Genomic DNA, 72089 nt, shown 5'->3' with positions numbered 1-72089 from the left:
GCCCAAGACGAGTCTTTGTTCAGTTCTGGTGACAAGGGTTTTGACTTCAGGACGAATCTCTGGATCTCTGTCAGGTTCTAGAAGACTGAAGATATCAGCTGAGGTTTCTTCTGGATGATCCAGCAGGAATTCAGGACCTGTTAACTACGAAGAATTTGCAAAGACACTTGCAGACACTGGCCTGGTGGCATGATCTGCAGGATTCATTTCAGATGGGACATAATGCCATTGTTCAGGTTTAGATGATTTCCTGATTCTTTCTACACGGTTGCTGACATACACATAAAAACGTTTAGTCTGGTTGTATATGTAGCCCAGAACAACTTTGCTGTCTGTGTAGAATTTGGTGTCATCTATCTGAGTGTCCAACTCACGCAGTATGAAATCGGCAATTTCTACAGCTAGCACAGTTTCACAAAGTTCAAGCCTAGGAATTGTGTGCTCAGGCTTAGGTGCTAACTTAGCTTTCCCAAACAGAAACCCTATGTGGGTTTGATTAGAGTCTATTACCTTGAGGTAGGCAACAGCTGCTATGGCCTCAGTAGATGCATCTGAGAAGATGTGAAGCTCTTTCCTCTGACTTGTAGCAAGGGAAGCTGAGGTGTAACAGCGTGGTATACTGATTCCATCTAAGGCATGTAGAGATTGTTTCCAGGACTCCCACTTTGGAAGCTTGTCTGTAGGCAGTGGAGCATCCCAATCTTTAATAGACTCTGAGAACTGTCTAAGTAAGGCTTTACCTTGTATGGTGATGGGAGCCACAAATCCCAATGGATCGTATAAGCTGTTCACCACTGACAGAACACCACGCTTGGTAAATGGTTTGTCTGCAGAGCCGACTTGAAAGCCGAAGGTATCTTTTAATAAGTCCCACCGTAGGCGCAGACTTCTCTGTACAGGTGGCATGTCCATTCCAAGATTTAAATCTTTAAACCCAGTGGCATGATCGCCAGGTTGAAAGGCTTTCATAACAGCAACACTATTCGAGGCAATCTTGTGTAGTCTGAGGTTAGCCTCGGAAAGCATACCTTGTGTCCTTTGGAGCAGGTCTATGGCTTCTTCGTCTGTAGGTAAAGACTTAAGTCCGTCGTCAACATAAAAGTCTCTCTCAACGAAGTGTCGAGCATCCGCACCATACTCCTTTTCTCCATCAAGGGCAGTCCTTCGTAAACCATATGTTGCAACAGCGGGTGAGGGACTATTTCCAAAAACATGTACCTTCATGCGGTATTCAATTATCTCATTGTCCATGTTGTTGTTACGGTGCCACAGAAACCTTAGGAGGTTCCTATGGTCTTCACGTACAATGAAGCAATGAAACATTTGCTCAATATCAGCAGTTATGGCAACTGGTTCTCTTCTAAATCTCATAGGTATACCTACAAGGTTGTTGGTTAGATTCGGGCCAGTGAGAAGAACATCATTCAGGGATACGCCTTGATGCTTGGCACTGGAGTCAAATACTACCCTGATTTGTTTTGGCTTACGTGGATGATACACTCCAAAGAAAGGCAGGTAACAGCACTCATCGTGTCTTTGAAGTGGTGGCGCTGGTTCGGCGTGATCATTATCAAAGATCCTTTTCATAAAAGCGATGAAATGTTCCTTCATTTCAGGCCTGTTCTTTAGTGTTCGTTGAAGTGAGTTGAATCTGGATAGAGCCTGTTCACGATTGGTTGGGAGTGTGGCCCTTGCAGCACGAAGAGGTAATGGTGCGATCCAGCTGTTAGACTCATCCTGGAAGAATTCTTCGTCCATTATTTTGATGAACTCTCTATCTTCGACCGACAAGGCTATTTTGTTGTCATCACTTGTAGTACAAAACACTGTGGTACCTAGGTTGTCATCACAAAGAACAGGAGTAACATCAGGTACTTGGATGATGTCAAGAGGCTTCTCCTTTACTTCATAATGGTGAGGGCACTGTTTGAAGTGGGATGCACGTCCATTTCCCAACATGTAAGTTTTGAAGGAGTGGATCTCAGTTGATGTTCTGTCCAGGCATACATCGCCCACTATTACCCAGCCTAGGTCAAGTCTTTGTGCATAAGGGGCATTGTTAGGTCCATCGCATTGGTCGCGTACTTTATGTACTCTGAGAATGTCTCTTCCTAGCAGGACCAAGATTTCAGCACTCTTGTCCATCGCAGGAATCTCATCAGCAAGGTGCCTTAAGTGAGGATGATGATATGCAGCTTCTGGAGTAGGAATCTCTTCTCTTTCGTCTGGTATCTGATCACACTCAACTAATGTTGGGAGGGGTATGCCTTCTCCATCCTTGATATGAGAGACCATGAATCCATCGACCCTTCTGCCAAAGGTCTCTACACGAGCAGAACAGGTTCTGAGAGTATACGGTGTGGCGTGACCTTCTAAGCCAAAGATCTCAAAGAATTTAGGCTTAACCAAGGATCTGTTGCTCTGTTCATCTATTATGGCATACATCCTAGCAGCTTCCTCAGGATGATCCTTGGGGTATATCTTGACTAGGCATATCTTGGCACAGCATTTGTGATCCAGTCCCTCTCCACAGACTTCTGTGCATGAAGAAGAAACATTACTTTTGGCTAGAGCATGACTTTGTTGCTCCCCGCCATAATTTGGGACAGGGGTTGAGGTAGGTAGCTGCTGCGGGTTGTCTGGAAGTGGAGTAGGATGCATGGCTGTAACATGTCTGTCGCTACCGCATTCTGTGCACTTGATGACAACTTTACAGTCTTTAGCAAAGTGGTTATAAGAAGCACAGCACTTGTAGCATATTCCAAGCTTCTGGAGAATCTCCCTGCGCTCTTGTAAAGGCTTTGCCCTAAGCCCACGACATTTCTTAAGCGGGTGAGGCTTCTTGTGAATAGGACACTGACGATTAGGGTCTTTATCTCTGGCATCCACAATGCCTTGGTCAGTAGGTGAGGTTGTGGAGGGTGAGATGTCTGTCCTTTTAACAGATATTGCTCTAGTATAGTCTCTACGTTTAGCTGCTGTGTTATCATACCTTGATGATGATGAGGATGAAGCAGGCAAGTTTGGTTCACTGAAGCTGAAGCTGGGATCGTTTCTTGTCCAGGCTTGATCACTAATGAACCTGCAAAAGTATGAGAATGGAGGAAAGGATACGTTATAGTCTCTTTTGTACCTTGAGCCCTGTTGTGCCCATTTCTCTTGCAGGCCGTATGGCAGTTTAGACACCACTGAGTTGACACCATGAGCGGTGTCCAGGAAGCTTAGTCCAGATAGACGTGGGTCTGTCTTTGCCAACTCTAGCTCCATGAGGAGGTCACTTAGATCTTGGAGCCTGCGATAGTCTTTGTTTCCTATTTTTGGGAAGTTTTGCAGTCTCTTGAATAGAGCGCTCTCTATGGCTTCAGAGCTACCATAGGCTTGCTCAAGTCTTGCCCATGCAGCAACAAGACCTGCGTCTGGGTGGTCAACATGTACTGTTCTCAGTCTTTTAACACGATCTGCAGATTCTGGTCCCAGCCACTTTATGAGCAAATCAAGTTCTTCCTTAGTAGTAAGGTTGAGATCAGCAATAGCAGCCTTGAAAGTTGATCTCCAGGCCCTGTAGCTCTCTGGACAGCCGTCAAACCTTGAGAGGCTGGTGTTAATGAGCTCACGGCGAATCATATATCTGGCAAAGTCATTCAAGTCTGATCTCTCACTCTTTGGTGCCAAAGTAACTTGTGGAACCCCTTGGGTGTGAAAGTTCTCTGGTGATGTAGGGTGAGATTTACCAGGGTAAAATGATGTTGCATGAGCGTTTAACTGTGGTGTAGTCTCTAAGGCTTGTGCTGGCTGTGGCTTGAGCTGCGACTTGTCACTGGAAGTCACCTTGTTGTTGGCAGGAGTTGATGTGGTTTGCTGCATAGATGTACTTGTGTTGTAGATTTGAAGAGGGTTAGGCATATGGAGCCGAGAGGTCTCTGTGTTGAGAGTCAGAACAGTGTTAGTAGGAGGTACAGGAGATGACTCTGTATCTTCACAAATGTTATGCTTTAATACGTATTCACTGGTGCGTTCAACTGGATCCTCCAGTTCTGCTGGGATAAGGCAATCTGAATTAGTACTTTGTCCCATCGCTTGTTCAAGGACTTTCAGCCTTGCTAGGGAAGCTGCTTCCTCCCCTTCCATCTGCAGAATTTTTATTTGGGAATCTGCCTCTGCTTGTTGAGAAGCCATTTGTGCTTGGAGAACTTTGCTTTTAGCTTCCATCTCTGCTTGCTGAGCTATCATCTCTGCTTGTTGAGCTTTGCTTTTAGCTTCCATCTCTGCTTGCTTTCTGGTAAAAGAGCTTTGCGCCTTTTTTGATTCAGCATCAGCGCGGGCCTCTATTAGCTTACCGCTTAACGTCGAACTTCTGGAGCGAGAGGATCTAGAAGAAAGTGCAGTGGGCTTGGTTGAGGTGGATCTGTGAGATCTGGTCTCCTGCAGTTGAGTAATGCGGAGTTCTGCTTTAAACTTAGCATTTTGCACTGCAAGATCCCTTTGTTGGTTTAGTGCATCAGTCCTGGTCAGTCCTGCTGAAGAATCCTCTATATTAGAGTCCTGCAAGAAAGCTGAGTATTTTACAGACAGCCGCTGGTAGCGTTCATACGCAGCAGATAGGCGATTTATAGAGTCTCTTAATTCAGCTGGTTGATCATTGTCATGTGACAAAACTGACATGCGTTGTGAAGTTCGGTCCCAGAGGTCTGACAGATTACTGGAGAACTCATCTCTAGTGGCTTCATAGTTTTCCCTGAGTTTCTGTGTCGGTTTTATTGTACTTTTGGGTTTTACGCCCTGTTCGGGAATGTCTGCAGAATCTGCTCCCTGTACGTCTGCTGGTTCAGAGGAATGATGTATCTGCGTTGGTTCGGCCATAAAGGAGTGTTCAGAGCCTTGTCTAGACATGTTTTACTGTTCTGCAAAAATTGGTACTGTCTCTTTAAGAAGACGAATAGCAGCTTAGACAGGTGGGGTAACACAGTTCAATGCAGAGAAACAGTTTTCAAAATTCACATGAAGTGCAGTAAGCTTGTGCGGCCATGTGCTTTGCAAGATGGCGGATGGCACTGAGCTTGATTGCAGATTAGGCACACACATACACACAGCAGGCTGTAGGGATTCTATGCATCTTTTGACTATTCTGACTCAGATTGTTGTGATAGCGATTTATCCCTTGTGAGACCTCTCTGCCTAGCCTGTATAAGCAGATATAATCACTGTGGACAATCCTTATCAGATAGCTTGAACTCACCTATACTGTGTTCATCCAGAAGTTGCTTTATTCTGTACATGTGACAACAGGATACAGCAGAATGAATGGTTTCCAGTATTATGCGGTCAAAAGATGATACTTTCTGTAGCGTACTATGCAGAATACATGTGTCCCTGTTACATGTGGTCTGTTAGCTGCCTCCATGACACAGGAAGTGCTGAACTCAAGAAGAAGGGAGGAGCTTCATATACAAAGGAACTGTGTCATAGATCTCAGGGAGGTAATATAAAACAAATGCATTACCAAATAAGACCACTGGATGGCATCATTACTAACTATAGAAATGTCCATAGGAAATGGTACAAAGAATAAACTATATGAATCCTCATGAACATTTACATAAATATTAACTGTGTAACAGCATAGTTTTTACTTCTCTGATAACTGTAGCTACAAAACACTGAACTCCAGCTACTGCTGACAAGAAGGGAAAGAGAAGATTTAACACGTAAACCCTGATCATCGGATCTCATTTTATGATAACAGATCAATGATCTCTTATCAAAGTTGGGACCGTTTCTCCAACCGATTAAACACTCTGGGAATCCCCAGCTATATCTAACGTTCTGCTTTCTCATTTGTTCATGTAATGGTTCAATAATCTCCTTCTTATTAAAGTTTCCACTGCTAGGTCAGCAACGATCTGCAAATGTATATCTCCATATTTTATTGCTGCCCTTCCTTTTATCTCCTTCCAAAGCTCCTCTTTATCCCGGTAATAATGGAATTGTACAATCACATCTCTCGAATTTTCTCTTCTACCTTCTTGCCATAACCTTCCGATTCTATATACTTTATCAGTTTTAAGTGGCTCTGTTGCAGGTCTGTCCATTACTATTACAAGCATTTTCCCTGTTGTTTCCATTACACTTTCTCCTTGGGAAGTCTCGGGGAAACCTGGAATCCTTAAATTGCATCTTCTATCCCTGTTCTCCTGATTTTGCAGTTTATATATCAGATTTCTCTGTTCTTTTCTCATTTCCGTCATCTGTCTCTATAAATTTATTATGGCTTGGGCATGTTTATCCAATTCTTCCTCCGTCTCTTCTACCCTCTTCAATACCTGCCCCAAATCTTTGTGCAGTTTCGCCATTTATTGACTGTTTTATTGACTTTTCTAACCCTTTAAACATTTCTGCAATTTCTGTTTTAGTGGGTAATTGAGAGTTCTTTTTTTGTTCTTCTATGTTCTCCAAATCCGCTGTTTTTCCTATATCTCCTTCCTCTATATCCTGACTAACGTTTGTCATGTCCAGGGACAATCTAGAGCATTCTCCAGTGCTTCCATCTCTGTTCTTCCACTTATTCCTTGCTGTCTCTCGGGGGTCTGTTTCTCTTGTTGGGGTATATATTTTGTAATTGCGCTTGTCTGGGAGGCCTTTGGCCCTCCTCCTTTTATCCCTTTATTTTTCATCCTGTTGACATTTTTTTCCTTTTCTCCTTTCTCTCCCCTCCTATAGACCTCTGTTAGTATCCAGTCCCCTTCTGGGTCCTATTGATTTTAGTTTATCCTCCTTCCCCCGGGGTTCTGTCCCCTGGGTGCCTCCCCCCCTCAGACTTACTTCACAGTTCTAATCAATTATAATAAGTTATTTAATTTAAATTTTCCTTTTTCATTTAATTTCAGTCACCATCCTGATCTCTTCTTCCTCCACACCAGATGATTCAGTCTTCAGATGGGTCTTCTCCTGAATGAGTGAGATGTCTGCTTCCCTGGCTGTTGGTACAGCTTCCGGGGGGGCTCCCATGGTGCCCCTACAGGGGACCCGACAGCTCCAGCCTGATGGTATCCAGGAGGGGGGTGGTAAGGAGAGGGGAGAGAGGTCCGCCACTTCCTGCACTCCTTCACACCAGCCAGCTTCTCCCAGCTCCCAGGACTCCTTTGCGGCAAGTCATGTGACCGCTCGGCATCCATGCTGGATCTCTGCTCTCCTCCTCCTCCAGCCTCAGCCGCGCTCTCACTCTCCATCACCGGCCGGCCAGCCCAACCTGGAAGAGACCGCACTCCTCGCTCTCCTCCACAGGGGACCACTCCTGATACCAGGTAGGTCACGGCAGCTGCTCCTAGGGGATTTCCTCCTGTGCTGTAGTGGGACATTGGAGACGCCTGGTGTTGGGAGATCTTACATTGATCTGCCGCTTGGTGCCATGTTCAGGCTCCTCCTCTGCAAACTAATTTCCTTCATTTATTGATAAACACCATAAGACCAATGAAGTGGGTGTAAAGTGGAAGCAGTGGATGTGCAGAGAATAGGATTTGGAGCCCCGAGCTCTTTATCTCTGAATGTCTCCACATATTTGTAGTGTATTTGTGATGATTTCTGTGCACACACAATAGGACAGCGCTGTGACACATAATGCTCTTCTAGATGACAGGGAATCCTTCCCTTTGTTACAGCAGCAGTCCGCTAGAAGGTTTTTGTAGTGTTGTGGGCTTTTGGAATCATGTCAAAAATATGACTTTTATCAAGACATAATGTTATATAGCAAACAGCTCAGCAGAACCGGATGTTAAGAGTTAATTTTGTCTTGGTTAAACCTTCAAGAATTCTAGTTAAAGAACTGAAGAGAACAGGGAATTAAGACTTTTCCAAGACAATGGGATTGTTTAAACTGTCAACAAGGACTATTTGTATATGGAAGTGAGAAGAATGCATCTACAGAAAGTCAAACACATAGGACTCTGACTTGTAAACATTTCAACAATAATGAGACGGGAACTCAACTGTTTGAAAGCTTAACCAAAACCTGTAGAGTGTGATGAACCAACAAACCTCTGAAACTATTACTATTAGAGATGAGCGAAGAAATGAAAAATTCGATTCGACTGATTCGGCGAATTCGTGGACAATATTCGATTCGAGTCGAATAAATTCGCTGTGAATTTAACTTAAAAAAGGGTGTTTCTAGGCTTCAGAGAGACTTAATATTAGTGCAGAACACTGTACCTTTAATTTAAATGCCCTTGGAGTCTGCTGGGGAAGAGAAATAATACTGTCAGTCAGTATGACATGCAGATGAGTGCCGTCGATCTTAGAATCACCGCACACTTCACTCATTTGGGCAGTCACGGGGCCAAAACCAGAGTGTGGAGCCACAGTGTGGCGGTGGAGGCAGCAGCAATGGGAGGCCATACAGCACCCTATGACAAAAATGGAAACCACCAGCAGTGTGAGGAGACCTGAAAGTGGCACATGGCAGAGTGTGGCGATAGAGACAGCAGCAATGGGAGGCCGTACAGGGACCCATGACACACTCTGGACCTGGCAGCAGCATGAGGAGGCGGTACAGGGGCCCATGACAGATTACGGGCCTGGCAGCAGCATGAGGAGTCGGTACAGGGGCCCATGGCAGATTACGGGCCTGGCAGCAGCAATGGGAGGCCGTACAGGGACCCATGACACACTCTGGACCTGGCAGCAGCATGGGGAGGCGGTACAGGGGCCCATGACAGATTACGGGCCTGGCAGCAGCATGAGGAGTCGGTACGGGGGCCCATGACACACTCTGGACCTGGCAGCAGCATGAGGAGGCGGTACAGGGGCGCATGACAGATTACGAGCCTGGCAGCAGCAACTTGGACAGGAGGACGTTCAGCTTCTGCACCGTCGGGTGCGTGCTCGCAAACTGTTGTCTCTTGGAAACGGATTCCAAGAAAGACTGCTGACGGAATCCGTGAAGATGAGTAGCAGGAGAAGGAGCATCTGAACGAGCGGAATATGCCAACAAGCGACAACAGGGGCCCATGACAGATTACGGGCCTGGCAGCAGCATGAGGAGTCGGTACGGGGGCCCATGGCAGATTACGGGCCTGGCAGCAGCTATGGGAGGCCCGTAATCTGCCAGCACCCTATGACAAAAAATGGAACCCACCAGCAGTGTGAGGAGACCTGAAAGTGGCACATGGCAGAGTGTGGCGATGGAGACAGCAGCAATGGGAGGCCGTACAGGGACCCATGAGAGACTCTGGACCTGGCAGCAGCATGAGGAGGCGGTATAGGGGCCCATGGCAGATTAGGGGCCTGGCAGCAGCTATGGGAGGCCCGTAATCTGCCAGCACCCTATGACAAAAAATGGAACACACCAGCAGTGTGAGGAGACCTGAAAGTGGCACATGGCAGAGTGTGGCGATGGAGGCAGCAGCAATGGGAGGCCGTACAGGGACCCATGAGAGACTCTGGACTTGGCAGCAGCATGAGGAGGCGGTATAGGGGCCCATGGCAGATTAGGGGCCTGGCAGCAGCTATGGGAGGCCCGTAATCTGCCAGCACCCTATGACAAAAAATGGAACACACCAGCAGTGTGAGGAGACCTGAAAGTGGCACATGTTTGGGGCATGATTCATGGCGGATTTAGTCAGTTGTGTCAGGAACTGGTGGTTTGAAATCCAGACTAATCCACGCCTGATTCATTTTCACAAACGTGAGTCTCTCCACACTTTGGGTGGACAGTCGTGTCCTCCGCGGAGTTGCAATACCTCCTGCCGCACTAAACACGCGCTCCGATGCCACGCTACTGGCCGGGCATGACAGCCTTTCAAGGGCAAATTCAGCTAGTTGGGGCCAAAGGTCAAGTTTCGTTGCCCAGTAGTCAAGGGGATTGTCTACCTCGGTTGGCAGGGTGCTGTCCAAGTAGGCCTAAGCCTGTTGTTTGAGGTCCTGCTCCAGGTCCACCTGATGCTGCTGCTGCTGCTGCGGCTGGTTAGTAGTTTCCTCACTGCGCTGGTGAAGAAAGCTACTCATCATCGACTGCAGACTGAGGCAGCCGCTGCTGGTGGAGCTGCCACTGCTCCTACCACCCCACCCCTCCCCTGCTGCCATGGCAGCGGAACACGAGCGCACAGGGCCCACAGTGTCTGAGGATGGACGTTGGCGCAGACAGGCAGAGACCAGCTGACTACATAGGTGTTTTTTATAGTACGTTATTTTGGCCTCCCTCTCAGCAGGTGTGAAAAAGGCCACCATTTTTGAACGGTAGCGAGGGTCCAACAAGGTGGACAGCCAAAAGTCATCCCTCTGTCTGATGGTTATTATTCGGCTGTCGCTACGCAAGCAACCGAGCATGCTATGGGCCATTTGTGCCAAGGAATGCGAGGGACTCCCTGCCTCCATCTCCACAGCATACTGCCACGGTGCGTCTAGGTCCTCTGTCTCCTCTTCCTCCTCCTCTACCAGATGCTCCTGCTCCTCCACTCCTGTCCGCTGAGTGGAAAAACCACCCATTTCACTCAATAATTCCTGAGCACCAATGTCCTCCTCTACCTCCTCCTCTTCTTCCAGTCCTGCCCCCACAGGGGCCATGTGGCGTTGAGATCTGTGCGCCACGTCTACCGCACCCTGACCAGCCATTGTTAACAGCATTTGTTCCAGGACGTGCAACAGAGGAATGACGTCGTTCATCCCATAGTCCTGCCGACTCACGAATAGCGTGGCCTCCTCAAAGGGCCTGAGCAAGCGCAGGTGTCACGCATGAGCTGCCAATGGCTGACATCTAAGTTACACAGGGAGTACCTTTATCTGCTTTTAACATCAGGAAATCTGTGATGGCCTTTTGCTGTTCGTAAAGGCGGTCTAACATATGTAGGGTTGAATTCCACGTTGTTGCAACGTCACAGCATGAGGAGTCGGTATAGGGGCCCATGGCAGATTAGGGGCCTGGCAGCAGTTATGGGAGGCCCATAATCTGCCAGCACCCTATGACAAAAAATGGAACACACCAGCAGTGTGAGGAGACCTGAAAGTGGCACATGGCAGAGTGTGGCGATGGAGACAGCAGCAATGGGAGGCCGTACAGGGACCCATGAGAGACTCTGGACCTGGCAGCAGCATGAGGAGGCGGTATATAGGGGCCTACGGCAGATTAGGGGCCTGGCAGCAGCTATAGGAGGCCCGTAATCTGCCAGCACCCTATGTCAAAAAATTCAACACACCAGCAGTGTGTGAGGAGACCTGAAAGTGGCACATGGCAGAGTGTGGCGATGGAGACAGCAGCAATGGGAGGCCGTACAGGGACCCATGACAGACTCTGGACTTGGCAGCAGCATGAGGAGGCGGTATATAGGGGCTTATGGCAGATTAGGGGCCTGGCAGCAGCTATAGGAGGCCCGTAATCTGCCAGCACCCTATGTCAAAAAATTCAACACACCAGCAGTGTGAGGAGACCTGAAAGTGGCACATGGCAGCAGAGTGTGGCGATGGAGACAGCAGCAATGGGAGGCCGTACAGGGACCCATGACAGACTCTGAACTTGGCAGCAGCATGAGGAGGCGGTATATAGGGGCCCATGGCAGATTAGGGGCCTGGCAGCAGCTATAGGAGGCCCGTAATCTGCCAGCACCCTATGTCAAAAAATTCAACACACCAGCAGTGTGTGAGGAGAAATGAAAGTGGCACATGGCAGCAGAGTGTGGCGATGGAGACAGCAGCAATGGGAGGCCGTACAGGGACCCATGACAGACTCTAGACTTGGCAGCAGCATGAGGAGGCGGTATATAGGGGCCCATGGCAGATTAGGGGCCTGGCAGCAGCTATGTGAGGCCCGTAATCTGCCTGCACCCTATGTCAAAAAATTAAACACACCAGCAGTGTGAAGAGACCTGAAAGTGGCACATGGCAGAGTGTGGCGATGGAGACAGCAGCAATGGGAGGCCGTACAGGGACCCATGACAGACTCTAGACTTGGCAGCAGCATGAGGAGGCGGTATATAGGGGCCCATGGCAGATTAGGGGCCTGGCAGCAGCTATGTGAGGCCCGTAATCTGCCTGCACCCTATGTCAAAAAATTTAACACACCAGCAGTGTGAAGAGACCTGAAAGTGGCACATGGCAGCAGAGTGTGGCGATGGAGACAGCAGCAATGGGAGGCCGTACAGGGACCCATGAGAGACTCTGGACTTGGCAGCAGCATGAGGAGGCGGTATATAGGGGCCCATGGCAGATTAGGGGCCTGGCAGCAGCTATGTGAGGCCCGTAATCTGCCTGCACCCTATGTCAAAAAATTTAACACACCAGCAGTGTGAAGAGACCTGAAAGTGGCACATGGCAGCAGAGTGTGGCGATGGAGACAGCAGCAATGGGAGGCCGTACAGGGACCCATGACAGACTCTGGACTTGGCAGCAGCATGAGGAGGCGGTATATAGGGGCCCATGGCAGATTAGGGGCCTGGCAGCAGCTATAGGAGGCCCGTAATCTGCCAGCACCCTATGTCAAAAAATTCAACACACCAGCAGTGTGAGGAGACCTGAAAGTGGCACATGGCAGAGTGTGGCGATGGAGACAGCAGCAATGGGAGGCCGTACAGGGACCCATGACAGACTCTAGACTTGGCAGCAGCATGAGGAGGCGGTATATAGGGGCCCATGGCAGATTAGGGGCCTGGCAGCAGCTATGTGAGGCCCGTAATCTGCCTGCACCCTATGTCAAAAAATTTAACACACCAGCAGTGTGAAGAGACCTGAAAGTGGCACATGGCAGCAGAGTGTGGCGATGGAGACAGCAGCAATGGGAGGCCGTACAGGGACCCATGAGAGACTCTGGACTTGGCAGCAGCATGAGGAGGCGGTATATAGGGGCCCATGGCAGATTAGGGGCCTGGCAGCAGCTATGTGAGGCCCGTAATCTGCCTGCACCCTATGTCAAAAAATTAAACACACCAGCAGTGTGAAGAGACCTGAAAGTGGCACATGGCAGAGTGTGGCGATGGAGACAGCAGCAATGGGAGGCCGTACAGGGACCCATGACAGACTCTAGACTTGGCAGCAGCATGAGGAGGCGGTATATAGGGGCCCATGGCAGATTAGGGGCCTGGCAGCAGCTATGTGAGGCCCGTAATCTGCCTGCACCCTATGTCAAAAAATTAAACACACCAGCAGTGTGAAGAGACCTGAAAGTGGCACATGGCAGAGTGTGGCGATGGAGACAGCAGCAATGGGAGGCCGTACAGGGACCCATGACAGACTCTAGACTTGGCAGCAGCATGAGGAGGCGGTATATAGGGGCCCATGGCAGATTAGGGGCCTGGCAGCAGCTATGTGAGGCCCGTAATCTGCCTGCACCCTATGTCAAAAAATTTAACACACCAGCAGTGTGAAGAGACCTGAAAGTGGCACATGGCAGCAGACTGTGGCGATGGAGACAGCAGCAATGGGAGGCCGTACAGGGACCATGACAGACTCTGGACTTGGCAGCAGCATGAGGAGGCGGTATATAGGGGCCCATGGCAGATTAGGGGCCTGGCAGCAGCTATGTGAGGCCCGTAATCTGCCTGCACCCTATGTCAAAAAATTTAACACACCAGCAGTGTGAAGAGACCTGAAAGTGGCACATGGCAGAGTGTGGCGATGGAGACAGCAGCAATGGGAGGCCGTACAGGGACCCATGACAGACTCTGGACTTGGCAGCAGCATGAGGAGGCGGTATATAGGGGCCCATGGCAGATTAGGGGCCTGGCAGCAGCTATAGGAGGCCCGTAATCTGCCAGCACCCTATGTCAAAAAATTCAACACACCAGCAGTGTGAGGAGACCTGAAAGTGGCACATGGCAGAGTGTGGCGATGGAGACAGCAGCAATGGGAGGCCGTACAGGGACCCATGACAGACTCTAGACTTGGCAGCAGCATGAGGAGGCGGTATATAGGGGCCCATGGCAGATTAGGGGCCTGGCAGCAGCTATGTGAGGCCCGTAATCTGCCTGCACCCTATGTCAAAAAATTTAACACACCAGCAGTGTGAAGAGACCTGAAAGTGGCACATGGCAGCAGAGTGTGGCGATGGAGACAGCAGCAATGGGAGGCCGTACAGGGACCCATGAGAGACTCTGGACTTGGCAGCAGCATGAGGAGGCGGTATATAGGGGCCCATGGCAGATTAGGGGCCTGGCAGCAGCTATGTGAGGCCCGTAATCTGCCTGCACCCTATGTCAAAAAATTAAACACACCAGCAGTGTGAAGAGACCTGAAAGTGGCACATGGCAGAGTGTGGCGATGGAGACAGCAGCAATGGGAGGCCGTACAGGGACCCATGACAGACTCTAGACTTGGCAGCAGCATGAGGAGGCGGTATATAGGGGCCCATGGCAGATTAGGGGCCTGGCAGCAGCTATGTGAGGCCCGTAATCTGCCTGCACCCTATGTCAAAAAATTAAACACACCAGCAGTGTGAAGAGACCTGAAAGTGGCACATGGCAGAGTGTGGCGATGGAGACAGCAGCAATGGGAGGCCGTACAGGGACCCATGACAGACTCTAGACTTGGCAGCAGCATGAGGAGGCGGTATATAGGGGCCCATGGCAGATTAGGGGCCTGGCAGCAGCTATGTGAGGCCCGTAATCTGCCTGCACCCTATGTCAAAAAATTTAACACACCAGCAGTGTGAAGAGACCTGAAAGTGGCACATGGCAGCAGACTGTGGCGATGGAGACAGCAGCAATGGGAGGCCGTACAGGGACCATGACAGACTCTGGACTTGGCAGCAGCATGAGGAGGCGGTATATAGGGGCCCATGGCAGATTAGGGGCCTGGCAGCAGCTATGTGAGGCCCGTAATCTGCCTGCACCCTATGTCAAAAAATTTAACACACCAGCAGTGTGAAGAGACCTGAAAGTGGCACATGGCAGAGTGTGGCGATGGAGACAGCAGCAATGGGAGGCCGTACAGGGACCCATGACAGACTCTGGACTTGGCAGCAGCATGAGGAGGCGGTACATAGGGGCCCATGGCAGATTAGGGGCCTGGCAGCAGCTATAGGAGGCCCGTAATCTGCCAGCACCCTATGTCAAAAAATTCAACACACCAGCAGTGTGAGGAGACCTGAAAGTGGCACATGGCAGAGTGTGGCGATGGAGACAGCAGCAATGGGAGGCCGTACAGGGACCCATGACAGACTCTAGACTTGGCAGCAGCATGAGGAGGCGGTATATAGGGGCCCATGGCAGATTAGGGGCCTGGCAGCAGCTATGTGAGGCCCGTAATCTGCCTGCACCCTATGTCAAAAAATTTAACACACCAGCAGTGTGAAGAGACCTGAAAGTGGCACATGGCAGCAGACTGTGGCGATGGAGACAGCAGCAATGGGAGGCCGTACAGGGACCATGACAGACTCTGGACTTGGCAGCAGCATGAGGAGGCGGTATATAGGGGCCCATGGCAGATTAGGGGCCTGGCAGCAGCTATGTGAGGCCCGTAATCTGCCTGCACCCTATGTCAAAAAATTTAACACACCAGCAGTGTGAAGAGACCTGAAAGTGGCACATGGCAGCAGACTGTGGCGATGGAGACAGCAGCAATGGGAGGCCGTACAGGGACCATGACAGACTCTGGACTTGGCAGCAGCATGAGGAGGCGGTATATAGGGGCCCATGGCAGATTAGGGGCCTGGCAGCAGCTATGTGAGGCCCGTAATCTGCCTGCACCCTATGTCAAAAAATTTAACACACCAGCAGTGTGAAGAGACCTGAAAGTGGCACATGGCAGCAGAGTGTGGCGATGGAGACAGCAGCAATGGGAGGCCGTACAGGGACCCATGAGAGACTCTGGACTTGGCAGCAGCATGAGGAGGCGGTATATAGGGGCCCATGGCAGATTAGGGGCCTGGCAGCAGCTATGTGAGGCCCGTAATCTGCCTGCACCCTATGTCAAAAAATTTAACACACCAGCAGTGTGAAGAGACCTGAAAGTGGCACATGGCAGCAGAGTGTGGCGATGGAGACAGCAGCAATGGGAGGCCGTACAGGGACCCATGAGAGACTCTGGACTTGGCAGCAGCATGAGGAGGCGGTATATAGGGGCCCATGGCAGATTAGGGGCCTGGCAGCAGCTATGTGAGGCCCGTAATCTGCCTGCACCCTATGTCAAAAAATTTAACACACCAGCAGTGTGAAGAGACCTGAAAGTGGCACATGGCAGCAGAGTGTGGCGATGGAGACAGCAGCAATGGGAGGCCGTACAGGGACCCATGACAGACTCTGGACTTGGCAGCAGCATGAGGAGGCGGTATATAGGGGCCCATGGCAGATTAGGGGCCTGGCAGCAGCTATAGGAGGCCCGTAATCTGCCTGCACCCTATGTCAAAAAATTTAACACACCAGCAGTGTGAGGAGACCTGAAAGTGGCACATGTTTGAGGCATGATTCATGGCGGATTTAGTCAGTTGTGTCAGGAACTGGTGGTTTGAAATCCAGACTAATCCACGCCTGATTCATTTTCACAAACGTGAGTCTCTCCACACTTTGGGTGGACAGTCGTGTCCTCCGCGGAGTTACAATACCTCCTGCCGCACTAAACACGCGCTCCGATGCCACGCTACTGGCCGGGCATGACAGCCTTTCAAGGGCAAATTCAGCTAGTTGGGGCCAAAGGTCAAGTTTCGTTGCCCAGTAGTCAAGGGGATTGTCTACCTCGGTTGGCAGGGTGCTGTCCAAGTAGGCCCAAGCCTGTTGTTTGAGCTCCTGCTCCAGGTCCACCTGATGCTGCTGCTGCTGCTGCGGCTGGTTAGTAGTTTCCTCACTGCGCTGGTGAAGAAAGCTACTCATCATCGACTGCAGACTGAGGCAGCCGCTGCTGGTGGAGCTGCCACTGCTCCTACCACCCCACCCCTCCCCTGCTGCCATGCCAGCGGAACGCGAGCGCACAGGGCCCACAGTGTCTGAGGATGGACGTTGGCGCACAAAGGCAGAGACCAACTGACTACATAGGTGGTTTTTATAGTACGTAATTTTGGCCTCCCTCTCAGCAGGTGTGAAAAAGGCCACCATTTTGGACCGGTAGCGAGGGTCCAACAAGGTGGACAGCCAAAAGTCATCCCTCTGTCTGATGGTTATTATTCGGCTGTCGCTACGCAAGCAACCGAGCATGCTATGGGCCATTTGTGCCAAGGAATGCGAGGGACTCCCTGCCTCCATCTCCACAGCATACTGCCACGGTGCGTCTGGGTCCTCTGTCTCCTCCTCCTCCTCCTCTACCAGATGCTCCTGCTCCTCCACTCCTGTCCGCTGAGTGGAAAAACCACCCATTTCACTCAATAATTCCTGAGCACAAATGTCCTCCTCTACCTCCTCCTCTTCTTCCTGTCCTGCCCCCACAGGGGTCATGTGGCGTTGAGATCTGTGCGCCACGTCTACCGCACCCTGACCAGCCATTGTTAACAGCATTTGTTCCAGGACGTGCAACAGAGGAATGACGTCGTTCATCCCATAGTCCTGCCGACTCACGAATAGCGTGGCCTCCTCAAAGGGCCTGAGCAAGCGGCAGGTGTCACGCATGAGCTGCCAATGGCTGACATCTAAGTTACACAGGGGAGTACCTTTATCCGCTTGTAACATCAGGAAATCGGTGATGGCCTTTCGCTGCTCGTAAAGCCGGTCTAACATGTGTAGGGTTGAATTCCACCTTGTTGCAACGTCGCAGATCAGGCGATGCTGTGGAATTCCGTTCTGCCTTTGCAGCTCAATGAGGGTGTTCTTTGCGGTGTAGGAATGGCTGAAATGCATGCACAGTTTACGTGACATTTTAAGGATGTCTTGCAGTGGGATGGTGGATTTTAGGAACCGCTTGACAACCAGATTGAACACGTGAGCCATGCATGGCGCATGGCACAACCTTCCTTGACGCAGAGCAGACACCATGTTCTTTCCGTTGTCAGTCAACATGGTTCCGATTTTTAGTTTGCGCGGAGACAGCCATCTGTCGATTTCTCTGTTCATTACACTCAGCAGTTCCTCCCCTGTGTGACTACGTTCGCCAAGGCATACCAGGTGCAGCACAGCGTGACACCGTTGCGCCCTGCACATGTGATATGCCGGTCGGGTAATGGGACTTGGCACGGGGGTGGCGGCTGAGGACACGGCGGAAAAAGAGGTGGTAGAGGCGGACATGCTTGCTGGACCAAGGACGTGCAAACGTGGAGGCAAAAGCGTCGTGACCTGTCCAAGTTGCTGGTGCGGCTGTGCCGGCACCACGTTCACCCAGTGGGCCGTAAATGACATGTACTGTCCCTGACCGTAGTTACAGCTCCACACGTCGGCGCTGCCGTGCACTTTGGCAGAGACCGACATGCTCAAAGACTGGCCCACCATCTCTTCTACATGTGAATGCAGGGCTGGCACTGCCTTTTGGGCAAAGAAATGACGGCTTGGCACTCTCCACCGCGGCGCGGCACAAGCCATCATTTCTCGGAAAGGTGCTGAGTCCACCAGTTGGAAAGGGAGGGACTGCAGCACCAGCAACTTGGACAGGAGGACGTTCAGCTTTTGCACCGTCGGGTGCGTGCTCGCAAACTGTTGTCTCTTGGATACGGATTCCAAGAAAGACTGTTGACGGAATCCGAGAAGAGGAGTAGCAGGAGAAGGAGCATCTGAACGAGCGGAAGATGCCAATGAGCGACAACTCCCCTCAGCAGAGGTGTTGGAGCCTTGACTGGCTGATAGAGGGCGATTGACGACGTCGGGTGACGGAGCAAGTAACGGAGCGGGTGATGGAGCGGGGGCTGGGGCAGGCAGAACCGCCGTATGTTTATCACGGTTTTCCCAGGCCACCGAATGGTGACGCTGCATATGCTGACGCAACGCTGTAGTCCCAACATGGGCCCCCTGGCCACGCTTGCATTTCTGGCCACATAGTCGACATACGGCTACGTTTACTTCCTCGGGCGGCTTGAGGAAAAATTGCCACACCACCGAGTAGGAAACTTTGCCCCCGCTACTCTTCACTGGCTGACTGCTACTTCCTCCGTGCGCACCGGCACCACTACTGGCCGTGGTGGTAGGCTGCAGTGGAGCTGGTGCTCTACTCCGTGGACGTTTGGCTCCACTGACACTGATGCGACCCTGCTGCTGTCTCCTGGGCAACCCACCGACTGTTTTGCTCGCTGCCAAGCTGCCACCCTCTTCTCCTGATGATGCGGAAGAAATTGCCTGATGACGACGAGGCTGCCAAGTGCGATCAACCTCCTCATCATCAAGTAGGGTCTCCGCCTCACTACTAGCCCCCTCGGCTGCGTCTGGGTCAGGAGACAGACCTGTCTCTAGACCGGCTACCGAGCCACTCTCCTCGCCAGTACTTGTTCGCTTGGCTGCTGAAAAGGCCGATGTCTCCCCCCGTTCCTGACCGCCCTCTGTTAGCTCTTCCTCACTGTACAGTGGGGCTGAGCCCACAGCATGCGATACTTCGCTTGGTGAGGGAACAGCAAAGGACAGGGGCAGGTAGAGGACACGTGATTTCAGTGGGCTTGGTCCCGGGCCATGCCAACTAACGGTTGTGTCTGACGTACCCACCGACCGTTGGCTGTAGGTGTCAGAGGTGACCTGGGAAGAGGAAGACGACCGAGCCAACCAATCAATGACGGCAGGGTTGTCGGTGGAGACACGACCGCTGGATGACACCGGGAGCACTGGCCTCTGGCTGCGAATACTGCTGCCTCGACCCCTTCCTCTGCTGCCACGTCTGCTCGCTCCTAAAACATTGCCTCCTCTGCCACTCCTCTGCATGTTGTCTGACATACTATTTAATTCAACGATTAGGTGTCCCTGAGTAACAATTCTCTGGCACTCAGTAACAATTCTGTCTGTCCCTGAGTATGAATTCTGTGGCCCTGAGTAACAATTCTGTGTCTGTGCGAGTAACAATTCTGTGTCTGTGCGAGTAACAATTCTGTGTCTGTGCAAGTAACAATTTTGTGTCTGTGCGAGTAACAATTCTCTGGCACTCAGTAACAATTCTGTCTGTCCCTGAGTAACAATTCTCTGGCACTCAGTAACAATTCTGTCTGTCCCTGAGTAACAATTCTCTGGCACTCAGTAACAATTCTGTCTGTCCCTGAGTATGAATTCTGTGGCCCTGAGTAACAATTCTGTGTCTGTGCGAGTAACAATTCTGTGTCTGTGCAAGTAACAATTTTGTGTCTGTGCGAGTAACAATTCTCTGGCACTCAGTAACAATTCTGTCTGTCCCTGAGTAACAATTCTCTGGCACTCAGTAACAATTCTGTCTGTCCCTGAGTATGAATTCTGTGGCCCTGAGTAACAATTCTGTGTCTGTGCGAGTAACAATTCTGTGTCTGTGCAAGTAACAATTTTGTGTCTGTGCGAGTAACAATTCTCTGGCACTCAGTAACAATTCTGTCTGTCCCTGAGTAACAATTCTCTGGCACTCAGTAACAATTCTGTCTGTCCCTGAGTAACAATTCTCTGGCACTCAGTAACAATTCTGTCTGTCCCTGAGTATGAATTCTGTGGCCCTGAGTAACAATTCTGTGTCTGTGCGAGTAACAATTCTGTGTCTGTGCAAGTAACAATTTTGTGTCTGTGCGAGTAACAATTCTCTGGCACTCAGTAACAATTCTGTCTGTCCCTGAGTAACAATTCTCTGGCACTCAGTAACAATTCTGTCTGTCCCTGAGTAACAATTCTCTGGCACTCAGTAACAATTCTGTCTGTCCCTGAGTAACAATTCTCTGGCACTCAGTAACAATTCTGTCTGTCCCTGAGTAACAATTCTCTGGCGCTCAGTAACAATTCTGTCTGTCCCTGAGTATGAATTCTGTGGCCCTGAGTAACAATTCTGTGTCTGTGCGAGTAACAATTCTGTGTCTGTGCAAGTAACAATTTTGTGTCTGTGCGAGTAACAATTCTCTGGCACTCAGTAACAATTCTGTCTGTCCCTGAGTAACAATTCTCTGGCACTCAGTAACAATTCTGTCTGTCCCTGAGTAACAATTCTCTGGCACTCAGTAACAATTCTGTCTGTCCCTGAGTAACAATTCTCTGGCACTCAGTAACAATTCTGTCTGTCCCTGAGTAACAATTCTCTGGCGCTCAGTAACAATTCTGTCTGTCCCTGAGTATGAATTCTGTGGCCCTGAGTAACAATTCTGTGTCTGTGCGAGTAACAATTCTGTGTCTGTGCAAGTAACAATTTTGTGTCTGTGCGAGTAACAATTCTCTGGCACTCAGTAACAATTCTGTCTGTCCCTGAGTAACAATTCTCTGGCACTCAGTAACAATTCTGTCTGTCCCTGAGTAACAATTCTCTGGCACTCAGTAACAATTCTGTCTGTCCCTGAGTATGAATTCTGTGGCCCTGAGTAACAATTCTGTGTCTGCGCGAGTAACAATTCTGTGTCTGTGCAAGTAACAATTTTGTGTCTGTGCGAGTAACAATTCTCTGGCACTCAGTAACAATTCTGTCTGTCCCTGAGTAACAATTCTCTGGCACTCAGTAACAATTCTGTCTGTCCCTGAGTAACAATTCTCTGGCACTCAGTAACAATTCTGTCTGTCCCTGAGTAACAATTCTCTGGCACTCAGTAACAATTCTGTCTGTCCCTGAGTAACAATTCTCTGGCACTCAGTAACAATTCTGTCTGTCCCTGAGTAACAATTCTCTGGCACTCAGTAACAATTCTGTCTGTCCCTGAGTATGAATTCTGTGGCCCTGAGTAACAATTCTGTGTCTGTGCGAGTAACAATTCTGTGTCTGTGCAAGTAACAATTTTGTGTCTGTGCGAGTAACAATTCTCTGGCACTCAGTAACAATTCTGTCTGTCCCTGAGTAACAATTCTCTGGCACTCAGTAACAATTCTGTCTGTCCCTGAGTAACAATTCTCTGGCACTCAGTAACAATTCTGTCTGTCCCTGAGTATGAATTCTGTGGCCCTGAGTAACAATTCTGTGTCTGTGCGAGTAACAATTCTGTGTCTGTGCAAGTAACAATTTTGTGTCTGTGCGAGTAACAATTCTCTGGCACTCAGTAACAATTCTGTCTGTCCCTGAGTAACAATTCTCTGGCACTCAGTAACAATTCTGTCTGTCCCTGAGTAACAATTCTCTGGCACTCAGTAACAATTCTGTCTGTCCCTGAGTATGAATTCTGTGGCCCTGAGTAACAATTCTGTGTCTGTGCGAGTAACAATTCTGTGTCTGTGCAAGTAACAATTTTGTGTCTGTGCGAGTAACAATTCTCTGGCACTCAGTAACAATTCTGTCTGTCCCTGAGTAACAATTCTCTGGCACTCAGTAACAATTCTGTCTGTCCCTGAGTAACAATTCTCTGGCACTCAGTAACAATTCTGTCTGTCCCTGAGTAACAATTCTCTGGCACTCAGTAACAATTCTGTCTGTCCCTGAGTAACAATTCTCTGGCGCTCAGTAACAATTCTGTCTGTCCCTGAGTATGAATTCTGTGGCCCTGAGTAACAATTCTGTGTCTGTGCGAGTAACAATTCTGTGTCTGTGCAAGTAACAATTTTGTGTCTGTGCGAGTAACAATTCTCTGGCACTCAGTAACAATTCTGTCTGTCCCTGAGTAACAATTCTCTGGCACTCAGTAACAATTCTGTCTGTCCCTGAGTAACAATTCTCTGGCACTCAGTAACAATTCTGTCTGTCCCTGAGTAACAATTCTCTGGCACTCAGTAACAATTCTGTCTGTCCCTGAGTAACAATTCTCTGGCGCTCAGTAACAATTCTGTCTGTCCCTGAGTATGAATTCTGTGGCCCTGAGTAACAATTCTGTGTCTGTGCGAGTAACAATTCTGTGTCTGTGCAAGTAACAATTTTGTGTCTGTGCGAGTAACAATTCTCTGGCACTCAGTAACAATTCTGTCTGTCCCTGAGTAACAATTCTCTGGCACTCAGTAACAATTCTGTCTGTCCCTGAGTAACAATTCTCTGGCACTCAGTAACAATTCTGTCTGTCCCTGAGTAACAATTCTCTGGCACTCAGTAACAATTCTGTCTGTCCCTGAGTAACAATTCTCTGGCGCTCAGTAACAATTCTGTCTGTCCCTGAGTATGAATTCTGTGGCCCTGAGTAACAATTCTGTGTCTGTGCGAGTAACAATTCTGTGTCTGTGCAAGTAACAATTTTGTGTCTGTGCGAGTAACAATTCTCTGGCACTCAGTAACAATTCTGTCTGTCCCTGAGTAACAATTCTCTGGCACTCAGTAACAATTCTGTCTGTCCCTGAGTAACAATTCTCTGGCACTCAGTAACAATTCTGTCTGTCCCTGAGTATGAATTCTGTGGCCCTGAGTAACAATTCTGTGTCTGCGCGAGTAACAATTCTGTGTCTGTGCAAGTAACAATTTTGTGTCTGTGCGAGTAACAATTCTCTGGCACTCAGTAACAATTCTGTCTGTCCCTGAGTAACAATTCTCTGGCACTCAGTAACAATTCTGTCTGTCCCTGAGTAACAATTCTCTGGCACTCAGTAACAATTCTGTCTGTCCCTGAGTAACAATTCTCTGGCACTCAGTAACAATTCTGTCTGTCCCTGAGTAACAATTCTCTGGCACTCAGTAACAATTCTGTCTGTCCCTGAGTAACAATTCTCTGGCACTCAGTAACAATTCTGTCTGTCCCTGAGTAACAATTCTCTGGCACTCAGTAACAATTCTGTCTGTCCCTGAGTAACAATTCTGTCTGTCCCTGAGAATGAATTCTGTGGCCCTGAGTAAGAATTCTCTGGCACTCAGTAACAATTCTGTCTGTCCCTGAGTAACAATTCTCTGGCACTCAGTAACAATTCTGTCTGTCCCTGAGTAAAAATTCTGTGGCCCTAATAACGTTTCTGTGGCCCTAAGTAACAATTCTCTGGCACTGAGTAACAATTCTGTCTGTCCCTGAGTATGAATTCTGTGGCCCTAACTAGCGTTTCTTTGTCCCTAAATAACGATTCTGTGGCCCTCATTAACAAGTCTGTGTCCCTGAGTAATGGTTCTCTGTCCCTAAGTAACTTTTCTCTGTCCCCAATTCTCGTTTCTGTGGCCCTAACTCTGTCCCTGTCCCTAGTACAGAGCGGTCTGCCTCTGTTCAATGACTGCAGGCAAATGAAGATTTCCAAAATGGCCGCTATATATACCTCGACCATTACACAGTGCTGGCTGGCTGGCTGCTGATTGGCTGATGCGATCACATGTCGTTGAGGAATGCATTATGGGGCAGCGCGCCTTGTCTGCGCGCCTTCCCCGACATCCCCGCTCCGTCGCCGCACATGTCAGCCGCCATTTTCGGAAAAATTTCGATTCGCGCGTCCGAATTAGGCTGTTTTTCGGATTCGGCACGAATCAAAATTTTTCCGATATTCGACTCGAATTCCACTTCGGATACTTCGATTCGCTCATCTCTAATTACTATCTACTATTGTTCACCAAGGGTGAAAGCATTAACAATTGTTTACCATGAGTCCAATACAAGGGCTAGGCAAACAGAGATTTTTTTCCCTACACAGAGGAAATGTTGATGCTGAAACCAAGGGGTGAAATTCAGGACATTTAAGTTTAAAAGTTCACTGTATATCATTACAAAAATGTACTACAAAAACAGATTATAAATAAGATGTCATAGACTTTAAACACCACTAAATACTCAGCAATGGGAACTATATATCACTAACTTGAGTATTGAGATGATGGGAAGTAAGATGTATTATAAACTAGCATTAGTTACATGTCTTATCAGGAAACAAACAGGATGGTACTTCAAGGAGGAATAACCGAATATACACCTATATTCCATGGTCCCTATTTAGAATAATATAGGTATCACTGCTATATCTGGAAAGTGCTGTATATTTTATTCCTGAAATTACCTGAAGATTCCACCCAAGATATGAGTCATATCAAATACTCACATTGTTCTGTGATACATGACCGCCACCTGGCGGGCAGGTGAGAAATAGCTTATGTACGCACATTTCTCAACTAGCCAATCAGGAAGCCTGGTGGGAAGGTATCTTAGAACAATGGACTAGTGGATATAAAAAGCCCATGTGCTGTAACAGAAAAAAACCTCATGAAAAAAGAACCCTCATAAAGACCTCATGGAAAGACCTGACATCTGAAGAAGATCTCTGCTGAATAACTACTCTTCCATCTTTTCAAACTTCCTAAAACTTTAAACCTCTAAACTTATAACTTCCTACATTCTCCCCTATTGAATCTATCACTTGCCTATATATCAGTCTAAAGGCGTTCCACTGCCAGCTAAATCCACGGGAGAGCTGCCTAGTCTGACGTCCGGGTGTGGTGAGATGTTCATTTGATTTGTATTAATTACTTTCTCTGTTGTGTAGAATCATAAAAATTACCGTAGTGTATTACAACAAAATTGGATAGTTAGATATATGTAGTCAGATACTGTGTTACTGTTAAAAAAATTGTTGATTGCCATATTATAAATTTTTCCATATTTCATAATTTATTGAATATTAATAACCAGAGTATCATATATCAAGGGCTTACTTCTTGCAAGCCTATGGCCACGGCGTGTAAGAATATAACCCTTGAGATATTCGAAATTATTAATTATTAATAAATTTAATAAATATCATATCATTTAAAGTTTGTGATTGATGAAATTAGTTAGAGACCTTATTATTGTGTCTTACATTGGTAGGATATATTTTTGATTGTGTGTACCAATATTCATTTATCACCAGTCTTTTGTGTTTTGTGTTAATATATATATAATTTTTGTACATAAATAAATTTTTATATTTATCTATTATAAGGCAAATTTTGTGTGTATGGTACGAAATCATATTGGCTAAAAGAATTCAAGGTATAATAATAAGTGGTGATCAAATTATCAAGGTGTCCAAATTATTGGTTTACTAAATATTTGCCGTATTTTAACGGCTGGAGGCACTGTAATATTTCATCTAAGGGAAAGGGACACGCCCTTTATAAATAATATATATCCTTACATAAACCACCACAACATAAATTTGGAGGCACTGCTGAGAGCCATAGAAATCGTACCATAACACAAAACGCACTGGTGATTGTATATTTGTACACGTTATCAAACATATATTTTGTATCAAAATGGCATCCAGTAATCACGGATCCACTTCTTCCAAGCATAACGAGGAAAATATGGCGGCTCAAGGCATTGAGCAGGAAGTTATGAAGCCAGCTCGGAAAGCTGCCGGTGCTTGGCAGAAGTATGTTGAAAATGAAGTAATAAATTATCTCCGCAAGAGATTGAATTTGGGGGATAGTAATAATGAATTTGTGGATGAAGAGAAAGAGCAGGCCATGAGCACCTTTGAGGACCTGTTTAACCAAAAGGGCCAGGTTGTTGGGTTTTTAATGGCATTTGCTGGAGCAGAAAGTGATAGAGGCCGTGACAGACTTCTCCTAGAAGCTTGGCCCATGTTATGGTTCATGACCGCTGGAGCTGCCCAGCAGACCAGGATTCTAAGGGAAGAGTTGTCAGAGGCCCGCCTCTTGTTAGAAAGCAAAAATCAGGACATTGAGTCTTTGAAAGGGAAGCTTGGTCATGCCGGTATTCGTTTAGACGAATCCGAGAAACATTATGATAGATTGGTCGGAGACTTTCGAAGTGCTCAGGACCTGTATGAAAGAAACTTTCAGGAATTAAAACAACTTCAAGAGAAGTATCAGGACTTAAAAGATGAGGTGAAGTACTTCAGATCAGAGAGGTTATCTCCTGTTAAAATTAAAGTTCACCCAGGGGATAAGCATGACCAGTCAGAACTTACCTTGATAAAATCTGAGCAGAAAACTCTGGAGGAGCAGATTATAAGGTTGACGGCCCAAATAAATTCTGGGGTCCAAAGACGGACCAACCCAGTCAAGCCAGAGGCTGATGAGCGGAGATACCCGCATCACAGCGAAGTATCTGATAGTGAGTCAGGGTCAGAATATAGGTCACCTCCTAGGCTTTCAAGATACACTCCAGAGCGCTCTGAAGAAAAATATGAGGTTTCATATAGGCAGGAAGGGAAATCCCAGGGGTCATTCAGGAGATATGACACCCCAAAGGTCATTAAGTTCCTGAAGGACACTGTTCCTATGTTTTCTAAGAAAGGGTCCCTTGAGATCACCGAACACATGAGAACATATGAACAGACGTTAGAGATTCTGGGCATTAGAGATGACCACACCAAAATAGAATTGCTGCCATGGGTGTTTGAAGAGAAATACCGGCAATTCTTTGAGACTTTGAGGGCCTATTCCAATCAGTCCTGGAGAGAGGTTAAACATAAGTGCCACATGGAATTTGGGCCTTATAAAACTGTAACCTCTGCCAAGGCTGCGGCCTACAATTTAAAGTGTGGTCCTCACCAAAGCCCTGCAGAATTTCTGGCTGTCCTCAGAAATGCCTATTTCCTGGCTGAAAAGGATCCCAATCCTAACCAGCCAGAATTCAAGACACTATTCTATGAAGCATTACCTGCTTACATAAAATTGGGACTTGCAAAGGATTACAGAAAGGGATGCTCTCTTGATTGGTTGGTGAGAGAGAGTGACTATTTATTCTCGATCCAACAGTCCAGTGAGGGCGGGATAAAAAGAGAACCTAAAAATAGCCCCAAGATAGTAGCAGCCACTACCGTTTCCCCTTCAAATCCAAATGTGCAGGCAGAGAAGAAATCATATGCGGAAGTAGTCCGTGGGGGTAAAACCAATGGTTCCCCTAGATTTGCACCTCAAACCCAGCAAGTGAAGGAGGTCCAGAACTTTGCACCCCAAAACCAGTGGGTGAGAAAGGATAGACAAAAGCCAGGGAACTACGGTAGTGGAAGTGAGAAGAATAAAAAGTATGGTAAGGGTCAGTACAGTGATGAAAATCAAAGGAGGCAATGGTATCCTCAGAGGTTCTATTATCCTCGCCAAAACCAACATGGGAATTTTTATGGGAACCCCAATTTCAACAGGAACCATAATTACAATAAGAATCCCAATTTTAATAAAAACTCCGATTTCCAAAGATTTCCTCCACGCCAAGAACACCCTCAGGCTCAAAGGGGGGATACAGTACCCCAGGCTCCCTTTAATAACAGGGAGACCCCAAAACCTCAGAGAGAACAATGGCGTCGGGACCAGAGCAGTAGTTCTGACTCTGAGTCTCATTACCAGTCTCGTCCAAAATACAAGCGCAAGTATAAGAAGAGGGAGAATCAACAGAATGACTCCTCTGAGCGTATTGGACAAATAGAGGCACAGGTCAGCAAAATGGCTGAACAGATGGACAGGCTTGTCACTCAATTTCCATCCAATCCTTTTTTAGGAGCAGCTCCTGTGACCAACCAAGGGTCACAGAATTAACAGGCAACCAAGCCTTAAACCAACAGGGGAGGACACTGAGTCAAATGACAGGAGATGTGTGCCCCGTCCCTGACACGCCTACTAATGGAGAAGCTAGTTCTCAGGCAAAGGGGGACCAGTTGTTGGTTATTAATGATTCTCCTGTTTTTCAGTGTCCACCTATTGCCCCTAATATAGTCGCGGCATCGGAAGTCGTCGGGATTGACAAGCCAGACGGAGCACCAACTTCTAGTTGTGCTTCTGTCTTGAGACAGTCCAAGAATCCCACCAGGGAGGATAAGGGTAATGTGTCCACCACATGCGGTGAGATAAGAGCCAGTCATATGTTATTGAAGGGCCCACAGATCTTCAACCACACTAATTTCATGTGTGAGCTGACTGAATCTGATGGGAGATATTATGCCACGGTGCAGGTGCAGGATGCCAGTGATCTTTCGATTGTCGGCTTAATAGACACTGGATCCCAAGCAACCATCATGTCACAGGAGCATTTTGACAAAGTGGCGAATGTCATGCCCACCAAGCCGAGACTTAAAAGTTTTGACAGCTCATTGATTGGTGTAGGTGGAGACCCGTTACAAGTCATGGGTACCGCCTGGCTTAAACTGAAACTGGGTAATAAGGAACTGAGACACCCCATCATCATTGCCAGCATCTCCCGGCACCACATGATAATTGGGATGGACTTCCTAAAAAGGCTGAACACCATAGTTGACTGTGTGAACCAAGTACTGTGGTCACAGGTAAATACCCCAATTAAATATGGGAAACTTAAAACTCCCCATTCCCGACAACACTGCCACCTGGTGGAAGAAAGGCCTGGATCATTAGAAATCCATTTCAGGAACAGCCAACTTCCTGATGTAACGGTTATCAAACCTGATGACCATAACCCTATCAGAAGAGATGAGGAACACATTTTTAGAATTCCCCAAGATAAAATCAAAGATATTTCCCTCCAAGATGACATCCTTACGATATCTTTTCATCAGGAGGATAAACCAAGAAAAGGGGGAGATCACACCCAATTCTTGACAGGTATTGAAAGGGTTAACAGCGACTTGTTTATCCCCATCCGGATAAATGGTCTTAATAGGTCAAAATATGCCAAACTAGATTTGAGACAGGAACACAGCTTTATAAGCCATGGGTTGATAAAACACCTGACCGAAATGGAAATGATCCGTTTCTCCACACCTCAGCGTCATTGGATTTCAGACTCCCTTGATGACTCTGATGATCACAATTCAATGGCTAGGTGTCTCTTAAACGTCACTGTAGGAAACAAAACAGCCGCCCATGTGTTCCTAGTCTTGGATAATTCCCAAACTAAAATTTATTTTGGCAACGATATATTACATCGCTTTGCAATGCAAGTCGACCTAATTAATGACTGTTTATGGAGTCGACTAAAGGGGGACCCCGAAAAATACCAAACGCTGGACTTAGCTTTAAAATCCCAGCAACAGATGCCTTATGCTGTTGAAGTCCAGGTAGCCCAAAAGATTACAATTCCTAAGGGCATAAATAATTTCATACTCCCCATCCAAGTTAAAAAGGGACATAGACTGAAGGGGTCAGATGCATTAGTATGCCTCTCCCATAAAATGCAGGGGGAGGGACTGAACATTACACACACGCCCCTAGTCAACACACATCAATCCCCGATGTACATTTACATACATAATCTGTCCAATCAGGACATCGTCTTACCCAAAGAGACCCTTATTGGTCTAGCGGTAGAGACTGAATATTATACCTTTGGGGTTACTAACCAGGTGATTGGACTCATCCCCGATGAATATTTGTCGGAGGAACAATTAATTGAACAAACATTCCATTCATTACCAGAGGGTATTTTCACCATAGAGTCCATTTATCCATTCGATTCTAAAGATGGCACCTGTCGAATCGAAGAGACATCAATTGTCTTTGATCACCCAATCAAAGAACAAGAGTACCCCAAAGAACCTGGATGGCAGGAGAACACACACACACATCACATACCCAATGACCTCACCACGAAACTTGAAGAGGCATATGAGATAGGTCAGCCGGAAAGCTTTCCTGGATTCAAGGAGTTAGTGGAAGAGATGGTGGCCCTCGCCGACGCGTGTGCCAGTGATCTCGACCGACAATTGCTCCGAGAGCTTCTCCTTGAATTCCAAGAGATCTTTGCCAAGGATTCTTACGATTGTGGGACTACTGACCTACACATCGCTAGGATCCAAACAGATCCAGATGCCCCACCAGTATTCGTAAGACAGTATAGGTTACCATTAGCTTCCTATGAATCTCTAGCTGAGATTATCAGGAAGTTACATGAAAGGGGTATAATTAGGCCCATCCACAGCTCCTACAACCACCCGATCCTGGGTATCTTAAAACCCAATGGACAATGGCGTTTGTGCGCTGATCTCCGTCAGCTAAACAAACGTGTGTACATGTCAGGATGGCCTGTCCCATACATAGACCAGTGTCTCGCCCAGCTCCAAGGATCCCAAGTTTTCACAGCTTTGGATTGTGCACAGGGGTATTGGACCATAAAGGTGAGTGAGGAAGACCAATACAAACTGGCCTTCAGTTTTGGGAATCGACAATATTGTTGGGTACGAATGCCTTTCGGATTCATAAATTCCGGACATGAATTTGCTGTGTTCATGCACAAGGCCATGCCAGACGCCTTCGAAAGGGGGACGTTGGCATATGTGGACGATATCCTGATCAAAAGTACAGATATGGCCAAACACATTACAGAACTTCGGCATGTCCTGGGCCAATTAAAAGCAGCAGGAGTTAAACTGTCCTTACAAAAAGCCCAGTGGTGTCGCACGAAGGTAAACTTCCTAGGCCATGAAGTTACTGCTGAAGGTTTGAACCCACAAAAGAAGAAAGTTGAGGCGGTTCTGAATTGTCAAGTCCCTACTAACCTTAAAGAATTGAGATCATTCCTAGGTATGGTAAACTACTCGCGTAAGTTTATTGATAATTACGCCGAGATAAGCAAGCCACTGCTTCACCTACTGAAGAAGGATGTCGAATGGTCGTGGGGTAAGAAACAAGAGGACGCCATGAAGGAATTAAAGGAACGTCTCACACAAGCTCCGTGTCTCGGATATCCCGAAGGGGGTAAAAATTTCTATCTAGAGACAGGGTTTACGCAGGTAAGTATGAGTTCTGTTCTTTACCAGAAACGTGATGATGTCAGTAAGGTGATTGCCTATGCCAGTAAAACTTTGTCCCCGGTTGAAGTAAAGTTCAGTGACTGTGAAAAAGCTCTATTGTCCACCGTGTGGGCATTACAGAATTTCCGCAGTTACATTCAGGGAGAGAGAATCATTGTTGAAACGGCACACCAGCCTTTACAGTATTTAAAGAGTGAACGTATCAAGGGAGGAAATGTGTCTAATAGCCGCATCACTGCTTGGACTTTGTCTTTGCAAGGGTGGCCTCTTGAAATTCGGTACAAACAGAACAAGGAAAGTCCAGTAGCCCAGGGCCTAGCCGAGCTCCATGATTGTTCCGCAACTACGCCTGCTATGGAGGGCCCGGACACTGACTTTCTGGAAGAACAACTGTTCTCTCCCTACAAGGTTTACGATGAAGAATACTGTAAACAGCTGCCGTGTGTATATGTGGATGGTTGTGCTTTTCATCACAAGGATGGGGAACAGCTCCAACTAGTGGCAGGTATTGGAATCGTTTGGACCCAAGGTGTCACCCCAATTTCTGTGGGATACAAACTTGGACCAAAAAGCAGTCAGGTTGCTGAACTTACTGCAATTCTTAGAGCAGTTGAGATGGCTATAGAGTTCAACATCAGAGAGTGTGCCATCATAACCGATTCCAATTATGTCAGGAATAGTTTTGTGGAGTATTTCCCTAGGTGGAAGCGAAACAACATGAACAAGAGTAATCACAAACCCGTGAAACATGGTAAGCTCTTTTGTCACATCGATGAACTGGTAAGGTCCAATGATCTCACCCTGCACTTCAAGAAGACCAAAGGCCACTCCAAGGTTCTAGGTGCCGAGAAAGAAGGGAACGATCTGGCCGATTCTCTAGCCAAGGAAGGGGCAATCACCGGTGAACTGTTAGACATTGATCAATTTTTAGGTACCGTACAGGTTGAAGCTGTCACCAGGCAACAGGCCAGAACAGCTGGTGATCCGAATGCATTACAGTGGAGTCACGATTCTCCTAGTGAGGATTTAATTACTGCCCAAAAAGAAGACCCAATAATAGGCTTGTTTTATAGTCATATAGAAGATCCCAACCAAAATCCCATAAATAAGGAAGTATGTAGTGGGAAGGAGGATTTACGTATCTTAATGAAATCCAAATCCCAATTCTCTTTATACCAGGGATTGTTGATACAAACCTCAAAGGGTGGCGTACAACAATGGGTCGTCCCACTTAAATTTAGAGGTTTGATGCTACAGCATGCCCATGATGCTCCCACTTCCGGTCATCGTGGAGAGAAGATCACGTATGAGATCCTGCGGGATTATGCCTACTGGCCTCATATGTTACGTGATGTGAAGGAATACTGCCAAGGTTGCCTAATATGTCCCCAATTTCAACCTACCAAGCCAACTCACAGAGCACCTCTCCAGAAGAGGGGGATATGTATGCCTTGGTCAGACCTTCAGATGGATTTTATTGGGCCAGTAACAAAATCTTCACGAGGAAATCGGTATATGTTAACAGTTACATGTTTATTCACCAAGTATGTCGAATGTATACCAGCACCAAATAACAGCTCCGAGACATGTGCTGCATTGCTAATAAATCATGTATTTTCACGTTTTGGTTTACCTCAGAGGATAGAGTCTGATAGAGGATCGCACTTCACTAGCGAAGTGATGGCCAAATTGTGGAAAATTTTGGGGGTTAAAAGGAAATTGCATATCGCCTATCGGCCAGCCTCTAGTGGTGGTGTAGAACGATACAATCAGACCATCGTTAATGTCCTTAAGAAATTTGTTAAGGAAACAGGCAAAGATTGGGATGTCAAGCTCCCGCTGGTCCTGATGGCGTTGAGGGCTACTCCGAATACAGTTACAAAAATGTCATCTTTTGAACTGATGACAGGTAGACGGATGGTACTGCCCCAGCACTTATTGTATCGCACTACAGATCAAAATTTGATCAATGCTACCACCACACACCAGTACATAGAGGATTTACGTAAACATCTGCAATATGCTTTTGCCTTTGCCCAGCGAAATTTGGAAAGAGCTGCAACTAGTGCTAAGACATACTATGATCTCAAAACCTCCAAGAAGGAATATGAGATTGGTGACAAGGTCTATCTATACAACTTTGCAAGAGACCAGATCAAGGAACGGAAATTCCTTCCATCTTGGAAAGGTCCGTTCTCTATCATTGATAAAATCTCTCCGGTCGCATATAAATTGCAGGTTACCCGGTATGGTGAAATCAGTGATAGATGGGTGCACATCAATCAATTACGTGCTTGCCATCCGAAGTCTCAATTGCAGTTGTTGGAAGACTAACCCACCAGTTCCTATCTGGAGATATTGAGGTCATTCTTAAATTTCCTTTGAACATATAACTCATCTTTTGCCTTACAGGATCCAGTAATATAATTTTATGTATATCCAATACTTAAACTGTTCATTTTAATAATTTAGAAAGGAAGGCCCAGACTGTGATCAGACCGGCGATCGGAGGTATCAATGACCGGACCCTAGAAGGAAGCTATAATGTCCTGTGGGAAAGACCAGATGCCAGAGATCGATCCGGAGACGATAACCTGATGTCCCAGGCCACCAAGGGCCAGTCCAGAGGAAAAGACCCGCCTAGGAGACCGTCTAAGAGACCTGTCGTGCGGAGGACCCATGGACCCCAAGGTGGATGTGCCAGGCCAGGCTGGCCTCATCACAAGACCAGGATCGTCATCGGAAGTGTCCATCTAAAGACGCCGAGTCAAGTTGAGGACCAACCAGCATTACCGCTGCCATTTTATTATATAAAAAAAAAAAAAAAAAAAATTTTTTTTTTTTATTATTTCATTCACTTCACCGGAGAAGACGAACGATCACTCTAACCAAAAGTCCCACTCATGTTTTTCGATACAGACACCCCTCTACGCGTGCCTGTACCCCAAAAACAAAGGGGGATTTGTTGTGGGCTTTTGAATCATGTCTCAAAAATATGACTTTTATCAAGACATAATATTTTATGGCAAACAGCTCAGCATAGCCGGATGCTAAGAGTTAATTTTGTCTTGGTTGAACCATCAAGAATTCTAGTTAAAGACTTTTCCAAGACAATAAGACTGTTTGAACTGTCAACAAGGACTATTTGTATATGGAAGTTGAGAAGAATGCACATACAGAAAGTCAAACACATAGGACTTTGACTTGTAAACATTTCAACAATAATGAGACGGGAACTCAACTGGTTGAAAGCTTAACCAAAACCTGTAGAGTGTGATGAACCAACAGACCTCTGAAACTATTACCATCTACTATTGTTCACCAAGGGTGAAAGCATTAACAATTGTTTACCATGAGTCCAATACAACCCAGGCAAACAGAGAGTTTTTTTTCTACACAGAGAAAATGTTGATTCTGAAACAAAGAGGTGAAATTCAGGACATTTAAGTCTAAAAGTTCACTGTATATAATTACAAAAATATACTACAAAAACAGATTATAAATAAGATGTCATAGACTTTAAACACCACTAAATACTCAGCAATGGGAACTATATATCACTAACTTGAGTATTGAGATGATGGGAAGTAAGATGTATTATAAACTAGCATTAGTTACATGTCTTATCAGGAAACAAACAGGATGGTATTTCAAGAAGGAATAACTGAATATACACCTATATTCCATGGTCCCTATTTAGAATATCATAGGTATGATCACTGCTATATCGGGAAAGAGCCGTATATTTTATTCCTGAAATTACCTGAAGATTCCACCCAAGGTATGAGTCATCTCAAATGCTCACATTGTTCTGTGATACATGACCGCCACCTGGCGGGCAGGTGAGAAATAGCTTATGTACACACATTTCTCAACTAGCCAATCAGGAAGCCTGGTGGGAAGGTATCTTAGAACAATGGACTAGTGGATATAAAAGCCCATGTGCTTTAACATAAAAAAAAGAACCCTCATAAAGACCTCATGGAAAGACCTGACATCTGAAGAAGATCTCTGCTGAAATAATTACTCTTCCATCTTTTCAAACTTCCTAAAACTTTAAACCTCTAATCTTATAACTTCCTACATTCTCCCCTACTGAATCTTTCACTTGCCCTATATATATCAGTCTAAAGGCGTTCCACTGCCAGCTAAATCCACGGGAGAGTTGCCTAGTCTGAATGCCGGGTGCGGTGAGATATTTATTTGATTTTGTATTAACCTATTTTCTCTGTTGTGTGGAATCATAAAATTACCTTAGTGTATCACAACAATATTGGGTAGTTAGATATATGTAGAAAGATACTGTGTTACTGTTAAAAATAGTTTATTGCCATATTATAAATTTTTTTCATATTTCATAATTTATTGAATATTAATAACCAGAGTATCATATATCAAGGGCTTGCTTCTTGCAATCCTATGGCCACGGTTTGTAAGAATATAACCTTTGAGATATTCGAAATTATTAATTATTAATAAATTTAATAAATATCATATCATTTAAAATTTGTGATTGATGTAATTAGTTAGAGACCTTATTATTGTGTCTTACATTGGTAGGATATATTTTTGATTGTGTGTACCAATATTCATTTATCACCAGTCTTTTGCGTTTTGTGTTAATATATATATAATTTTTGTACATAAATAAATTTTTATATTTATCTATTATAAGGCAAATTTTGTGTGTATGGTACGAAATCATATTGGCTAAAAGAATTCAAGGTATAATAATAAGTGGTGATCAAATTATCAAGGTGTCCAAATTATTGGTCTACTAAATATTTGCCGTATTTTAACGGCTGGAGGCACTGTAATATTTCATCTAAGGGAAAGGGACACGCCCTTTATAAATAATATATATCCTTACATAAACCACCACAGCAGATGGACACCAAATCTTATAGAGCAGACCCGCGCCAAGCTCTATACAGCTGAGTGACACCAAATCTTAGACAGCAGACCCGCGCCAAGCTCTATATAGCTGACTGACACCAAATATTATACAGCAGACCCGCGCCAAGCTCTATATAGCTGACTGACACCAAATCTTATACAGCAGACCCGCGCCAAGTGCTATACAGCTGACACCAAATCTTATACAGCAGACCCGCGCCAAGCGCTATACAGCTGACACCAAATCTTATACAGCAGACCTGCACCAAGCGCTATACAGCTGACACCAAATCTTATACAGCAGACCCGCGCCAAGCTCTATACAGCTGAGTGACACCAAATCTTATAGAGCAGACCCGCGCCAAGCTCTATACAGCTGAGTGACACCAAATCTTATACAGCAGACCAGCACCAAGCGCTATACAGCCGAGTGACACCAAATCTTATACAGCAGACCCGCGCCAAGCTCTATATAGCTGACTGACACCAAATCTTATACAGCAGACCCGCGCCAAGCGCTATACAGCTGACACCAAATCTTATACAGCAGACCAGCACCAAGCTCTATACAGCTGACTGACACCAAATCTTATACAGCAGACCCGCACCAAGCTCTTTACAGCTGACTGACACCAAATCTTATACAGCAGACCAGCACCAAGCTCTATACAGCTGACTGACACCAAATCTTATACAGCAGACCCGCACCAAGCTCTATACAGCTGACTGACACCAAATCTTATACAGCAGACCTGCACCAAGCTCTATACAGCTGACTGACACCAAATCTTATACAGCAGACCCGCACCAAGCTCTATACAGCTGACTGACACCAAATCTTATACAGCAGAACAGCACCAAGCTCTATACAGCTGACTGACACCAAATCTTATACAGCAGACCCGCACCAAGCTCTTTACAGCTGACTGACACCAAATCTTATACAGCAGACCCGCACCAAGCTCTTTACAGCTGACTGACACCAAATCTTATACAGCAGACCCGCACCAAGCTCTTTACAGCTGACTGACACCAAATCTTATACAGCAGACCCGCTCCCAGTTATATAGTGGGCTCTTGTCAAGCACTATACAGCAGACCTGAATTAAGTTCCAAACAATAGACTCATATCTGATCCTAAATAAGCGACTGCACTAAGTTCTATACAGTGGACTTCTGTTAAGTATTATACAGCCAACCCACAGAAGTTTCAAACTGTAGACTCATACCAACTTTTATACAGCAGATCTGCACCAAGTCCTATACTGCTGATGTAAGACAACAATGGATTCAACATGCCTCCCAGAAAATACCTCAGACTGTCTACTTTCCAAAAATGAGGTAATTTAGAAACATAGAAAAGTGAAGGCAGAAAAAACTGTGTGGCCCAGCAAGTTCTTTTGGGGGGGAGGTGGGTGGGGGGGGGGGGTTGTTTGGTAATGTTTTGTCTGAGTATAGAGCTATGCTAATCCCAAGCATGTTTGAAGCTATTTGCTGCTGACTGGCTCACTACCTCTGCTGGAAGTTTACTCCAAGCATCAACTACTCTTGTGTGTACTGTCCTGGCATTTTAGCACCTCAAGAAATGTGATAGGCAGCAGGAAAGTCAGAGCTGCTTAAAAGCTGTGTAGATTCTAGTATATATCCTGTAGTTTGTAGACTCTATAACTTTCACACACAACAATTAATATACACTTACTGGGGATTGTTTTCCAAAGACATGTAGTGGAATACATTTTGGCCTAAATTTATGAAGAAATGTGATTTGGTCAGGTATTTTTAATAACAGAAAGTAGAAAATATTGTTTTTTTTTTTAATGTTGGTCTTTTTTCATTTATATGTAGCGCTACCCCCTCAAGAGTCGCTGAGTATTTTGGGTTCCCTGTTCACTTCTGAGCCCTGGCTGGAGCACAACCCCTGCTGACACCATTGTAATACCTTGGTCAGGTGTCCCCCCCCCCCTGGCTATAACACACAATAATCACATAGCATTGAATGAATAATAAATCAGTCTGTATTAGAGTCAGATTAGCAGCAATATACACACAAAGAATCGATGACTGATGTGAGAAACTATGAACCGTTCAGGAGAAATAAACAACATATTACAGCACAATACCACGTTAAATAGACCAAATTGTCCTCCAGGACTCAGAGTTTTATTGTTTCTCTCCTACCCAGAGAACGTTCCCCAAACAAGCAGAAAAGGGGAGATTAGGAATGTTAGGCTCGCTCCCTTGTGGGCTCCCAGTAAACAGAACCAGTGCTTAACTCTCTGAGGGTTTCAACAAGCAGAAAGTTCCATATAAACCCCATCACCCAATGCAGGAAAGACTCTTCTGCTGGTTTGGTGGAGCTCTTTACGTTGGTGCCCAGTGGAGGGGTCATCCCTTTTCTTCATGAGAAAATGTCCCTTCCCTGGTGATGAGGACACAGCAAGCAGAGTTCCCCTTCAATAAAGGCAGCAATCTAGGAGTTTACTTGGGTCTGGTGGTTACTCAAACTGAGGAGGGTGAGAGCAGACTTCAGCAGAAGTATGTCCCTTTAGTGTGAGACTTGGCTGGTGGAACTTTGTGTAGAACAGGCCGGAGGTAATATGATTTTACCTTTTTCCAGTTCCTACCTATCAGGCAAGCAGAATCTATTAGGGCTGATATACTGTGTGTGATACTTCAATGGGCTTCTGGTGTAGATAGGCCGCAGCACTGATTGGGCTACAGAGACTGTGTCTCTATGTGGCAGTCTGTATTGTAAGAATCCTGGACTTTAGTAACCGGCAACAACAACTATGGAACCTGTATCACATGGTGGTGTGGTGTGGGTTAGGAACTCTCTCACCCAATCCTTTGAGGTAGTGGTGTGAAATGATGTCCTTGTTGCTGGGGGGCCCCTTTTCTGGCTGTCTTCCCATGGAGATAGCGGTGCCAATGCAGATGACTCGATCCACCTACATGCAGGATTGACTATCCTGCCTCTCAGTACGATCAACAATCTGGAAATTCTCTTCTCCATCCTCTGATTCAGTCTGATCCAGCCTGAGGCCTCCTGGATCGGCACTCTGTTCTCACACGCACCCTGCCTCTCTTCTCCTCTCCTCCTGGGCTTTTCTCCTTTTATACGCTCCAGCCCCTTTACTTACTGACTTGGGATCTGTAGTTCTATGTCAGCTGAACTGAATGAAGAAATCCTGCTTGCAGCATACAAGTCCCAGCATTCTCAGCGTTGCTGTACAATTTCCTGTGTCAGCTGAGCTGCAGAGCACAGCCATCTTGTGGCCATTTAACAATCTGCAATTAGTAACAATGCAGTGTGTTACATACATACAAAACCCAGTGATGATCAAATACCACCAAAAGAAAGCTCCATTTGTGTGAAAAAATTATATCAATTGCATTTGGGTTCAGTGTTGCATGACCGAGCAATTTGCTGTTAAAGTAGTTCAGTGCTGAATAGCAAAAAATAACCTGGTCATAAAGAGGTAATACCTTCTGGAGGTCAAGTGGTTAAACTGTGTGTTACGTTCTTTACTGTTAGAGCGGTAAGGATGTGGAACTCCCTTCCACAGTTGGTGTGTCAGCGGGGAGTGTAGATACATTCACAAACCTTTCTTAGGGAACACAATGTAAAGGGATATGGAAGAGGATGGTGCCATAGACACGCAGATACACACACTGCGGCTGAACTGGAGGGACGAGTGTCTTTAGTCAACCTTACCGACTATGTAACCATTTATCATTCCTTGTCTGCAGATCTAAAACTCATCAAAACCAGTTCAGAGACAAAACAAACACAACAGAGAAAAGGGGATTTCTGATCCAGCAGACCAAGAGAGTTCTGGGGTCTAAACACTAAACAGTCTAAACTAAACATGTTCCCGTGGGGGGCGGTAGTTCTTAAGGTATAACTAAAGGTAAAATTTTTTTTTTAGGTTTAGATTAGAGAGGAATTAGAGCATCTGTCAGTTTTTATTGCGGTTTGTGCCCCCATTTGTCCCGGTGACCATTATAACCAAGAGTGAAAGAGAGCCCCAAATTTTGGGTTGACATCAGAACACTAATAGAGGGTATATCGTCCAATGAGGAAACTAGTTCTGGTGACACCAGAATTTTGGTGGGGATTTCCTCTCACTTGTTTTGGCTATGGGACAGGAAGTGAAGGGAAATATCCCCAATGGGACACAGATGGCAAAAACACCTGACAGAGGTTATAACCCTCCCTTACTCTATCCAAAATGAAACAAGTGGTTTGTCTTTAGTTACACTTTAAATGTCCAGCAACCCTCCTATTCCCCCCTCACATCCACATCCTATTATTGTGTGACCAATACCATCCAAATCATTCTTACTTTCATTTCCCAAAGTTATCCGTCTACAAGGAGACCTGTATAGATCACATGATGGCACCAATGAGGATGGAGGAGGACCGGAGTCACATGACTGAGAAGATACTAAACCTCACCCTGGAGATCATCTACCTGCTGACCGGAGAGGTGAGGAGGATTCTGGGAGGTCACATGACATCACTCTCATCTCTAATAATAAAACACAGACCTGACCGGAGAGGTGAGGAGGATTCTGGGAGTCTAACATGATATTCCTATTGGTTCCTCAGAGATTTCCTCTTCTGAAGTCAGGTGATCATATGACCATCACAGTGCCTCCATGTGACTCCCTAAACCCTGAGAGACACAACATGCAGAAGATTCTAGAAGTCACCAAGAAGATGATGGAGCTGCTGACAGGAGAGGTGAGCGGTGCCGGGAATTCTGGGACATTCTCCAGTAACAGACAAGGGATGTGTCTGGATGGTGACTGTATCATTGTGTGTGTCAGGTTCCTATAAGGTGTCAGGGTGTCACTGTCTATTTCTCCATGGAGGAGTGGGAGTATTTAGAAGGACACAAGGATCTCTACAAGGACGTCATGATGGACAATCAGCCGCCCCTCACATCACCGGGTAAGAGGAGACTTTATTGTAAAGGAGAGAGCAGTACGGAGGATCCACCTAGATCCCCCATCATCTGATAAACACATAGAAACAATGGATTCAGTCAGTGTGTGTGTTTCCTACAGATGGATCCAGTCATGGGAACCCACCAGAGAGATGTCCCCGTCCTCTGTATTCCCGGGATTCCACACAGGAAGGTCACACCATCCCTCACCATCATCAGGTAGATGAGGAACAATCACTGATAGTATCATTAGGATCTGTACATTATCTGCATTGTTACCATTGATGTCATTTTTATTATATATTCAGAGTGGAGACCTGAGAGATCCTAAAGTTGAGAAAAAAGAAGAAATAGAAGAAGAGGAGGATGAGGATGGGGTGATGGAGGAGTCAGAGATTCCAGAAAAACACAAAGATCTGTACCAGGACACTATGGTGGAGTCACCCAGCTACAAAAATCTACCAGAAAGATGTCACTGTCTTCTGTATTCCCAGGATTCCACACAGGGGGGTCACACCATCCCTCACCATTACAAGGTTTGTGTCAGGTCCAGACTGGCCATAGGGCACACTGGGTATTTGCCTGGTGGACAGGGGCTTCCGGACAGGGCCAGAACTCTGGGAACTCTGCTGCATTTCCTTAGTACCCTGTGATGTGTGGAGAGGGAGTGAGGCAGACAGCTCTGGAGCCCTGGAGCCATGGGGGACTGAGCCAGGGGGCAGGGTAACCTTGCTGCTTTGATTCCATTGTTAGTGGCCCTAGGAGGCTGGACTGCGGCTGCCCAGTGGCTGCAGGGCTCTGAGCTGAGAGAGTCTCTCTCTTACAGCCCAGAGCCATCAATGACATTCCACCCCTTTTCCCACATGGACAGGGGTTGAGAGAGAGAGCTGGTTCTGTTCCTCCTCCTCCCTCCCTCTCCTCCTGTGTCATCCTCACCTACACCCCCCGGCAGTGTTGTGCCTCAGAGATGGAGATATGTGGGTGGAAAGTTTTCTTTTTCTACATTGTGTGGAGGATTACACTGGGCTGCTCAGTCTAAAATGCCTGGGACAATTTTTTTGGCCCAGTCTGGGCCTGGCTGGTGGGATGGAGCATCTATAAGATGGACTTGTAGAGACAATGTGTGGATTGTGTGTGATGTCACAATAATAAAGCTCATATTTTACAGATGATATTTGCTCTCATTTCCTTGATTTAGAGTGGAGATCCAATCGATATAGAATTTGAGGTGAAAGCAGAAGAAGAAGAGGCGTATGTGAGGGATGATCAGCAGTCTATGGAGGAGGATGGAATAACGGGGACATTTATAGAGGAGGACACTCCTACAGAGATCAGCACAGGTGGGTCATGAACACTAAATCCATTCCTCCACCCATACTGCTCACTGATTGGTCCAGAGTAGGGCGGGGACTGGGTGATATCAGCCTGTAATCCCCTGGTCACTTTCCTGAGCTGTGTTCCCCGTCCTGTATTCCTGGATTTCTCTCGGATAATCTTCCTTCTCTGTGCTGCAGACACAATTTATGTATCAGTTCTGGTTGTTTCCTCACTCTCTGACTAAGGTCCATGAATAAAGAAATGACCTGGTAGGAGATCAGAGGAGCCATTTTCCAGTTCCCTTGAGGGTGGAATTGTGCACTCCTCAGAGATCAAGCTGCCTGATGTGGGCGGAGTCCTGGTTTGGGGGAACCAATCAGCTCCTGTCTAGTAATCCTCTTTGTCTTTGTATTTTAGTCCATGGCCGGGAGATGAGGAAAACCTCCGAGGATTGTCTCACTTTGTCTCCAGACTGGAAAGTAGAAGATGAGGACATCACACAGTATAGTCCAGGAGAAAACCCGGCTCCCTCCAATGTCCATCCGGCACCACCCAGTGTAGATGGACCATCGGATTCCTCATATCCTGAGGAACCTCAGACTGTGCGGGACCGGGCCGGCCTTCCAACAGAGAAGAGCTTCTCCTGTACTGAGTGCGGGAAATGTTTCCGTTCTACATACCATCTTAATGTGCATAAAAGATCTCACACGGGGGAGAAGCCGTATTCCTGTCCTGGGTGCAGGAAATGTTTCAGTTCTAAATCCCATCTTAATGTGCATAAAAGATCTCACACGGAGGAGAAGCCACATTCCTGTCCTGAGTGTGGGAAATGTTTTTCACAGAAGTCCAGTCTTTACACACATCAGAGATCTCACACGGGGGAAAAGGCATATTCCTGTCCTGAGTGTGGGAAATGTTTTTCACAAAAATCCAGTCTTTACAGACATCAGAGATCTCACACGGGGGAGAAGCCGTATTCCTGTTCTCAGTGCTGGAAATGCTTTTCAAGCAAGTCCATTCTTTCCAGACATCAGAGATCTCACACGGGTGAAAAGCCATTTTCCTGTCCTGAGTGCGGGAAATGCTTTACACAGAAGTCTAATCTTTATGTACATCAGAGATCTCACACAGGGGAGAAGCCGTATTCCTGTCCTGAGTGCGGGAAATGTTTTTCAGACAAGTCTAGTCTTTACAAACATCAGAGATCTCACATGGGGGATAAGCCGTATTCCTGTCCTGAGTGCGGGAAATGTTTTTCAGAGAAGTCCAGTCTTTCTAAACATCAAAGATCTCACACGGGGGAGTAGACACTTTCCTGTTCTCAGTGTGGTAAATGTTTTTCACAGAAGTCTGATCTGTACACACATCAGAGATCTCACACGGGGAAAAGCTGTATTCCTGTTCTGTGTGCAGGAAATGTTTCATATATAAATCAGCACTTGTTACACATCAGAGATCTCACACAGGGGAGAAGCCGTATTCCTATCCTGAGTTTGGGAAATGTTTTTCAAGGAGCTTCAATCTTTCCAGGCATAAGAAATCTCACATGGAGGAGAAGTCACTTTCCTGTCCTGAGTGAGTGAAATGTTCCTCACTGAAGTCCTGTCTTCCTGTACATCAGGGGTCCCACACAACCCTGGAGGTGTATTAGTGCCTTGAGTGCGGGAAATTTCTTCTAGATGAATGTTGCTGGACATCCCAGCTCTCATGTGGGGAAGAAGCACACCCTGATATACACCTCAGATATACTCCATGGCTGATCTTCATCATGGAAGTAACAGTTCATAAGGAGATCAGAGGTCCCCAAAGACATGGATGAAGCGTGGGACCGGGTTGGCCATTGCTGGCAGGAGAAGAATAACAATGGAGTCCTGCCCTGTGATTGGCTGAGTCTATAAATTGTTGAATGAATGGACCGTCATTCACCCAGACGTGACCAGTTTGGTCCATACTTAAAGGAGAAGTTCCCCTTTTCGGGCAGAATTTCCCTCCCATAATACACAGAAGCGTTCTCTGGTCCGGCCGTCCCGATGGGCTTTCCTCTCCCCTCACCCACAGGACCATCACTTGTCTGTCAGTTTATTGGATCGTTGGAACGGATTTTCAGATTGCATCATTTCCTGTCCATGATTTCTCAGCATTCACTTCCTGTAGGCCACTTCCCAGAAGCCTTCACTTCCTTGTTGCATCACAGAAGGGGGTGTGACAGGGCATGTTCACCGCTCGGGACCACACCTCCCTCATTATAATACCTTCCTATACAATCTGATTGGACAATCTCCTCTAGATCTCCCACCAGCTATGTAGTACAAGGGCAGACAAAGTCCAGGGTATGGAATGTGTGACCATTTATATTGGGAACTTGTGAGGCCTGGGGGCTGCAAATGCATTAAGATGTACCGAGGGTTCCGGGGAGAGCGCAGATTAGGAACGTTTGTAACCGTTTTAGGATCACCCAAAAGAGGACAGAGAGGCAAGTGAGGTGATATGAAGTTGCTGGAATATTTATCAGAGTTCCAGGTGCAGAGTGTGTGACCCATCAAGAGGCTGATAGACGTAGGTCTGGATTTAGGAGGACGCCATGGGAGTGAATGGTGAGAAGTTTGAGAGCAGAGCAATGCTTCTAAGTCAGCCCATAAGGAGCCATGTATTGTGGTGTAAAGGGGGGTTAGTGGGGTAATCTGGGCACCAAGAAATATTTAGTAACATTTGGAACACCCAAACCTCCTTGTTCCTTATGTATATACATAGCATGTCTTGGGATTCGTGGCCCTTTGTCTGCTCAGTTGAATAACAAGACCTGATTTTAAAAAAGATTTCAGAGTATAGGAGGAGATGGGGATCGGTGGGGGTGGGGATGGGGAAGAGTACAGGACAAGTAAAGGAGTTTTGGGTAAAATTGCCACTTTTCCATCGCTGATCCTCCCTATCCAGGAGAGGTGAAGATGAGTCCAGGACAGAAGTAGGACTCTCAAGTATTTGAAAGTGGGGATGTAGTTGGCCTCATGGAGTGTGTTGTACGAGCGAGGGAGATGAATGCCCAAATAATCCAGGTAGGAGGTGGGCCAAGGAATCTATCATTCTGTTTTATAGAGGAAAGGGAAATGTATGGAGTACAGAGAATAGGACTGGCAGGGAGGACCAAAGTAAGTAAAAGATCATCGGCAAACAATCTGACTTTACCCAGTTCAGGACCGACCACCACACTTATACTGCGGCAGGGCAGCCCCTCTGTTCCAGATCACATACAGTACATGTACACGTGTGAGCCCACCGCCCTGACTGTGCTGTCACTCAGTACATCACAAGCCAATTATCAGGTCCAGGCCAATGATTTCTGGCCTGGACCTGCTGATCACCTGGACCTGCTGATCACCTGTACAGAATCAGAGATCATTCTGTGTCCATATTTATAAACACAGGAACTGGAAAGGTACACTAGTGAAGAGGAGCACAAATAATACAAAGTATTCCCACAAGCAGCTAAAAAAGGTGATCAACAATCAATAAACCAACTTAACAGTGAATTCAACTAAAACAACGCTGGCCACACCTAAACATACTCATATAAATGTGCAAAAATGTCAATAAATAGAAATACAGCGCCAAGCTTTCCTTAACCACTTTAGGTCCGCCCTATAATAGAAATACTGCCACAGGGCGGACTCCCTGCACAAAATCATGTGTATATGATAGCTATGCCCAATAGAAATTGCGGTTACTGTCTGTGTCCCCATTAGGGAGATTCACTGTCTCTATTTGTCCTGTTTTCATTGTGAACATAAAAAAAATCCCACACTTTGGGTTGTCCCCAGAAAAGTAATAGAAGAGAAATCTTCCAATGGGGACGCTGGTTCTGGTGGTCACCAAGGAACTTCCTTAATTTGGAAGAATTTTCTCTCACTTCCTGTTTGGCTGACACAAGAAGTGAAGGGAAATCTGCACAATGGTGCACAAATGTAAAAAAAAAAAAACTGACAGTGTATTTTTTTGTTGCATTCAATAAAAAAAAAAAAAATGAACAAATAGGAACACATTTTATTAAAAATAAAGAGTACAGTGTTAAAGTTTATACCTTTGACTGTATTTTGCAAGATGACTTTTCTGCATTGGGGATGTTACCCATTTCTAATCTGTGTACTCTGGAAATACTGAACTGCTCTGTGAGTGTGGAATTGTCTCTATAAATAAAGAATTTGAAAAAAAATAGAGAGTACATACACATTCATTTTTGTTGCATTTAATAAAAAAAAGAAAAATGAATAAATAGGAACAATTTTTAATGGTATTTTCATTTTTTTTTTTTTTTGTTGCATTTAATAAAAATATTTGCACAGTGGCTAAATGGTTAGCACTTCTGCCTGGCAGCACAAGGATCATTGGTTCAAATCCCAACCACAGCATCACCTGCCTGGAGTTTGCATGTTCTCCCTGTGCCTGCATGGGTTTCCTCTGGGACTCCGGTTTCCTCCCACACTCCAAAGACATGCTGGCAAGTTAATTGAATCCTGTCTAAAATTGGCCCTAATATAGTATGAATGTAAGTTAAGGACTTGAGATTGTACGCCCCTTGAGGGTTAGGGACTGATGTGAATGTACAATATATATGTAAAGAGCTGCGTAAATTGATGACGCTATATAAGTAATGGAAATAAATAAGAAAAAAGAAAAAAATGAATAAACAAGAACAAATTTTATAAGAAATAAAAAGAGTACATGCAAAGGTAACATATACACACACATTCCTGAATATCCATGCATAGACTGGGGACAAGTCCATTTACATATTAAAAGGGAATTCCTGAAGAGTGATAGACTATGGGGACTATTCTGGTGCTAATTCTATTTAAAAGGCAAACTGTATCTGTGTGACTGTAATGAGAGAAATGGTAATGGGTCCAATGGACAATAGTATACTGTGCTGTCCTGGGTGACCAGGGTGGGAAACAATTGTCCATTTCAGCAATTAACATTTTCATGATTAGATGTTTGGTCAAAAAATCAGAAATCCCTCCAGCAGGTATTAATCTGTATATGAAGGGAAGATTAACAGGTAAAGACTTTATACCCACATGGAAGGAAGATATATTTTAAATATATTCTAAAAATATTCTTCCCAATATTTTGACATATATTTGAAATACTACAATTTTGGCCGTATATATATGCTGCATGTTAAAATGAGTTTTTTATATATTCCAAAATATATTAAAAATATCTTTAAAAATATATATTTTTAAAATGTATTCTTCAGATTTTTTTTAACATATAAAAAAGTAACTTTAACATATATTTTTACATATATTTGTAAATGCATTCCAAAAATGTAGATTAAATGTATATACAAAGGCATACAGTATATATGTAAATGTATTTTTAAAAATATGTTTCCTATATTTTGTAATACAAATGCATTACATCATACAGTATATATATATTTATTGAAATATCTTTAGAAATATATTGCATATGACCAAAATTGTAGTATTTCAATAAATTTTGGAAGAATATTTTTAAAATATATTTAACCACTGGACATCCTGAGGATTTACCCCCCTTCCTGTTTTTGCTGTTCGGCGCTGCACTATTTCAACTGACAATTGCGCAGTCATGCAATGCTGCACCCAAATGAAATCTACGTCCTTTTTTTCATACAAATACAGCTTTCTTTCATTGGTATTTGATCACCTGTGTGATTTTTATTTTTCACACCATAAACAAGAAAAAGCCAAAATTTTTGAAGAAAAAGGATAATTTTTACTTTTGGCTATAAAAAAATATATAGTAAACTCAAAGTTCGTTATACATTTAGGCCAAAATGCTCCATGTTTTGGTAAAAAAATCCCAATCAGTGTATATTGATAGTTATAGAGTCTACAATCTATGGGATAGATAATGGAATTTACAGCTTTTACTTTCTGACTGCCATCACATTTCTTGAGGTGCTAAAATACCAGAGGAGTACAAACACCCCCAAATACCAGGATAGTACAAACACCCCCAAATACCAGGATAGTACAAACACCCCCAAATACCAGGACAGTACAAACACCCCCAAATACCAGGACAGTACAAACACCCCCAAATACCAGGATAGTACAAACACCCCCAAATACCAGGATAGTACAAACACCCCCAAATACCAGGACAGTACAAACATCCCCAAATACCAGGACAGTACAAACACCCCCAAATACCAGGATAGTACAAACACCCCCAAATACCAGGATAGTACAAACACCCCCAAATGACCCCTTTTCGGAAAGTAGACACCCTAAGCTATCTGCTGAGAGATATATTGAGTTCATGGAAGGTTATTTTTGTTCCACTACTTTTTGGAAAATAACAAAAATATATATTTTTTTTACACAAAATTGTCATTTAAGTGATATATTTCTGGCATGAGCCATGGGCATATGTGGAATTATATATATAGACTTTTTGGGAGCCTAGCCACATACAGGAGCCTGAAATCCAATGACCACTTTGAAAGCCTGAAGGTGCGTAACTTCCTCATTTCACTTCCTCACTACCTATCACAGTTTTGGAGGCCCTGACATGCCAGGATAGCACCAAACCCCCCAACCCCAAATGAACCCTTTTTGGAAAGTAGACACCCCAAGGAATTTAAAAAGAGGCATGGGGAGTATTTTTCAGATCTCATGTTTTTCACAAGGTATTGAAATATTCAAAAAGAAAAGAAATATGTTTTTGTTTTTTTTCTTCATTTTATAAAAACTTGTGGCAACAAATGAGATCTGCAAAATACTCACCATGCTTCTTATTAAATTTCTTGGGGTGTCTACTTTCCAAAAAGGGGTAATTTGGGGGGGGGGGGGGTTTGGTGCTATCCTGGCATTTCAGGGCCTCCGAAACTGTGATAGGTAGTCTGGAAGTGTAATGAGGAAATAAAGTCCTTTAAAAGCCTGAAGGTGCTTATTGGATTCTGGGTCCTGTACTTGGCTAGACTGCCAAAATGTCTCTCACATGTGGTACCCCCATACTCGGGAGAAGTAGCAGAATGTATTTTGGGGTGTAATTCCACGTATACCCATGGCTTGTGTGAGCAATAAATCATTTAAATGACAATTTTATGTAAAAAAAAAAATTTTGTCATTTTCCAAAAACTTAAATTCTATGACTTCATGATCTTCAGTTGAGTGATATGCAGGACCCAACTTCGGTAACTGGATCTTGGTGTGTGGGTATATACCTGGGATAATATTTCAGTTTAGATATATGCCACACCTATTTTGTAATTTTTTTGTAATTAAATGAAGCAAGTCTTTCCTTTTGAGCCGAGTGCAAAGTTCCAGGAGAGATGACATAGGAAGCCTCTAGGTACTAGAACTCTTGTGTGATCATTAGAGAACACATCCAGATGGAGATTAGTGAGAAGTTTGACTCACTATAATTGAGTTTCCTGGAGACCTACAATTGACTTTAATCCAGATATCTCCTGGCTTCCCATAGACAATGGTGCTTGTTTAGATAACACACATCTGCAAGGACTTGTGAGAACCAGAGTCACTAAGGTTCAGTCCCACCATTGTCATTGTACGGTATCTTGTGTTTGATCATCTGCGAGGTCTTGTGAGAACCAGAGTCACTAAGGTTCAGTCCCACCATTGTCACTGTACGGTATCTTGTGTTTGATCATCTGCGAGGTCCTGTGAGAACCAGAGTCACTAAGGTTCAGTCCACCATTGTCATTGTACGGTATCTTGTGTTTGATCATCTGCGAGGTCTTGTGAGAACCAGTCACTAAGGTTCAGTCCCACCATTGTCATTGTACGGTATCTTGTGTTTGATCATCTGCGAGGTCTTGTGAGAACCAGAGTCACTAAGGTTCAGTCCACCATTGTCATTGTACGGTATCTTGTGTTTGATCATCTGCGAGGTCCTGTGAGAACCAGTCACTAAGGTTCAGTCCACCATTGTCATTGTACGGTATCTTGTGTTTGGTCATCTGCGAGGTCCTGTGAGAACCAGTCACTAAGGTTCAGTCCACCATTGTCATTGTACGGAATCTTGTGTTTGATCATCTGCGAGGTCCTGTGAGAACCAGAGTCACTAAGGTTCAGTCCACCATTGTCATTGTACGGTATCTTGTGTTTGATCATCTGCGAGGTCTTGTGAGAACCAGAGTCACTAAGGTTCAGTCCACCATTGTCATTGTACGGTATCTTGTGTTTGATCATCTGCGAGGTCTTGTGAGAACCAGAGTCACTAAGGTTCAGTCCACCATTGTCATTGTACGGTATCTTGTGTTTGATCATCTGCGAGGACTTGTGAGAACCAGAGTCACTAAGGTTCAGTCCACCATTGTCATTGTACGGTATCTTGTGTTTGATCATCTGCGAGGTCTTGTGAGAACCAGTCACTAAGGTTCAGTCCACCATTGTCATTGTACGGTATCTTGTGTTTGATCATCTGCGAGGTCTTGTGAGAACCAGAGTCACTAAGGTTCAGTCCACCATTGTCATTGTACGGTATCTTGTGTTTGATCATCTGCGAGGTCTTGTGAGAACCAGAGTCACTAAGGTTCAGTCCACCATTGTCATTGTACGGTATCTTGTGTTTGGTCATCTGCGAGGTCCTGTGAGAACCAGTCACTAAGGTTCAGTCCACCATTGTCATTGTACGGAATCTTGTGTTTGATCATCTGCAAGGTCTTGTGAGAACCAGTCACTAAGGTTCAGTCCCACCATTGTCATTGTACGGTATCTTGTGTTTGATCATCTGCGAGGTCCTGTGAGAACCAGTCACTAAGGTTCAGTCCACCATTGTCATTGTACGTTATCTTGTGTTTGATCATCTGCGAGGTCCTGTGAGAACCAGAGTCACTAAGGTTCAGTCCACCATTGTCATTGTACGGTATCTTGTGTTTGATCATCTGCAAGGACTTGTGAGAACCAGAGTCACTAAGGTTCAGTCCACCATTGTCATTGTACGGTATCTTGTGTTTGATCATCTGCGAGGTCCTGTGAGAACCAGAGTCACTAAGGTTCAGTCCACCATTGTCATTGTACGGTATCTTGTGTTTGATCATCTGCGAGGTCTTGTGAGAACCAGAGTCACTAAGGTTCAGTCCACCATTGTCATTGTACGGTATCTTGTGTTTGATCATCTGCGAGGTCTTGTGAGAACCAGAGTCACTAAGGTTCAGTCCACCATTGTCATTGTACGGTATCTTGTGTTTGATCATCTGCAAGGACTTGTGAGAACCAGAGTCACTAAGGTTCAGTCCACCATTGTCATTGTACGGTATCTTGTGTTTGATCATCTGCGAGGTCCTGTGAGAACCAGAGTCACTAAGGTTCAGTCCCACCATTGTCATTGTACGGTATCTTGTGTTTGATCATCTGCGAGGTCTTGTGAGAACCAGTCACTAAGGTTCAGTCCACCATTGTCATTGTACGGAATCTTGTGTTTGATCATCTGCGAGGTCCTGTGAGAACCAGAGTCACTAAGGTTCAGTCCCACCATTGTCATTGTACGGTATCTTGTGTTTGATCATCTGCGAGGTCTTGTGAGAACCAGAGTCACTAAGGTTCAGTCCACCATTGTCATTGTACGGTATCTTGTGTTTGATCATCTGCGAGGTCCTGTGAGAACCAGAGTCACTAAGGTTCAGTCCCACCATTGTCATTGTACGGTATCTTGTGTTTGATCATCTGCGAGGTCTTGTGAGAACCAGAGTCACTAAGGTTCAGTCCACCATTGTCATTGTACAGTATCTTGTGTTTGATCATCTGCGAGGTCTTGTGAGAACCAGAGTCACTAAGGTTCAGTCCCACCATTGTCATTGTACGGTATCTTGTGTTTGATCATCTGCAGGCCTCACATAGTGGATTTGGTCCCCATTGTATGTCACACAGATCTCCTCCACTCATGGTTTATGGTGGCTTCCTGGAAGGTCACCTGAAGTTCATCAACTATTTTAACCCATAAGAGTCAGCTTAGAATTTCCTTTTTGGGATAATATCATTTTTCTTAATAAATAATCCAAAAGTCACTACAGACTGATGTGATTGTGGGGGAGGGGACACAGGAGTGTAAGCTCCTCCAGTACAGAGACTGATGTGATTGTGGGGGAGGGGACAAAGGAGTGTAAGCACCTCCAGTACAGAGACTGATGTGACTGTGGGGGAAGGGACAAAGGAGTGTAAGCTCCTCCAGTACAGAGACTGATGTGACTGTGGGGGAAGGGACATTAGAGCGTGAGCTCCTCTGATATAGAGACTGATGTGACTGTGGCAGAGGGGACATTAGAGTGTAAGCTCCTCTGGTACAGAGACTGATGTGACTGGGGGAGGGAGGGGACATTAGAGTGTAAGCTCCTCTGGTACAGAGACTGATGTGACTGTGGGGGAGGGGACATGAGAGTGTAAGCTCCTCTGTACAGAGACTGATGTGACTGCGGGGGAGGGGACATTAGAGTGTAAGCTCTTCTGATACAGAGACTGATGTGACCGTGGGGGAGGGGACATTAGAGTGTAAGCTGCTCTGGTAGAGACTGATGTGATTGAGGGGGGAGGGGACATTAGAGTGTAAGCTCCTCTGGTGCAGAGACTGATGTGACTGTGGGGGGAGGGGACATTAGAGTGTAAGCTCCTCTGGTGCAGAGACTGATGGGACTGTGGGGGAGGGGACATTAGATTGTAAGCTCTTCTGGTACAGAGACTCATGTGACTGTGGGGGAGGGGACATTAGAGTGTAAGCTCCTCTGGTACAGACTGATGTGACCGTGGGTGAGGTGACATTAGAGTGTAAGCTCCTCTGGTACAGAGACAGATGGGATTGTGGGGGAGGGGACATTCGAGTGTAAGCTCCTCTGGTACAGAGACTGATGTGACTGTGGGGGAGGGGGCATTAGAGTGTAAGCTCTTCTGGTACAGAGACTGATGTGACTGTGGGGGAGGGGACATTAGAGTGTAAGCTCTTCTGGTGCATAGACTGATGTGACTGTGGGGGGAGGGAACATCAGAGTGTAAGCTCCTCTGGTACAAAGACTGATGTGACTCTGGGGGAGGGGACATTAGAGTGTAAACTCTTCTGGTACAGAAACTGATGTGACTGTGGGGGAGGGGACATTCAAGTGTAAGCTCCTTTGGTACAGAGACCGATTTGACTGTGGGGGAGGGGGCATTAGAGTGTAAGCTCCTCTGGTACAGAGACTGATGGGACTGTGGGGGAGGGGACATTAGATTGTAAGATCCTCTGGTATAGAGACTGATGTGACCATGAAAGAGGGGACATTAGAGTGTAAGCTCCTCTGTACAGAGACTGATGTGACTGTGGGGGAGGGGACATTAGAGCGTAAGCTCCTCTGTTGCAGAGACTGATGTGACTGTGGGGGAGGGGACATTAGAGCGAAAGCTCCTCTGGTGCAGAGACTGATGTGACTGTGGGGGAGGGGACATTAGAGTGAAAGCTCCTCTGGTGCAGAGACTGATGTGACTGTGGGGGAGGGGACATCAGAGTGTAAGCTCCTCTGGTACAGAAACTGATGTGACTGTGGGGGAGGGGACATTAGAGTGTAAGCTCTTGTGGTGCAGAGACTGATGTGACTGTGGGGGGAGGGGACATTAGATTGTAAGCTCTTCTGGTACAGAGACTCATGTGACTGTGGGGGAGGGGACATTAGAGTGTAAGCTCCTCTGGTACAGACTGATGTGACCGTGGGGGAGGGGACATTAGAGTGTAAGCTCCTCTGGTACAGAGACTCATGTGACTGTGGGGGAGGGGACATTAGAGTGTAAGCTCTTCTGGTACAGAGACTCATGTGACTGTGGGGGAGGGGACATTAGAGTGTAAGCTCCTCTGGTACAGACTGATGTGACCGTGGGTGAGGTGACATTAGAGTGTAAGCTCCTCTGGTACAGAGACAGATGGGATTGTGGGGGAGGGGACATTAGAGTGTAAGCTCCTCTGGTACAGAGACTGATGTGACTGTGGGGGAGGGGACATTAGATTGTAAGCTCCTCTGGTACAGAGACAGATGGGATTGTGGGGGGAGGGGACATTAGATTGTAAGCTCTTCTGGTACAGAGACTCATGTGACTGTGGGGGAGGGGACATTAGAGTGTAAGCTCCTCTGGTACAGACTGATGTGACCGTGGGGGAGGGGACATTAGAGTGTAAGCTCCTCTGGTACAGAGACTCATGTGACTGTGGGGGAGGGGACATTAGAGTGTAAGCTCTTCTGGTACAGAGACTCATGTGACTGTGGGGGAGGGGACATTAGAGTGTAAGCTCCTCTGGTACAGACTGATGTGACCGTGGGTGAGGTGACATTAGAGTGTAAGCTCCTCTGGTACAGAGACAGATGGGATTGTGGGGGAGGGGACATTAGAGTGTAAGCTCCTCTGGTACAGAGACTGATGTGACTGTGGGGGAGGGGACATTAGATTGTAAGCTCTTCTGGTACAGAGACTCATGTGACTGTGGGGGAGGGGACATTAGAGTGTAAGCTCCTCTGGTACAGACTGATGTGACCGTGGGTGAGGTGACATTAGAGTGTAAGCTCCTCTGGTACAGAGACAGATGGGATTGTGGGGGAGGGGACATTAGAGTGTAAGCTCCTCTGGTACAGAGACTGATGTGACTGTGGGGGAGGGGGCATTAGAGTGTAAGCTCTTCTGGTACAGAGACTGATGTGACTGTGGGGGAGGGGACATTAGAGTGTAAGCTCCTCTGGTACAGAGATTGATGTGATTTTGGGGGGAGGGGACATTAGAGTGTAAGCTCCTCTGTACAGAGACTGATGTGACTGTGGGGGGAGGGGACATTAGAGTGTAAGCTCCTCTGTACAGAGATTGATATGATTTGGAGGGGACATTAGAGTGTAAGCTCCTCTGGCTCAGTGTCCTCTGTACAGCGCTCTGGTATATGTATATATAACTGTATTTGTGCTCAGAGATCAGTATTACCTGAAGAATGTTTGTGGTTTTCAGTCTCTTTATCTCTGGAAGTATCTCTGTAGATGAAGATTTGTGGTAGTGAAGCTCTCGGGGTCACACATTTCTCTCTGGGGGGGGGTCACAAGTTTCTCTCTGGGGGGGTCACATGTTTCTCTATAGAGGTCACACGTTTCTCTCTGGGGGGTCACACGTTTCTCTATAGGGGTCACATGTTTCTCTATAGAGGTCACACGTTTCTCTCTGGGGGGTCACACGTTTCTCTATAGGGGTCACATGTTTCTCTATCGGGGTCACACATTTCTCTCTGGGGGTCACACATTTCTCTATCGGGGTCACACGTTTCTCTCTGGTGGGAGTCACACGTTTCTCTATAGGGGGTCATACGTTTCTCTCTGGGGGGTCACACGTTTCTCTATAGGGGTCACACCTTTCTCTCTGGGGGGGTCACACATTTCTCTATCGGGGTCACACATTTCTCTCTGGGGGGTCACACGTTTCTCTATAGGGGTCATACGTTTCTCTCTGGGGGGTCACACGTTTCTCTATAGGGGTCACACCTTTCTCTCTGGGGGGGGGTCACACATTTCTCTATCGGGGTCACACATTTCTCTTTGGGGGGTCACACGTTTCTCTATAGGGGTCATAAGTTTCTCTCTGGGGGGTCACACGTTTCTCTATAGGGGTCACACATTTCTCTATGGGGGGGGGTCACATATTTCTCTATAGGGGTCACACATTTCTCTATCAGGGTCACACATTTCTCTATAGGGGTCACACGTTTCTCTCTGGGGGGTCACATGTTTCTCTATAGGGGTCACACATTTCTCTCTGGGGGGTCACATATTTCTCTATAGGGGTCACACATTTCTCTTTAGGGGTCACACATTTCTCTCTGGGGGGTCACATGTTTCTCTCTGGGGGGGGTCACACATTTCTCTCTGGGAGGGTCACACGTTTCTCTCTGGGGGGGTCACACATTTCTCTATAGGGGTCACATGTTTCTCTCTGGGGGGGTTACATGTTTCTCTCTGGGGGGGTCACACGATCCTCTCTGGGGGGGGGTCACATGTTTCTCTCTGGGGGGGTCACACGTTTCTCTCGGGGGGGTCACATGTTTCTCTCTGGGGGGGTCACACGTTTCTCTCTGGGGGGTCACATTTTTTCTCTCTGGGGGGTCACACATTTCTCTATAGGGGTCACACGTTTCTCTCTGGGGGGGGTCACACGTTTCTCTCTGGGGGGGGTCACATGTTTCTCTCTGGGGGGGTCACATGTTTCTCTCAGGGTGTGTAGTGAACAGAATATAGGAGTCCTTTGGGATAAATGTTTGATTGGTGAAGGGGGGAGGGGCTCTCTTTACAGGTAAACATTGCTGACAATGGAAAGGGCTTGGCAGGTTGTTGTGGAATTTCCTGATCAGGAGATGTAAGTTGGTTCCTGTAGCATAGAGCCTTGTGCATGGTGAGGGGGGCTCCAGGCATCTTTAGGGGTGCTATGTGGTGCCCTATGCATGCTGCTGCCCACTGCTTTGTAAGGTATTAGCAAGAAAACATTTGGCTGGCATAGCACGCTTCCTATACATGCTTGTGGGCATGACTGAAAAAGTGGCCATAGTCAGTAAACTGGGTGTTGCTTCACATGGTATGGTTGGTATGGTGCCACCTTCCCTTCTGGTGTATTGCTATGGTAGAGGCGGAATAGGACCTTGGGGTACACTGAAGAGATTGTCCTTGGGGTACACTGAACAGATTGTCCTTGGGGTACACTGAAGAGATTGTCCTTGGGGTACACTGAAGAGATTGTCCTTGGGGTACACTGAACAGATTGTCCTTGGGGTACACTGAACAGATTGTCCTTGGGGTACACTGAATAGATTGTCCTTGGGGTACACTGAAGAGATTGTCCTTGGGGTACACTGAAGAGATTGTCCTTGGGGTACACTGAAGAGATTGTCCTTGGGGTATACTGAAGAGATTGTCTCTGGGGTACACTGAAGAGATTGTCCTTGGGGTATACTGAAGAGATTGTCCTTGGGGTACACTGAATAGATTGTCCTTGAGGTAAACTGAAGAGATTGTCCTTGGAGTACACTGAACAGATTGTCCTTGGAGTATACTGAAGAGATTGTCCTTGGGGTACACTGAAGAGATTGTCCTTGGGGTACACTGAAGAGATTGTCCTTGGGGTACACTGAACAGCTTGTCCTTGGGGTACACTGAAGAGATTGTCCTTGGGGTACACTGAAGAGATTGTCCTTGGGGTACACTGAACAGCTTGTCCTTGGGGTACACTGAAGAGATTGTCCTTGGGGTACACTGAAGAGATTGTGGGAGTAAAATAATTCCCATTGTTGGTGTCAGTGGTAGCATTACTAAATTACCCCAGCAAATGTCAGGGCCACAATAACCACATCAGTTTGCCAGGGCCAACAAGAACAACCCCAATCACTGTGTCAGGGCCCACAAGAGCAACCACAGCATTGTGCCAGGGCCCACAAGAACAACCACAGCATTCTGCCAGGGCCCACAAGAACAACAAAGAAATTGTGAAAAGAGATTCACAAGAAGCCCATTCCGTCCCAGAGAGAGAAGAAAGCAGATCCATGTGAGTAAAACAGCACACTTACACAGTTAGAACATTTTAGGACACATTTAACCCCTTTACCCCCCCCCAGTTAACCCCTTCACTGTCGTGTCACCAGTGTCATTAGTACAGTACACAGCTTTTTGCTGATCGCTGTGTTAGTGACGCCGGCGACTTCACATAGCATTAGTGCCCCTTTCAGATAGAGTCAGATTGCCCGTCAGTACACCACTCATCACATTTAACCCCTTGATTGCCAGGAACATGCTCACATACACAATAAACCACCGCTGCTAGTATAGTGTCTGAACGGATCAATATCTTTGATCAGATCAGCACTATACCAGCATTCACATTAGTATAGTGTCCCCAAAAATGCAGCATTAGTGGGATCAGCCCCGGCACCTGCCAGCATCTGTGTTTAGCCCCTACGCTTACCCCCCCTTCTCCCCCAGCAAGTGCAGTGTCAGTAGGTCACTGTCACTTGATACATTGCACACAAAACTGCAGTGTTCACAGAATCAAGCCTGATCTCTGCTAGCACTTGCAGGTACATTTGCTTGTAGGGGTTCATGCAGTCCCTGAAAGCCAAGTGCTCTTTTATCCGTGAGTCACACTAGGTACCTATAAATTTAGTGTCCAATATGTCCAACAAAAGGTACACTAGTGAAGAGGCCTACAGGATTCTTAGTATGTCAGATGAGAGTGAAGGGGAAGACTCACTGACGGAATCTGTCTCACAATACGATCCTGTAGACAGCAGCGGAACCCTGAAAGATAGCTCAGATGATGGAGAAGAGGTCCCTACTAAGGTCAGGCGTACCCAACCCCGTTCCCAGGTTGCTGAGATGTTACAATCGCATGATGACTCTCATATGCAGCAGGGTGCCAGTACTAGTGCCACACTACCTTTTGGTAAACTGGTGAGCAACAGCAGTCTAGTACATCCTGGTCTTTCTTATACCAGCACTGCAGTATCACTTGGTGACATGGCGAGTGCCATAAGTGCAGTACAAGCTGGTGCAGTGGTGAGCACAAGTATTGTCTCGCAACCACCAAGAATTTGCACACAGGCCCATAGAGCACCTAGTGTCCTTCTGGGTGTGCTTGCAAATCCCAATTGGCAGCCCACAAATTCTGCAGCACCCGTACTTCCCCCATTCACTGCCAAACCTGGAATTAAGGTGGAAACAGCAAATTTAACTCCTCCCCTTGATTTTTTGGAACTGTTTTTCACAGAAGATCTGTATGCATTGATTGTGGATCAAAGCACTTTATATGCACAACAATTTATGGCCTCCAACCCAAATTTTAACCTTGCCAGAGCATTTGCATGGAAACCCATTACGGTTCCCGAATGTAAAGTTTTTTGGGACTAACCCTCAACATGGGCATTACTAAAAAAATAAATTGCGATTGTACTGGTCCACAGACCTGATTCATCAAATGCCGTGTTCTCTGCTTCCATGGCCAGGCATAGATATTAGAGTATAATGTGTTTTATGCATTTCAATGACAATACACTCTGTTATCCTCGAGGTGACCCTTAATTTTACCTGCTCCACAAAATTCAGCCCCTCGTAAATCACCATAACCAAAAATTTGAAGATGTCTATACTCCCCAGCAAAGCATCTGCATTGATGAGTCCCTCATTCATTTTTCTGGCCGCCTTGCATACAAACAATTTCTCCCCAGCAAGCGTGCCAGATATGGGGTCACGATGTAGAAGACCTGTGAGAGGGCAATAGGCTATACATATGTTTCAGATTTATGAGGGAAAGGATAGTCACATGGAGCCCCTCGGATGCCTAGAATACATGGGGAGCAGTGGCAAGATAGTTTGGGACTTGGTGTCATCCTTTTTCCATATGGGGTACCACTTATACATGGATAATTTTTATTCAAGCGTGCCACTATTTAGACATTTGTACAATCTTGGAATTGGCACATGTGGCACCGTGTGACCTAATGTGTGCCCACCATTAGAAGTGGGTGGATGCAGGGCGGTATATTCTAATGGTGGGCATACCACACACTTTTTCTGCCAGAGATTTCTTCTCTATTTTTCATTCAGCCCACAGGCTGCATACATAAAAAAGAACATAGCATATATACCCAACAAGGACCAGAGACATACTGGTACATCAGAGGACTTTGAATGGTTATACCAGGATGATGCCTACAGTGGCAGGCATCATCCTGGTATCATTTTATTCATCCGGCAATCAGCCTTCATGTAAAAGCAATCCTAGTGGCTAATTAGCTGCAAGATTGCTTTTACAAGCAGTGGAGTAGATGCCCCTTCCTTCCACGGTCTTCTTTGGCAGTCCTGTGCCATCAGGGGAACCCGTGATAGCATTAAAAGGGATATAAAAAAAATGAAAGGGACAATGTAAAAATAATAAAACAAATCAAAATAACGTTTAAAAAAGCCCCCTCGAGCGTGGTAACTTGTAAAGGCTTTTAAAGCATTGCCTATGGATATTACATTTGTCACCATTGCACAGGGGATGCGCAGTTTTAAATAATGTCATGTTTGGTATCTATTTATTCGGCATACCATCATCTTTTATATTTTACCAAACATATTTTGTTTTGTGCATTAAAAGTGAAAAAAGTGTATTTTTTCAAAAAAATTACATTTGAAAGATCGCTGCGTGAGTACTATGTGACATAAAAAATTGCAGCTCCCACCATTTTATTCACTAGGGTGTCTGCTTTAAAAAAATATATAATGTTTGGAGGTTCAAAGTAATTTCCTAGCAAAAAATATGCAAAAAAATAGCAAAAAATATGGTTCATGTGAACCAAAAGTGTCAGAGAAGGCTTGGTCTTCAGGTGGTTAGAAGAGTGAATGATGTGTGGCATAAACTTCTAATGCTGGGCATAGAATGCCCCCACTCCCCAAAACAACCAATTTTTGAAAAGTAGACACCCCCAAACTATTTTCTGAGAGGCATGTTGAGTCAATAGATTAATTATTGCCACAACTCTTTGGAAAATGAAGAAAGAAAACAAAAACATATTTTTTCTATTTTTCTATATTTCAAAACCTTGTGAGAAAAAATGTGATCTGCAAAATACTCACCATGCCTCTTTTTAAATTGCTTGGGGTGTCTACTTTCCAAAAAGGGGTCATTTGGGGGGGGGGGGGTTGGCGCTATCCTGGCCTCTGAAACTGTGATAGGTAGTGATGAAGTGCAATGAGGAAGTTACGCACCTTCAGGCTTTCACAGTGGTCATTGGATTTCAGGCTCCTGTATGTGGCTAGGCTCCCAAAAAGTCTCACATGTGGTACCCCCATACTCAGGAGAAGTAGCAGAATGTATTTTGGGGTGTAAGTCCACATACACCCTGTTCCAAATTATTCTGCAAATGATATTTTTCTCATTTCCCTCAATAATTGATGTAAATAACAGTCGGCAGAATTCTCAGGTTACAACTATAAGAGTACAATTCACATTTTATTGAACAAACCTCCTAATGGTAACAAGATTTTTGTTCCGGATTATTCCGCACAGGAAGTTTCAAAATACTTTCTAGGTTGTAAAGAACTGAAAATTGTCATTTGTTGTGTTTGCAGCATATTTACTGAAATCAAAAGCTATTTCAATCAAAATTTTAACAACATTGTAACTTTGTAAACATTTGAAGCGGTCACGTTACATTGTAACATAGGAGCCCTTATCTGATAGCAGATCACAAGTCTCGCATCCATTGAACTTGGGAGTTTTTGGACAGTTTCTGCTTGAATTTGTTTGCAAGATGTCAGAATAGCCTCCCAGAGCTGCTGTTTGGATGTAAACTGCCTCCCACCCTCATAGATCTTTTGCTTGAGGATGCTCCAAAGGTTTTCAATAGGATTGAGGTCAGGGGAGGATGGAGGCCACACCATGACTTTCTCTCCTTTTATCCCCATAGTAGCCATTGATGCAGAGGTATTCATTGCAGCATGAGATGGTGCATTGTCATGTATGAAGATGATTTTATTACGAAAAGCATAGTTCTTCCTTCTGTACCAGGGAAGAAAGTGGCCAGTCATAAACTCCACATACTTTGCAGAGGTCATCTTTACACCTTCGGGGACCCTAAAGGGGCCGACCAGCTCTGTTCCCATGATTCCGGCCCAAAACATGACTCCACCACCACCTTGCTGACATCACAGCCTTGTTGGAACAGGGTGGCCGTCCACCAACCATCCACTACTCCATCCATCTGGACCATCCAGGGTTGCACGGCACTCATCAGTGAACAGGACTGTTTGAAAATGAGTCTTCATGTATTTTTCTTCCTAATGCAGCCGTTTCTGCTTGTGAGCATTGGTTAGTGGTGGCCGAATAGAAGGTTTATGCACAGTTGCAAGACTCTGGAGGACTCTACACCTTGATGTCCGTGGGACTCCAGAGGCACCAGCAGCTTCAAATTTCTGTTTGCTGCTATGTGATGGTATTTTAGCAGCTGCTCTCTTGATCCCAATGCAAGGATCTGGCAGAAATCTTCCTCAATGTGCCTTTATCTGCACCAACCCGTCTGTGCTCTGAATCAGCCACAAATCTCTTCATACTGCGATGATCACGCTTACATTTTCCTGAAATATCGAATGTTTTCATACCTCGTCCAAGGCATCGAACTATTTCACTCTTTTCAGCAGCAGAGAGATCCTTTTTCTTCCCCATATTGCTTGAAAATGGTGCTCTGCTTAATAATGTGGAACGCCCTCCTTTAGGAGTTTTTCCTTAATTTGGGCTCACCGGCCAATCTAATTATCACAGATGTCCCAGATTGTTTTCAGTGATCAAAAGAGCCCTGACACACAATGCCATCCATGAGTTACACTGAAAAACATAATATTTAATCTTTGTGATACTTAAATAGAATTTGCAGAATAATTTGGAACGCGGTGTATACCAATGGCTTGTGTGAGAAATATATAATTTAAATGACAACTTTGTACAAAAAAAAAGGTTTTTGTAATTTTCTAAAAATTTGTGGAAAAAAATAAATCTTCTTTGGACTCAACATGCCTCTCAGTAGATAGCTTAGGGTGTCTACTTTCCGGAAAGGGGTCATTTGGGGGTGTTTGTACTGTCCTGGTATTTTAGCACCTCAAGAAATGTGATGGGCAGTCAGAAAGTAAAATTCCATTATCTATCCCATAGTTTGTAGACGCTATAACTATCACACAAAGCAATCAATATACACTTATTGTTTTTTTTTACCCAAAAACATGGAGCAGAATACATTGTGGTCTACATTTTTGATGAAATTTGAGTTTTTTGGATATTTTTTTGACAGAATTGAGAAAATCTTTTTTTTTTTTAATTTTTTTGTTTATAGCGCCACAAATTAAAAATGCACAGGTGATCAAATACCACCAAAAGAAAGCTCTGTTTGTGTGAAAAAAGTGCATAAGTTTCATTTATGTACCATGTTGCATGACCACGCAATTGTCAGTTAAACTAGCACAGCGCTGTATATTAAAAAAGGTGTAAATTGCAGTATCTATCCCATAGTTTGTAGACGCTATAACTATCACACAAAGCAATCAATATACACTTTGGATTTTTTTGGATTTTTCACCAAAAACATGGAGCAGAATACATTTTGGCCTAAATTTATGAATAACTTTGAGTTTATTGTATTTTTTTTATAACTGAAAATAAAAAGAATTGTTTTTCTTCAAAAAAAATATTTTTTTTGTTTACAGCACAAAAAAATAAAAAGCGCACAGGTGATCAAATACATCCAAAAGAAAGCTCTATTTTTGTGAAAAAAGGACGTAAATTTTGTTGGGGTGCAGCATTGCATGACCGCGTAATTATCAGTTGAATTAGTGCAGTGCTAAGTAGCAAAAAGAGGCGTGGTCATTAAGGGGGGTAAATCCTCTGGAGGTCAAGGGGTTAAAGGTGGAAAAATCTGAAATTATTTATCTTTGTCTCATTTTTTTACATCCCAGAAACTTGACATTTCAGCAGGGTGTGCAGACTTTTTATATCCACTGTATCTTATTGAACTGCACCTACGCTGGCAAAATTATAATATTGCTGATTATCTGTCCTCCCAATTCTGGACAAATTCAGTTTTATAGCCAACCCTGGAAAAGCTCCACCAGTTTTCTAGTCCACATATTATGGTTGGTGGGGACATCAATGCACATATGTCCTGTATAGGGACAGACCTTCAGCCATTGGAGGATTACCATCTAAAGGTCTGATTGCTTTATCTAAGTAATGCCCGTAGCGTAAAGAAGGAAAGAAGTAGCGCAGGGCAGGCATGACTAGGCCTAGAGTGGGAAGGAAGGCTAGAAAGGGTTAAGTTAGTGCCAGGGGGTTTGAAAATAAATAGGTGGGAGCTGGTTGGTAGAGGGAGAACGTGGGTGGTCTCTTTGGCACCTTTGGGTGGGGTGTCCTGGGTGGGGGGTGGTCAGTCGGAGCTGGACGTTGGTGAGTGAGCTTCAGTGAGCTTCCCTCCCACCCTACCTACGCCAGCATTATTAGGGCCTTTTCCCTGAGAGACAGTGGGGCTGTCATGGATGGTCTGGTGGCCCAGCTGCGTGAGGCGGTAGCCTCACGAGGAATAGAATGGCTGCAGAGCCGGGTCTCTGCCTTTCTGCAGGACCCGGGCTTGTCACAGGCCCGGGCTTATCACAGGGCCCGGGCTTACCACCAGAAGAAGGGGGGCGGGAGCGCCCATGTGCTCGGAGGTCTCGGCCTCCAGAGCGCTTTAGTCCGGACTCCCCCTCCCCCAGAGCTCAGCGCCGCATCGGGAGCCCCACTCGGGACCCTCCGGCCCCGCAGGCAAGGCACTCTCTGGCCTCTGCTCGCGGGGGAGCCGGGAGGAATCCTCAGCTTCGGCAGAGCTCGGTGGGCGGGGTTTCGTGCAGAGAAAGCCCCTCCCCCCCGCCCGCACGGCAACAGAGTCGGGAAGGTAACGGCTCCTCCACTGACAAAGTGCATGTCAGGGAGGGAGCCCGACGTGGGAGAAGGAGCGCTGCCGGGCTGTCCCCTGCAGCAGTCGGCGGGCCTCCTGTGCAGCATGGAGCGGCGGCTCTGAAGAGGCACAAGCAGAAGGGCAGCTCTGGCCAGAGTGCTGAGGAGTGTGTGACGGGACGGAGACCAGGGACGTCGAGGGGCGTGGCTGGTGCCAGGAGGCGGAGTCAGCAGCAGCACGGCCCGGAGGGACCCGTGGCTCCTGGGACGGGGAGGCCATGCAGCCGTCAGGAAGAGGACGAAAGATCGGAGGGCGAGCTGTCGGAACCCGATGCGGGGGCGACAGCTGGCCGCTCTGTGTCGATGGAGTCGGGACGCACGGCTGATGGGACATCTCCTGGGCAGCCTGGTGAGTTCCCTGCTTTATTTTCTTATGTACTTTGGGACCTGTTGGGGGGAGGCGGGGGTGCGGCCCCGGCGGAGAAGGATGTAGGCGTTCCCGCGTCAGGTTTTAGGGGGGGTCTCGGCGATTTGATGTCCGGTTTGAGGGATTTGTTGCAGCGCTTTGAGCGGGGTGAGGGTAGGGCCCCTGGGCCTGCTTCAGCGTGGCTTCCGCCGCCTGGTGGGGAAGGGTTCGGGGTCCTAGAGCAGGAGGGAGGAGACGTGCGGAGCTCGGGGGTTTCTCCTCCTCCTGGTTTGGCGCCAGGGGTGGTTACAGCGGAAACAGGTGCTCTGGTTTCCGGGGTTGTAGATGGGGGTGCTGGGGTCTCCGGGACGGTAGGCGTGGCGGACTCGGCCAAGGGCGAGGTGTACGTATGTTTTGAGGGCCCTTTGGGTGCGCACTTACCGTTGGAGGTTCGAGAGCGGATTTGGAGAGGGGAGTATGTGGAGATTTTCACGCTCTTGCCTTTGGAGCATTTTCCGTTAGAAGGGTCGCGGGTTGACGAGGGTAGGCGAGAGGAAGCTGAGAAGCGGCGTTTTTGTTTTATCCCGCGTACGTTTGCGAATTGGATGCAGGCATTTGCGATCATGGCCAGTGTCATTGGGGAGAAGACTCCTGAGCATTGCTCAGCTCTCTTTTGTTACCTGGATGCCATTAGCGAGGCTCAAAGGGTTTACGGTGGGACCGCATGGCTTCGATACGACGAGCAGTTTCGGCAGCGGCGGGCTGTTCGCCCTTCGTTGCGTTGGGACCATAAGGACATTGGCCTTTGGATGCGCCTCATGACTCCCGTGCTGGCTCCTGGTCCGTTTTTTCAGGGCGGGGTCGGTGGTTCATTCTCCCCAGGACAATCGGCCTCCAAGCGTAGGGGTGTATGTTGGCAGTTCCAAGAGGACGCGTGTCGTTTCGGGGGGTCCTGCCGTTTTAAACATGAGTGTTCAGGTTGCGGCGGCTCCCATCCTTTGTCGCGCTGTTTCAAGCGGGGTAGAGGCCTGCCCGGAGAGCATGCGAGTAAGAGGGACGACTCCGGTGAAAGTGGAAAGTATGCGGCCTTTCCTAAATAGATATCCGGATCGAGCAGCCGCCGGGCTGCTGTTGGCTGGTTTTTCGGAGGGTTTTCGTATCCCGTGTAGTTTGACTTCGATCCCCCCTTTAGCTCGTAACTTACGGTCGGCGGTGCAGCATGCTGAGGTGGTTTCGGCGAAGTTGAGTAAGGAAGTGGGGTTGGGATGTATGGGCGGGCCGTTTTCTTGCGCTCCGTTTTCAGACCTGGTGGTTTCCCCCTTGGGGGTGGTGCCCAAGAAGGAGCCAAATTCGTTCAGGTTGATTCACCACCTGTCTTTCCCCAAAGGGGGGTCGGTTAATGACGCCATCGATCCACAGTCCTGTTCGGTGTCTTACACATCGTTTGATGTGGCGGTTTTCTGGGTTCGTCGTTATGGGTGCGGTTCGCTTATGGCGAAGTCGGATATTGAGTCCGCATTTCGATTGTTGCCGGTACATCCGGATAGTTTTCGTTTTCTGGGGTGCCATTGGCAGGGCTCGTTTTACGTTGATAAGTGCCTTCCCATGGGGTGTTCGATTTCTTGCGCATTTTTTGAGCGGTTCAGTTCGTTCTTGGAGTGGGTGGTGCGGGATGTCTCCGGGATAAATTCGGTCATCCACTATTTGAATGATTTTCTTTGAGTGGGTCCGCCTGCTTCCAGGGTATGCGCGGTTTTGCTGGCCACATTGCAACACGTTGCTGATCGTTTCGGGATTCCATTGGCTTTGGACAAGACAGAGGGCCCGGCTTCGGTGATGACTTTTCTGGGCATCGTTTTGGACTCGGATGCCATGGAGTGCCGGCTGCCAGGGGACAAGCTGTTGGCCCTGCAAGGGGAAATTCGTGGGGTGCTGGGCAAGCGGAAAATTCAGCTACGGGCCTTACAGTCGTTGCTGGGTAAACTGAACTTCGCTTGTCGCATCCTGCCGATGGGGCGAGTATTTTGCCGACTGTTGGCGGCGGCGACGGCGGGAATTAATTCCCCTTTCCACTTTATTTGTTTAACTAGGGAACATCGGGAGGACTTGCGGATTTAGCATACCTTTTTGGATGACTTTAATGGAAGGGCGCTGTGGATGTCTGGACCAGTCAGTAATTTTGACTTGGAATTGTTCACGGATGCGTGGAGTGCAGCTCCGTGGCCTTCTTCTTGGGTCGCGGCGGGTTTCCTTAGTCACCTGGTGCTGTTGGAACTGTTTCCGGTGGTATTGGCGGTTGAGGTTTGGGGTGAAAATTTTAGGAATCAGAAGGTTCGTTTTCATTGTGACAACTTGGGGGTGGTTCAGGTCATCAACCGGGTCTCGGCTTCCTCGCTTCGCCATTTAGTGTTGCGTTGCCTGCAGCTGAACGTTTTTCTCCATGCTGTGCATCTCCCTGGGGTTGATAACATCTTGGCTGACGCTTTGTCTCGTTTTCAGTGGGACAAATTCCGAGAGTTGGCGCCGGTGGCGGAGCGACATGGGGTTCCTTGTCCCGACTGGCTGTGGGAGATTGCCTTGGGGTCGTTGCAGGTTGGATACGGAGGTCGGTGAGTGAGGCGACATGGTCTGCATACTCGAAGGTCTGGTGGGAGTGGCGGGACTTGTTACAACAGGTCGACATAGATCCGTGGGGGCCGGAGGTAGGGGTGGCTGTGTTGTATTATTTGGCAAGGAACTTGGAACGGGGGGTGTCGGCTGCTGCAGTGGATCGGCGGTTGGCTGGCTTGGCCTTCCTCTTTAAGCTTCAAGGGTGTCGGGACTTCACAAAAGAATTTTGGGTACGACAGGCTCTTAGAGGTTACCGTAGGGCTTGTCGCAGTAAGGATTCTCGTCGTCCGGTGTCCTTTCGAGTTGTTAGGATCGTTGTTTGAGCATCTGCGCTTTGTTTGCTTTTCCGACTTTGAGGTGTGCTTATTTCGGGCGGCCTTTGCGGTGGCCTTCTTTGGGGCATTGCGTATTGGGGAGCTTGTCAGTCCATCCAAATCCGTTCTTGGGGGGTTGTTGGGGGATGATGTCAAGGTCTCTAGTGACTGGGTGGAGGTGTTCATTCGTCGGTCCAAGACGGACCAATTGGGTCGTGGTGCGCGGGTGCGGTTTTTTGCCCTTCCAACATCATTGGTGTGCCCGTGCGGGCGGTTCGTGAATTTTTGTCCCGTCGTTCGGTGGGGCGTGGCTCTTTTTTCATGCATGAAGATGGGTCCCCGTTAACTCGTTTTCAATTTGTGTCGGTTTTTCGACGATGTTTGAAGGTTGTGGGTTTGGATGCATCTTTGTATGCTTCTCACTCGTTTCGGATTGGGGCGGCTACTGAGGCCGCCCGGTGGGGTCTGTCGGATGCGGCGGTAAAACGGATTGGTAGATGGGATTCCCAGAGGTTTCGCTTGTACATTCGTCCGCATCTGTTGGGTTGATTAAGGTTGGATCCCGGGTTGTTGTCCCTGGGTGGGGGGGGAGTTTGTCCTGTCTCTGTGCCGTTTTTTGTTCTGGTGGTAGTTCTTGTTCTTTTATTTCAGATGGAGCGGTGCGCCTGGTGTGGATCCTGGGGCACTCCTATGTTTTTTGGGGGGCCAGGCGGGCGGATGTGAGGCCTAATGGGCGGCAGTTGGGATTGTCTAGACAGGAGGCATGCGTGCGCTGGATAGGTGTGCCGGGGATGTTGTGGGGTCGTGTGGTGCCTGAAGTTCGGCGTTTTGCTAGTCTGGATAGGCCACCGGATGTTCTGGCATTGCATGCGGGGGGTAATGATTTGGGAGTTCGGTCCATGCGGGAGTTGGTGAGGGACGTAAAGATGGACTTTCTGCTATTGCGGAGGGATTATCCGGACATGGTGTTGGTATGGTCGGATATGGTAGCCCGCGCCTCTTGGCGTTTGGCGTGGTCGGTGGAGCGGCTCAATAAAGCACGGATAAAGGTCAACAAGGAGGTGGGGCGCTTTTTCATTCGGAATGGAGGGTTGGTGGTCCGGCATTTGGAGTTGGAGGTAGATACCTGGCGGTATCTGCGGAATGATGGGGTACATCTTAATGCGGTAGGGACGGATTTGTGGTCTCTGGGTTTACAGGATGGTGTGCAGAGAGCAATCCGTTTGTGGTGGGGCATGCATGGGTAAGGGCTTACCCAGCGTGTTGTGGCGGTTTGTTGGTCTTTGGAGGCGGGTATTATCTTGAAGGTACAGAGAATGGTGTGGGACCCATCGGTGGTATGGTGTGCGCGGGGAACATTCCAGTTAACCAAGGTTTAACTGGAATGTGGTGGTGCTGCACTGCGGACGGTAAGGTTGTCTCCGAGCTGGGTGGTTGCGGCTGGAGGCCTGGTGGTATATGGGGTCCGCAGGTGCATTTCAGATAATTGGTGGATGGGGCCTTCGAAGACCAACAACAAATTGGTATGTTTTCTGTTATAAGGAATGGCTTGGTGTTTAAATCGTGTGGTTAATAAAAGGCCACGTTGGCCATTTACTCCAAATCGGTGTCATGTTTTTATTTAAGTAAGAGTTATAGGTAAGGAGATCTGGATGAACCGATCTCCGGTGCACTAGTCATGGCAAAGTATGTTTTCTCAATAAATTGCCATTTGTCTGTTGGAAAATGAGGAGATTCCACCTACAAAAAGTTAATTATAAAGCCAAATACAACGTTGGACTTCCAAACAGTGAGTCATCACACCTGACCAAATTAACAATGGTGAGAGGAGACTTGTAAGTCTGAGAAGATTAAACAAAACCTGGGGAGAGTGATAAGCCAACAGACTTCTCAAAGGAAGGCTACAAGGATAACTGGTTTTTTACCCTATTATCTTAACAATGGACAGGTAAACAGAGGGTTTCCTGTTCAGGGAAATGTCATTCCTAAAACCAAAAGGTGAAACTTAGAACATATATTTCTACCCACAAAGACATTAAAGAAGAGACATATTATTCACACTCTTTTTCAAACAAAAATATATTCAGCAGAATTGGGGATTGTATACCACTAAATTAAGTATGAAATGGTGAAAAGTAAGATATTTTGTGAATTGGTATCAGTTGTATATTTCTATCAGAAAGCAAATGTTTTCACACAAGTTCGAACCTCAGGGAAATGAATAACTGAATACACATATATCTTTCTATGGTTCCTATCCAGAACATTAGAGGTAGAATAAAAAAATATTTGGATAAGACATATATTTAATATCTAAAATCACCTTGGGTTCCACCCTAGGCATGAGTCATCATTAATACTCAAATTGTTTTGTGATCCCTGACTGCCCCCCAGTGGACAGGTGAGAGATATCTTCGGTACATACACTTCTCGACCGGCCAATCAAAAAGCCTGTTGGGAGGGTTTTTAAAACAATGGTTTGGATGGTATAAAAAAGCCATGCACCTCATTTAAAAAAAAACACAAGCTGAAAAAAAACTCATACTAAGAAAAATAAGAAAACCTACAGAAAAACCAAGGAGATCTGAAAAGCTGAAGAAATCTGACGAGGCTGAAATCTATCCCATCTGAAGAACTACTACTTAATCCTTTCAAACTTTTAAAAACCTCTACTAAACTTCTAAATCTCTGAACTTCTACCCTCCTACATTTTTCAACACCACCACCTATTGCTCTCACTCACTTGCTCCCTGCGGCCATTCTTCTGAAGGTGTTTCAATTGCCAGCTGAATCCACTGGGGAGGCGTCATAATCCAGGTTCTCGGTGTGGTGAGACTGTTTAAAATTAATATTGTATTGTATATTTCCTCTCTTGTATAGAGTGATAATAATTACATTGGGGTGATAATAACTGCATTGGGTGTTTATATATAGATAGAGAGATCCATATTATTACTGCTAGAAATTGTTTGGTGTTATATTGAAATCTACATATTGCATAATTAATACATTTTTATTGGTTATAGTACGATTTATCAGGGAATATTTTCTCCCATTTCTATGGCCACGTTTGGGAGAAAATGACCTCTGAAGTACTCTAAATTACCATTTATCACTAAATTTAATTGTAATCTTTATTATCATTATTAGAATTGTTTGGTGTATAGTATTGGTATATTATATTTTTGATCGTGTGTACCAGTATCCATTTATTACCAGTCTTTTGCGTTTTGTGTTAATATATATATAATTTTTGTACATAAATAAATTTATATATTTATGTATTATAAGACAATTTTTGTGTATATGGTACGAAATCATACTGGCTAAAAGGACTCAAGGTATATTAATAAGTGGTGATCAAATTATTAAGGTGTCCAAATTATTGGTTCATTAAATATTTGCCGTATTTTAACGGCTGGAGGCACTGCAATATTTTATTTAAGGGAAAAGGACACCACCCTTCATAAGTAGAATAAATTCTTACATAAACCACAACAGTGTACAAGAATGGCTTTTGGATTCAAGGACATCATCTTTATGTACCTGAGTCTGTTCGGGTGGAAGCTCTCAAGTTGGTTCATGATTCCAAACTTGCTGGGCATTTTGGAGTTACTAAGACCTGAAGAACTGTTGTCACGTTC

The 72089-nt window shown here is 46.2% G+C and overlaps 1 protein-coding gene across 1 annotated transcript; it reads left to right on the top strand.

Moving 5' to 3' along the window:
- Nucleotides 1-38832: 38832 nt before the first annotated feature.
- On the top strand, nt 38833-52630 carry LOC149438037 (uncharacterized). The gene is made up of 4 exons (XM_089660325.1): nt 38833-38920; nt 41481-41578; nt 41668-41895; nt 52517-52630. Exons 1-4 carry the CDS (start codon nt 38833-38835, stop codon nt 52628-52630), a joined length of 528 nt encoding a protein of 175 aa, XP_089516451.1.
- Nucleotides 52631-72089: the final 19459 nt, after the last annotated feature.

Source organism: Staurois parvus, unplaced genomic scaffold (assembly GCF_062004578.1).
Source record: "Staurois parvus isolate SC_StPar_1 unplaced genomic scaffold, SC_StPar_1.0 ptg001224l, whole genome shotgun sequence".
Taxonomy (NCBI): Eukaryota; Metazoa; Chordata; class Amphibia; order Anura; family Ranidae; genus Staurois; species Staurois parvus.
The sequence above is the reverse complement of the archived record's forward strand: the minus strand, read 5'-3'. Positions and strand labels throughout refer to the sequence as shown.

Coding starts and splice junctions, on each gene's coding strand:
- LOC149438037 (XM_089660325.1), top strand. CDS start 38,833: ATGAGGACACAGCAAGCAGAGTTCCCCTTCAATAAAGGCAGCAATCTA. Junction 41,579..41,667: donor CCATCCCTCACCATCATCAG/GTAGATGAGGAA, acceptor TTATATATTCAG/AGTGGAGACCTGAGAGATCC. Junction 41,896..52,516: donor CCATCCCTCACCATTACAAG/GTTTGTGTCAGG, acceptor GATCATCTGCAG/GCCTCACATAGTGGATTTGG.